Source organism: Papio anubis, chromosome 11, assembly GCF_008728515.1.
Source record: "Papio anubis isolate 15944 chromosome 11, Panubis1.0, whole genome shotgun sequence".
NCBI classification, from domain to species: domain Eukaryota; kingdom Metazoa; phylum Chordata; class Mammalia; order Primates; family Cercopithecidae; genus Papio; species Papio anubis.
Window position 1 is genome coordinate 13,570,869 of NC_044986.1, and position 70,664 is coordinate 13,641,532.

Genomic DNA, 70,664 nt, shown 5'->3' on the forward strand with positions numbered 1-70,664 from the left:
CAGCACCTGTGGTGGCACCTGGAGCTGCCCATCCCACCATAGCAGCCAGCATGCCTGGCTGTGCACAGTGGCCGGACCCCATGCTTGCTCGCCCACACACCCGCCACTCCACGCCTGGCTTGCCCTTGGCAGGTGTGGGACCCGACACAGCCTACCGGGCCAAGTGGGTGGGATGAGCCCAGTGGGCAGGAGCAATATTCAGGCAGAAGGCGCTGCTGGCAACAGAGGTTTTCCATCTGGAAAAATGACACCCCAAGGATCCTGTGACAAAACTACATTTCTTTTAAAAAGGAGGAAGGAGGCAGGAAAATAGCCCTCTGGCCATGGGGAGAGTAACTCAGTGGGGGTTACTGGATTGGGTGGTTGGAAGACTGAAAGTGAAGAGCCCGTTTAGGAGAATGACTCCAAGAATGATGGTGGTGGCAGGAAGGAAAAAGAAAAGATGGAAGCTCCGAAAGTAGAACACTGGATATTTGATATATGAAGGGATTATTGTCATTTTTTTTTTTTTTTTGAGATGGAGTTTTGCTCTTGTTGCCCAGGCTGGAGTGCAGTGGCACAATCTCAGCTCACTGAAACCTCTGCCTCCCAGGTTCAAGTGATTCTCCTGCCTCAGCCTCCCAAGTAGCTGGGATTACAGGCACACACCACCATGCCCAGCTAATTTTTTGTATTTGAGATGGGGTTTCACCATGTTGGTCAGGCTGGTCTCAAACTCCTGACCTCTGGTGATTCACCCGCCTCAGCCTCCCAAAGTGCTGGGATTACAGGTGTGATCCACTGCACCTGGCCTGTCAATTCTTTCATGTTTGGTGTTTGGTTGGGTTTAGAGTGAAGGAAAGAAGGTATTAAGCATGATGCTGTTTCTGGCCTGGGCAACTGGGTGGCACCATCTCCTGAAGTAGGAAACATCAGGGAGAAGAAGGTAGAAGGGGGATGGAGTGCCACTGTGCATACAGTGACTTTGAGATACCTGTGGGACGTCTAGGTGGAGCTGTCCAGCTGGGTGAGATCTGGGATGAGGTCGTGCAGATACAGAAAGTTGGAACGGATTCGTATAAAGCAGGTGACCAAGGCCACGTGGAAGAGGCAGATGGCCTGGAGAGGGACTAGAAAGGACTCTGGAAAGGAAAGGAAAATCCAGACCAAGGGGATGGTCAGCTTTGAAAGCACAGGCAGAGAAAGAGGAGCCCACAACATAAGCTGGAAGGAAATAGCCAAAATATAGGAGGAAAACTAAAGACGGTAAATCTCGTGGGAGTTACAGGAAAGGGGGCAGGAAAAGGGTCAACAGCTCCGGAAGCCACTGAACATTCATATACAGGAAGAAAGGAATACTGTCCATTGGATTCAACAACAAAGACACTGTTTATGACCTCAGTGAAAGCAGTTTCCGGGCTGCTGAGCACATAGGCCAATGCCCTGGGTGGAGGCGTGAATGGGAGGCATACAAAGCTGCTTCTCGTGGCCTGCTCTCCCCCCGCCTCTCAGGGAGGCTGTCCTGTCCACCATCCTGTGGCCCTAAACAGCCACATCCTGTAATCTGAGGCCAGTGACCTATGACTTGTCTCCTCACTTGAAGAAATTACCAGGCTAATTAGGTTCCATTTCTTGAGCATCTGCTGACGGTAGGAGCTGGGCTAAAGATCCTGAAGTTGACTGAAGGTGGAGTGGTCATTATGGGATGGTGCCAGATGGGTAAGTAGAGAGTGGGGAAAATGGCAGAGACGGTCAGAGAGAAGCAGACAGACACACACACACACACACAGATGAGGAAGGAGAGGGCAGGGTAGAGAGGAGGAGGAGCCCATCCTGACGAGTTTGTAGCCTCTGTTCCAGGTTTCCATGAGGCCAGCTATCATTCAGCATCTTGGGTAAGAGGTCTGGGGTGAGGTTGAGAAGATACAGAAAGTCAGAACGGATTCGTGTAGAGCAGGTGACTGAGGTCATGTGGGAGTGGGAGACAGCCTGGAGAGGGGCTAGAAAGGACTCTGGAAAAGAAAGGGAAATCCAGACCCAGAGGATCTATTGCTAGATTTGCATGTGGTTGCCAGTGTGTCCCTACAGGAAGAAGCTCCCTAGAGCTTAATAGGGTCTCTGTGCAAGACAGGAAGTGAGGAGGTAGAGGGAACAGAACAGGAAGTGAGGAGGTAGAGGGGGAGTGAGGTGAGAATTGAGGGGGTGGGGAGCAGAACGAGTGAGGGAGGTAGAGGCGGTGATTTGTGGATGACTCCTTTTTAAGAAGTTTTAATTTTTGGGGAGGAGGAGATGGGCAACAACAAGGTTAAGTGGGGTAACAACAGGCTATATATATATATATATATGGTTTTGGTTTGTTTGTTTTTTGAGATGGAGCCTCACTCTGTCATCAGGCTGGGGAGTGCAATGTGGCTGAGTCTCGGCTCCTCCCGGGTTCAAGTGATTCTCCTGCCTCAGCCTCGTGAGTCGCTGGGACTACAGGCGCCCACTACCATGTCTTGCTAAGTTTTGTATTTTTAGTAGAGACGGGGTTTCACCACATTGGTCAGGCTGCTCTTGAACTCCTGACCTTGTGATCCACCTGCCTTGGCCTCCCAAAGTGCTGGGATTCCAGGTGTGAGCCACCACGCCCGGCCTGTTAACTTAAAGATATGTTTATGTTGCTGGGGATAAATCAAGCGGAGAAGTTGGACACAAAAGAGAGCTGGGACAACTGAAAAATCAAGGTCTCAGAAGAGTGGATGGTGGGATCATCTTCGAACAGAGACTGTGAGCCCCATGTCATTGGCACCAATGCATTGGGCCCTCGGCCTCCCCAGGACAGGGTGGGTCTCCTCTCAGAGGCCTCTTCTTTTCTTACGTCCCTGGAAAGAGAGGAGCAACAGCAACTGCCGCCCTGTCTTCATCAACCCTGCCTTTCTAATCAGGCTGCTAGCAGCTTGGGTTGGATGCCTGATATTTCACTTCAAATGCCTCCCAGACTTGCTAAGTCACATCCAGGAGGCATTGACAGCTGTGTGTGATCACTTGTACTGAGACTCTTGAGCAGCACCCAGCTCTAACACAGAGCTTCAAAGGTGGAGCTGGTTATATTCTGGCTGTGTCTTCACTTTTAAGGCATACGACAGCCCCTCGTAACCTGACAGGCATGTTTCTCATTCCTTTTTTTATTTTTTATTTTTTGAGATGGAGTCTCACTCTGTTGCCCAGGCTGGGGTGCAGTGGTGTGATCTGGGCTCACTTCAAGCTCCACCTCCCGGGTTCACGCCATTCTCCTACTTTAGCCTCCCGTGTAGCTGGAACTACAGGAGTCAACCACCACCCCTGGCTAATTTTTTGTATTTTTAGTAGATACAGGGTTTCACCGTGTTAGCCAGGACGGTCTCGATCTCCTGACCTCGTGATCCGCCTGCCTTGGCCTCCCAAAGTGCTGGGATTACAGGCATGAGCCACCACGCCCAGCCAAAGCCACTGCACCTGGCCATTTCTCATTACTTCTTTGCAAACACTCTGCGCCCCAGCTCCTCCAGACAGCTCACTGTAGAACGGCTCCCCATTCCTTTTCAGTCTGCCCTACTAAAGATCCCTGAGCAATTTGCGGGGAAGGACTGAGTCTTGTTCATCGAGGTACATCAAACTCCTAGCACAGTGCCAGGTATAGAGTAGCATTCAGTAATACCTGGGGCATACAATTTTCCCTGAATGCACATCATGCTTTCGCACCTGCAGGCTTTTGTTCATGATACTCCTGCTCCCCAGAAGATCCTCTTCCCATTTCAGACTCTTAACTAGATTCTCCTAATCTACTGTCTCTCTCTCTCCCCTCCAGCACCTGATTACTCTTCATCTTCTTAGCCCGTTGTGCTCTGTCCTGAGTTACCCCAGCATACTGTATTCAAACTGCTGGTTTATTCGATTCACTGCCCTTACCCCCTTACCCCATTAGGCCTGAAGACAATGGATAGGCTTTACCCATCTTTATATTCCAGTCTGAAACTCACTGTGTTTCTTTTTCTTTTTCTTTTCTTTTTCTTTCTTTCTTTCTTTTTTTTTTTTTTTTTTTTTTTTTTTTTTTTGAGGCAGGGTCTCACTCTATGACCCAGGCCGTGGAGTGCAGTGGCACAATCATGGCTCACTGCTGCAGCCTCGAACTCCTGGGCTCAAGTGATCCTCCTACCTCAGCCTCCCAAGTAGCTGGGACTACAGGCATGCACCATCATGCCCAGCTTTTTTATTTTGTATTTTCAGGGGAGACAAGGTCGCACCGTGTTTCCCAGGTTGGTCTCCTAGGCTCAAACGACCCTCCCACTTTGCCCTCCCAAAGTACTGGGATTACAGGCATGAACCACCGCGCCCGGCCTACTCTGTTTCTTAGCAGCAATTAGAATAATGTCAGCTGTATAGTAGGTATCAATATACCTGTGTAATCCACGTAGGACAGGCTTCTCTTCTGTGTCCTGGAGTACTTCTTGCTAAAATACAACGGGGAGAGATGGGACAGGAATTAAATCAGTCTCACTCTCAATTTTGAAACTGCCTCAGACCATAGGACTCTCTAAGTTTAGTGACACCTGGTGGCACCTCCATGGCAGGGGTGGAGGGCTACAGCTCTGCTGGAGACACGCACCCACTTGATCAGAAAGTGCTTACCACCCTTTTGGCCACCTTACTAGTCCTCACTGACTGCTAAGGAGTCCACAACGAACTTGCTATGGGAAAGGGGTCCCCAAGAAAGCGTTCTTGGATCTCTCACAAGAAAGAATTCAGGGTGAGTCTGCAGGGTAAAGTGAAAGCAAGTTTATTAAGAAAGTAAAGGAATATAAGAATGGCTACTGTGGTCAGGCGCAATGGCTCATGCCTGTAATCCCAGCACTTTGGGAGGCCAAGGCGGGGCGGATCATGAGGTCAGGAGTTTGAGACCAGCCTGACCAACATGGTGAAACCCCATCTCTACTAAAAATACAAAAATAAGCCGGGCGTGGTGGCGCACGCCTGTCATCCCAGCTACTCAGGAGGCTGAGGCAGAAGAATCACTTGAACCCAGGAGGCAGAGATTGCAGTGAGCCGAGATCGCGCCACTGCACTCCAGCCTGCATGAGAGCTGATTTGTCTCAAAACAAAACAAAACAAAACAAAGCCTGGGCGTGGTGGCTCACATCTGTAATCCCAGCACTTTGGGAAGCCGAGGCGGGTGGGTCACCTGAGGTCAGGAGTTCAAGACCAGCCTGACAAGTATGGTGAAACCCTGTCTCTACTAAAAATACAAGTTAGCCAGGCATGGTGGTGCGCGCCTGTAGTCCCAGCTACTCAGAAGGCTGAGGCAGGAGAATGGCATGAACCTGGGAGGCAGAGCTTGCAGTGAGCCGAGATCGCACCACTGTACTCCAGCCTGGGCAACAGAGTGAAATTCCATCTCAAAAAAAGAAAAAAAAGAAAAAACAATCAGCTACGGCAAAGACAGAGCAACCCCAAGGGCTGCTGGTTGTCCGTTTTTATGGTTATTTCTTGATGATATGCTGAACAAGCAGTGGATTATTCATGCCTCCCCTTTTGAGACCAAATAGGGCAATTTCCTGATGTTGCCCTGGCATTTGTAAACTGTCATGGTGCTGGTGGGAGCGTAGCAGTGAGGTCACTCTCATTGCCATCTTGGTTTTGGTGGGTTTTGGCTGGCTTCTTTACTGCAGGCTGTTTTATCAGCAAGGTCTTTGTGACCTGTATCTTGTGTTGACCTCCCGTCTCATCCTGTGACTTAGAATGCCTAACCTTCCGGGAATGCAGCCGAGTAGGTTTCAGCCTCATTCTACCCAGCTCCTATTCAAGGTGGAGTTGCTCTGGTTCACATGCCTGATAGACTGGAGGTATAGGTAGATCTCACAGAGCAGCCAGTATAGTCTGGATGAAGGAACAAAGGAAACGACGCAGTTCCCTTGTACCATTCATGCTGAAGAGGTCTTATAGAATTAGGCCTCCAGAAAGAGGGGGCCCACAAAGACCCTCCCCTTCTCTCCATTTCGCCATCTGCCCTCAATACCCCTCTTCCTGCCAACCCCTTTCATGCAACTAGACCCGATACCTTTCTCTTTTCCTCCAGATACTTCTCTTCGCAGTTTACCGTTACCCTAACCTTGTTTTTTTCCTGCTTAGTCCAGCATTTCCTCAGAAATGGATCTTAACATCTCCCACTATGCTTGTGGATTTGTCTATTTCTCTTTTTATTTCTGTCAACTTTGTTATGTATTTTAAAGCTTTGTTCTTTATTAGGTGCTGCACATCATGTGTGAAAAATTATAGATATCACTTGAGGCCCTAGATGATAGTAAGATTTGTTTTTGCTTGTGGAAGGCAGTTGGGGTCTGGGCAGACACCCTTAATCCAGTGGTTTTCAACCACAGGTGATTTTCCCCACCATGGGACATTTGGCAATGTCTGGAGAAAGTTTGGTTGTCAGAATTCGGGGAAGGGGAGTTGCTACTGGCATCCAGTGGTTAAAGGCCGGGAATGGTAAACATTGCATAGGATGGTCCACTGATAATGTCAATATCAGTGTCAATAGCACTGAGGTTGAGAAAGCTTGCCCTAATCCAATTATCGGAGGTGTTTGAACCAGAGTAACTCCATCTTGAGTAGGGGCTGCGCAAAATAAGGCTGAGACCTGCTGGGCTGCATTCCTGGAAGGTCAGGCATTCTAAGTCACGGGATGAGATAGGAGGTCAGCAGAAGATACAGGTCATAAAGACCTTGCTAATAAACCAGGTTGCAGTAAAGAAGCCAGCTAAAACCCACCAAGGCCAAGATAGCAACAAGAGTGACCTCTGGTTGTCCTCACTGCCACACTCCCACTTGCGCCATGACAGTTTACAAATGCCATGACAACATCAGGAAGTTACCCTATATGGTCTCAAAAGGGGAGGCATGAATAATCCACCCCTTGTTTAGCATATCATCAAGAAATAACCATAAAAATGGGCAAGCGGCAGCCCTTGCGGCTGCTCTGCCTATGTGGTAGCCATTCTTTTATTCCTTTACTTTCCTAATGAACTTGCTTTCACTTTATTCTATGGACTCACCCTGAATTCTTTCTTGCTCCAGATCCAGGAACCTTCTCTTGTGGTCTGGATCAGGACCCCTTTCCTGTAACACAATCAAACGTTAAGCCAATGGGAAGCTGGGTTTCAGTTTTTGTGAGAGTTTCTCTATTTTCATTCCTATTCCTTCTAAAGAGTGAGGCCCTTTGGAAGTTGAAAGCTGGCGACGACTACTCGAGCTCTTCCTTCTTTAGCATGAGACTGCTGGGCGCTTCTCTGCCTCATGAAATAGGCAAATGCCTCAAAATTCAAAGCTCTGCTAACCCTTCTTTCCAGGACCTTGACCCGCAAATCCTCACCCCCTTGGTGCCTCACCTTCAAATATGTCTTGTTTGTGTTGCCAGCTTTTCTAGCTGCTCTGGATAGGAGAGCTGATCTGCCAATCTGCCTTTAGGGGAAACAGCAAGAGATTGCCTCTCAGTCTTTTCTTGAAGCTTTCAAATGCAGGCTTTAGGCCTATTGTGACGCTAATACACTTTCCTCTGCCCTTACTTTGCCCATTCTGCATAGAGTGGGCAGCTCTAGTCCCCCAAGCATGAAAGAAGTTGGGTACTCCTGTTTCTGATCATTACTGCCACCAGGAAGAGCTATGGGGTGAGAAGGGGGTGGATTTCTCCCTAGTTATGTAAGAAACAAGCAGGTCTCACCCTTCATTTTTCCTTTCTCATACAAGGTAAAATGCTGCAGTCTCATACGAGGAAGCATATTTTTCCCGTTAACAGTATTTTGATCCTGCTCCTTAGGAAAGAATAAGCTTGGCATTAAAGTGCGGGGAGCGTTCACCTTCCCCCCACCCCAAAGTCTGGCTTACAGTACTGGAAAACCAAGCAAATGGTGACTGGGCCGGATCACAAATGGATGCGGTCAGCTCCCGTTATTAGGATAGAATTCTAATCAGATTGTGGATCCGATTACCTCTGACTCATAAATCTCCCTCCTTTAGAAAACAGGGATGTCTCATTTACTGGAGGAATGACAGTGTGAATGGAGGCATGGTTGCGTTCTCACCAGCCGAGATAAACGCCGACCAGACCAGCACAGACATCCTGTGCTCGCTTCCTTTACTTGGTTTTCAGATGAGGCCTTGGTGTATCACTGGTTTTGTAAGGAATACGAAATAATGACATAAGTGATTCTTCAGGTGAGTCATTTTATTATAAAATGGAGCCCACAGTCAGGAACTACTCCCTGAGAGGGCAGGACAGGATTTCCCTGCGCGGGGAGTGAAAGCAGAAGGCGTAGTCACGATGCGCCCCCTACTGGTCAGCGAGGAGAAATCCCTCACCTCAGGTTTCAATTAGTGCGGATGAGTCCCGGTTTAAAAACCTCAGACCCGGCCGGGCGCGGTGGCTCACGCCTGTAATCCCAGCACTTTGGGAGGCCGAGGCGGGCGGATCACGAGGTCGGGAGATCGTAGACCAGCCTGGCTAACACGCTGATCTACTAAAAATGCAAAAAATTAGCCGGGCCGGGCGTGGCGGCGGGCACCTGTGGTCCCAGCTACTTGGGAGCCTGAGGCAGGAGAATGGCCTGAACCCGGGAGGCGGAGCTTGCAGTCAGCCGACATCGCATCACTGCACTCCAGCCTGGGCGATTAGAGCGAGACTCCGTCTCAAAAAGAAAAAAAGAACCTCAGACCTGAGGCCGGGCGCGGTGGCTCACACCTGTAGCCCCAGCACTTTGGGAGGCCGAGGTGGGTCGATCACTTGAGGCCAGGAGTTTGAGACTCAGCCTGGCCAACATGGTGAAACCCCGTCTCTGGTAAAATAACAAAAATGAGCTGGGCGTGGTGGTGCATGCCTGTAATTCCAGCTACTTGGGAGGCTGAGGCAGAGGAATCCCTTGAACCCGGGAGGCGGAGGTTACAGTGAGCTGAGATGGCGCCATCGCACTCCAAAGAATCACAGAACTGGCTGGGCGCGGTGGCTCACGCCTGTAATCTCAGCACTTTGGGAGGCCGAGGTGGGCGGATCACGAGGTCAGGAGGTGTAGACCAGCCTGACCAACATGGCAAAACCCCCTCTCTACCAAAAAATAAATATAAGAAAATTAGCTGGGCGTGGTGGTGTCCAACTACTGGGAAGGCTGAGGCAGGAGAATTGCTTGAACCGGGGAGGCCAACGGAGGTGGCAGTGAGCCTAAATCATGCCACTGCACTCCAGACTGGGTGACAGAGAGAAACCTTGTCTCAAAAAAAAAAGAAAAAAAAAAGAAAAGAAAATTTACCAAGAATCCCAGAACTGAAGTGGAATTCCATGAATCCAATAGAATTACATTAAATTCCATGAGCTGGAATCCAATTCCATGAATGAAATTTCATGAATCCGATGGGATTCATGGAATTGCTAACACACGGTGAGATACTAAGGAGGTTAAGATGAAGAGCCCCTGTCTCAGGACTCCAGGGCCTAATTTCACAGCCACAATCTGCTAAGGTCAGAGGTAGCCTTAACTTGTACTATACTCATAAATCAATCTCCCTGGAGATTTCAAACCTTCAAATTGCTTTCGTAAAGCCTTAACTCCTTCCAACCTGAGGAATTCGATTGAAAAAAAAAGCCTTAGCCCTAAAGAAAGATTTTGAGTTTCTCATTCCAGTGGACCACAAAAAGAAAAAAGAAAAAAAAAATCGCATTTGTGCAAAATCAACCATTTACATTTTATACTAATCAATAAGTAATTCTTGGGCCTTGTGCTTGTTGGTAAACACATGCCTTCTTTCTTTCATTCTAACCTGAAACTTCATCCTTATCTATTCTTGCAATGATTATTAAATGTAATTTTATTTTAAAACAATATATTTTCTTTTGTTAATTTCTTAGTTTTTTTTTTCTTTTCTTTTCTATAGACAGAGCCTATGTCGCCCAGGCTGGAGCGCAGTGGCGCGATCTCGGCTCATTGCAACCTCTCCTTCCTGGGTTCAAGCTAGTCTCCTGCCTCAGCCTCCCAAGTAGCCGGGATTACAGGCTTGCGCCACGAAGCCTGGCTAATATTTTTATTTATTTATTTATTTATTTATTGTATTTTTAGTAGAGACGGGGTTTAGCCGTGTTGGCCAAGTTGGTCTCAAACTCCTGACCTCAAGTGATCCACCTGCCTCGGCCTCCCAAAGTGCTGGGATTACAGGCGCCAGTCACCGCACCTGACCTAATTTTTGAATTTCTATTGATATACTGTAGTTGTACTTATTGTGAGGATACATGTGATATTTTAATACATGTATACAATGCATAGGATCAAATCAGGGTAGCTGAGATATCCATCGCCTCTATGTATTTTCTTATATCTTGATCATTAGAGTGAAATATAAGGAACAAAACACTAAAATGGAGAAGTTACCATGTTTTTCATATTTTTAAATCCTAAGGGTTTGAAAGATATATATTTGGGATAATGGACCTTTTTGTCTTTTTTTGTCTGGAGGAAATTTGTGACCCAATCATTAGTCAAAATTATCTCCAAAAAATGTTAATGAAACTGGGCACCTTTTGGGGGACTTTTTTTTTTCTTTTGAGGCGGAGTCTCGCTCTGTCGCCCAGGCTGCAGTGCAGTGGCGCGATCTGGGCTCACTGCAAGCTCCGCCTCCCGGGTTCCCGCCATTCTCCTGCCTCAGGCTCCCGAGTAGCTGGGACTACAGGACCCCGCCACCACGCCCGGCTAGTTTTTGTTATTGTTGTTGTTGTTTGTATTTTTAGTAGAGACGGGGTTTCACCGTGTTAGCCAGGATGGTCTCAATCTCCTGACCTCGCGATTTGCCCGCCTCGGCCTCCCAAAGTGCTGGAATTACAGGCGTGAGCCAACCGCGCCCGGCCGAAACATTTTTAAAATACGTCAGCTACTTCAATGTCAGAGGGTGGACAGAGTTGGCTGAGAACAGTCACATTTAGGCAAGAGTCTTGTGTGCACTCTTTTGGTTATGAAAATGTAGGGCAAGTAAGCACTCGTTGCCCTGAGTGAAAACTGACAAAAACATTTTTTTAAAGGGTTGATGAAGCCTGTCCCTCCCTTAATACCTCTTGTTGGGCAAATTTCATTGTTGGACTGGGGCTCACGCCTGTAATTCCAGCACTTTGGGAGGCCAAGGCAGGCAGATCATCTGAGGTCAGAAGTTCGACACCAGCCTGGGCAACATGGCGAAATACAAAAGTACTAAAAATACAAAAAAATACAAAAATTAGCCGGGCGTGGTGGCGGGTGCCTGTAATCCCAGCTACTTGGGATGCTAAGACGGGAGAATCACTTGAACCAGGGAGGTGGAGGTTGCTGTGAGCTGAGATTGCACCACTGTACTCCAACCTGGGCAACAAGAGTAAAATTCCATCTCAAAATAAATAAATAAATAAATAATAAAAAATAAAAATTGAGAGACTTCACAGGAACAAATTTCTGGTCTTTCTGGAAAATTGGAAATCTCTTGTGACACTGGACCAAAGCCCCACATGACTATTGCTGCCTGGGGCCGAGCCTCAGTCTCTGGGTCTGCCCCCATCCTACATCCCACTTGTGACAGCTTGGCTCTGTCAATCCTCCACCTGGCTGGCCTTGTGAACTTTGAGATCGCACCTTGTGGAAGGCTTGTGCTGGGATAGAGCTGGCTCAGTGCTGGGGGATCCCTGAAGGGACCCCAGAATTTGAATTCCAGGTTCCTGGAGGATATCAGCTGAAGGCTCACCTTTCTGTGTGCCCTGTAGGCATAGATAAGTTTAGTGTTCAGGAGAAAGAGGGTACCAGAGCTCCAAGCTTGTTCCAGCGCTTTGGATCCATTTCCATCGGTTCTTACAGCTGCTCCTCAGACTCTAGCAGCCAAGATGGTGAAGCAAATTGAGAGCAAGTTTGCTTTTCAGGAAGCCTTGGAGGCTGCAAGTGATAAACTTGTCATAGTTGACTTCTCAGCCACGTGGTGTGGGCCTTGCAAAAAGATCAAGCTTTTCTTTCATTCCCTCTCTGAAAAGTATTCCAGCATGGTATTCTTTGAAGTACATGTGGCTGTCAGGATGTTGCTTCAGAAGTCAAATGCATGCCAATCTACCAGTGTTTGTTTGTTTGTTTGCTTGCTTGCTTGTTTTTGAGACAGAGTTTTCCTGTTGTCCTCCAGGCTGGAGTGCAATGCAAGATCACGGCTCACCGCAACCTCCACCTCCTGGGTTCAAGTGATTCTCCTGCCTCAGCCTGCCAAGTAGCTGGGATTACAGACATGCGCCACCAGGCCTGGCTAAGTTTTGTATTTTTAATAGAGAGGGGGTTTCTCCATGTTGGTCAGGCTGGTCTCGAACTCCTGACCTCAGGTGATCCACCCACCTCAGCCTCCCAAAGTGCTGGGATTACAGGTGTGAGCCACCGTGCCTGGCCCTTTCCAGTTTTTTAAGGGACAAAAGGTGGGTGAATTTTCTGCAGCTAATAAGGAAAAGCTTGAAGCCACCATTAATGAATTAGTCTAATCATGTTTTCTGAAAACATAACCAGCCATTGGCTATTTAAAACTTGTAATTATTTTTATTTACATAAAGTATAAAGTATAGAGACTATAAACCCAACTGCCATCTGGATGACAATAAAATATTAATTCTACCCTTTTTTTTTTTTTTTTTTGAGACAGAGTCTCACTCTGTCGCCCAGGCTGGAGTGCAGTGGCCGGATCTCAGCTCACTGCAAGCTCCACCTCCCGGGTTCATGCCATTCTCCTGCCTCAGCCTCCCGAGTAGCTGGGACTACAGACGCCCGCCACTGCGCCCGGCTAGTTTTTTGTATTTTTAGTAGAGACGGGGTTTCACCTTGTTAGCCAGGATGGTCTCAATATCCTGACCTCGTGATCCGCCCGCCTCGGCCTCCCAAAGTGTTGGGATTACAGGCTTGAGCCACCGCGCCCGGCCATTTCTACCCTTAAAAAGAAAAAAAAGAGGGTACCAGAAACAGATCCAGAGATGACTGGGGTCTGGGAGGAGGAAGCTGGAGAACCAGTGAGTGTGAACAGTATGCGTCAGTCAGGGTTCCCCATAGAAACAAAATATACAGTGCTTGTGTGGTGGGGATGTGTATGTGTGTGTGGGTTTCATTTTTATTATAAATAGAGACTGGTTTTTGCCATGTTTCCCAAGCTGGTCTTGAACTCCTGGGCTCAAGCAATCCACTCTCCTCGGTCTCCCAAAGTGCTGGGATTACAGGCATGAGCCACCGCACCCAGCCATGTGTGTTGGGTTTTTTTTTTTTTTTTTTTTTTTTTTAAGAATTGGCTCACATGATTGTGGGGACAGACAAGTTGGAAAGTTGTAGGGTAGGGCAGGGCAGGGCATCAGGCTAGAAACTCAGCTGGGGCAGATGCTGTAGTCTTGAGGCAGAATTTCTTCTCCTCCGGGAGCAGTCAGCTGATGGTATATGTTAACGGAGTCTGCAGAATATGTGCTGAGCAGCATCTAGTGTTGGAGTTAAGTAGCTGGGTGCTATGGTCCAGCCAAGGTGCCGCCTGAAACACCCTCACATGGTGGGAAGAGCGCGGATGAGGAAGGAACCCTGGAGACCTTGATGTTGAAGAGAGGGCAAGGGAAGAGGGTGAGTCAGAGCCTGCTGGGGAGGAGAGCTGGAGACATTGCATAACACCGGTGACAGTGTGTCCACAGGAGTGGTTTCGGTAGGGGTGAGTGCAGGAATGGATGGCTGTGGGTGGATCAGGATGTGGGAGGTGAGGGGGCTTAGCTGACTCTTCCACGACATGTGATCAGAAAGTGGGGATGGTGAGCCGGGGGCGGTGGGCCAGGCATGGTGGCTCACGACTGTAATCCCAGCACTATGGGAGGCCAAAGTGGGTGGATCACCTGAGGTCAGGAGTTCAAGACCAGCCTGGCCAACATGGTGAAACCCCATCTCTACTAAAAATACAAAATTTAGCTGAGTGTAGTGGCGCATGTCTATAATCCCAGCTACTCGGGAGGCTGAGGTGGGAGAATCGCTTGAACTTGGGAGGCGGAGGTTGCAGTGAGCTGAAATCGCACTACTTCACTCCAGCCTGGGCAACAGAGCAAGACCCTGTATCACCAAAAAAAAGTCAGGGCGGGGGTACAGTGAGGAGGAAGTGTTTCTTTTTGGTTTGTGCTTTCTGTAGGCTAAGGAGAAGAAAAGAGCCAGTGGAGAGAAAGAGATGAAGTGGAAGACAGTGAGTGAGGGGCTGGCAGGACGATTTTCCCTCTCCAAACCAGAGGAGACCTTCTTGCGCAGCCTCCGTGCAGCCGGCCAGATCCTAGGGCAAAGCTCTGGCTAGAGAAGGCAAGGACAGGCAAGAGAATGTTTTAGAAAAAGACCCTTTCCATCTGGAATGCTTTTTCCAACCCCCTTCAGGCTGGCTTGCACCTTCAGGCTGGCTTCTAGTTGCACCAGGAACTCTGGGCCCACTTGTGAGGTACGGGAGTGACCTGTCCATCAGGAGGACCTGTGGCTGCCTCCTCATCCCTTCCACCAAGCACAGGATGACACCATTGCTGGCTTCTGCTGCCCTCTCTTGTGGTCCTGTACCTCCTCACCTGCTCAGATGCTCCCCGGGGACTGATGTAGCTCTTCCTGGTCTCCACTGGTTCTTACTGGGTAGTGCTGGACAGTACCTTAGAGTACCAGGAAGGCAGGGACCTGGCCAAGTGCACATACACGAGCGGAGGAATTTTTACAAAGCGACAAAGTATAACGTGGGAATTACAGATCTTCCTTACATTTCTTTTGTTGTTTTTATTTTGAATTATGTATCGAGGGAAGCGCTACAATTTTTTCCATAGGTGGGTGTCTAGGGCTTCTCCAGCCCCGCTCTCAGCCCTCTGCACTCACACTTTTAGAGCCACAGGATGTGGAAGGGCACCAGAATCACAAAGGGTGGGTGTGCCTGCTGGAGCTTTTTTTGTGCTGCCTGAAAGTTCAAAACACGCTGAAACAGGGAAAGAAAGGTATTTGCCCAAGTGACTAAGACATGTTCCAGCATTTTCCCACAGGCTTCTGCACATCTCAAAATAACTGCAACCCTGGATCCTGTCTGTTGGCATTCGATTACATTTGTATAATGTTACAGACAGTGGGCCGGCCAGCCAGCCACACTCACACAGGGGCTTGCAGGACCGCACAGCCCATAATGGAACTCCATGCTATGCATCCTGGCTAGGCTGCCAAGGGAGAAATACCAAGGCAGAGACCACAACAGTAGCAAGTGCAGACCTGCCAGAAACATCCAGATCACCAAGAGGCAACTTGGGCAAGGCCCTCCTTTCACAGATGAGAGCAAAGGGCACAGAGAGAGGAAATAACTTACATAAATTAACTTAAATAAATTACCTATCTGGGAATTATGAAAGGAAGTTGGTGAAAGAGTTGGTCCTAAACTCACATCTCCTAAAGATGGTATTTATTTGTGCAGGAACATCAATTTAGCCTTAGAATCATAACATCTTAAGTGGAAGGGAGTTTTAAGCACCCCCTGGCCATCCAGGGTGCCTCTGTGCCTGGGTCTGGACAACAATGTGGGAAGAAGGAAGTGTTGGAATGGACCTGCCACCCCTGTGGGGATTCACAGTCTTGCTGAGGAAATGACTCAGGGTGTTGAGAAAACAACTGGTTTTTGGCAAATGCACAGAAGGGTGCTGGGAGCTTTGGGAAGGGAGAGTCTGACAAGGAATGCGTGGTCCAGGCCAGGAAACTTTCAACCCAAGGTGGGCCTCAGAGTGGGAAGATCTGGAGGCCAGGCATGGTGGTGCACATCTGTAATCCCAGCACTTTGGGAGGCCGAGGCGGGCAGATCACTTGAGGTCAGGAGACTAGCCTAGACTGGCCAACGTGGCAAAACCCCATCTCTACTAAAAATACAAAAATTAGGCAGGTATGGTGGTGCATGCCTATAATCCTGGCTGCTCAGGAGGCTGAGGCAGGAGAACTGCTTGAACCCAGGAGGCAGAGGTTTCAGTGAGCTGAGATTGCACCACTGCACTCCAGCCTGGGTGACAGAATGAGACTCTGTCTCAAAAACAAAACAAAACAAAACAAAACAAGGAGTGGGAAGATTTGGAAAAGCAGATGCGGGGGGCCCGTGCAGGCATCGCAGGAAATAGCCCTGATGCTCGGTAGATGCTCAGTGGCTGTAGCCCCCCAATGCTTACAGGGGCCAAGACAGTTGAGTCACCAAGAGGGTGCAGCTAGCTCTATGCCCTGCTCCCCACACAAGGCCCAGGGGCCACCAACACAGGCCGGATAACTCCCGTCCTGATGCCCATGGCATGTTTCAATTTGGATGATTGAAAATATTCCAACCACATTAAAGAGCTACTTATTTGATGATGTTTAGTGATAAAAATACTATCAACCTAATTCAGTAACCATTCAAGCAGACTTAACGTCATATGAGGTCCACTGAGTCCCAAAAAGAAGTGGTCACATCAACTTTTTTGAGACCAAGCCTCACTCTGTTGCTCAGGCTGGAGTGTAGTAGCGTGATCTTGGCTCGCTGCAACCTCTGCCTCCCAGGTTCAAGCAATTCCCGTGCCTCAGTCCCCCGAGTAGCTGGGATTATAGGCGTGTGCCACCACGCCTGGCTAATTTTTGTATTTTTAGTAGAGGCGGGGTTTCACCATGTTTGCCAGGCTGGTCTCGAACTCCTGACCTCAAGTAATCCACCCGCCTCGGCCTCCCAAAGTGCTGGGATTACAGGCATGAGCCACCGCACCCAGCCTGGTTCATTTTTAAAATAGTCCAGTAGGCTTTTGTTTTTTTCCTATTTACATGTTCCGAGTTTCTAGAATCAGTGGCATGTCGGCTTGTACTCCCCAAATGAGTTCACCCAGGAATGATGTTGGCAGATTCCCATGGGAATGACTTCAGCCTTCCTCAGCAGGCTAACAGTGGCAAGCACACCAGTGTGTATTTTTGTGCAGCATCGTCAGGCGCCAGTATTAAACTCCATACAGTCATGAGAAGTTCAGCTCGGGGGCTCTTAAGTCAGCACGTCACTGAGAGTTCCAAGGTCTCAGGCCTTTCTCTTTTCACTTTATTTGGCAAGCGGTTAAATAAATAAAATAAAATAAAAAAGTAAAAAAATCCAGCAGATCTCCACGCTGTGGGGCTGTGGTCCCTCCCAAGCTTTAAAAAAAAAGAAAAAACCACTGACACAGCAAGAAGAATCTCCTTCTACCCAGGCCTGAGTTTTTCTGGTCCCTAACTCCAGAGGCTTCTAGGAACCCAATCCAGGAAGGGAAGATAAATCTGGTCTCAGTTTGGTTTGGTGACTCACACAGTGTTAATAAAGATGACCCCAAGATTCTCAGAGTACATTTCCAACCCCCAGTGACCTAGACTCCAAGGAACACTTTGGCCAGCCTTGGGCAATAGTGGGAGCTGGCTTCCCTGTGAGCTTCCATTTTTAATTTTTGGAGACAGGGTCTCACTCTGTTGCCCAGGCTGGAGTGCAGTGGTGGGATCACAGCTCACGGCAGCCTTGATCTCTTAGACATCTCAGCCTCCCTGGTAGCTTGAGACTAAAGACGCATGCCACCACACCTAGCTAATTTGTTTTCTGTAGAGACAGGGTCTTGCTATGTTGCCCAGGCTGGTCTCAAACTCCTGGCCTCAAGGAATCCTCCTGCCATCGCCTCCCAAATTGCTGGGATAACAGGTGTGAGCCATTGCGCCAGGCCCTCTGGGCATTTTTGGATAGTCTCAGCCTCTTGGTGAGGCCTGAGGCCAGGTGGGCAGACATGCTACTTAAGGGGCACTTTGGCTGTTGGCTGCGTCGGTCTGAAGGGATGCAGCAGGCATATTCCCATTGCCTGAGTTCACAGCCCTGAGTCTTCCCAGGTTCCTGTTGCAATCTGAGACTGAGAGGTGACCAAGACAATTTTCTCATGAGCCAGGCTATTGGAGACATCACAAAACCCAAAGCAGGCTTGTTAAATGCACCTGTCATTTATTCTGACTGAAACCAGGGACAGACAATCTCCATGTTGCTACTGCTTTCAAAGGTTTAGAAACCACAAAACCCATTTTCAGTTATATTACTTTATTTTCTTTTTTTAAATGTAGCATTAAAATCATCCAACATACAGATATTCCTATGGCTTCTGGCACATTTTACTCTCTCTAAAGTTAGGTATTTTAAATATGAGATGAAGAAAATCATCTCATTAAAATGGCAACATTTCTGATAAATGTGTTTCATATTTATGTGATGGGTAATTGACTCCCCATCGACCCCTTCAGTCCAGAGCTACAGAAGACAGCGCACAACCACAGCGAACAGGTGGAGGGTGCCCAAGGAGACAGGGCTCCAGAGTAACAAGCAACGGGGTTCAACTTCTGAAACAACAAGCAACTTCTTTATTTGTACAGAGTAAGAATATAGAAGAAAAGCTTCATTTTCCTTTTTAGCCCTTTTATTAGTGTTTTGCCTCCACCCAAGTTACTGCATACCAAGCAGCTAATAATAAAAACCAACTGACTTAAAGTCTCTGAAATGCATGCAACTTAAAATTCCCTAAAGCACACATCGGTTCTGAGTCTGATTTTTACGGGGCAGAAGCTACGGTGCTGTTGGGTTACCAGGGGTGTCTGTCGTGCTGCTGGGGTTTGAAGTTGCTGCTGCTGTGGCTTCTGGCTGCTGGGTTTCTGTGTGGGGATCTTCCCCATTTCCAGCATTTTTCTTGCCCTTGTCTGCTGCCACGGCACCCATCTCCATGATTGCCTGCAGTGGCTGATCGGCCTCAAGGTTGCTGGGCTGGAGTTCATAGACCTGGACTTGACCTGGGACATCAATGGCTTTCTGTTCAAGTTTTTCCAAGATGGTCTGAACCTTCCTGACACCGTCTCTCCTGGCCTGACGCACATCGGCTCGTCCCTCGGGGTCCACTGAATCCAGGGCCAGCAGCTCTTTGGTCAAATACTCTTCGATCATCAGGTACTTTTTGTCAGTCTTCTTGCCTTCAAAGTTGTCTACAGCCTGCTCCAGCCCCTGCACCTTCTCCAGGATGGCTTCCACTTTCAGCACTCCTGGATGTTTTGGGGGAGCCTCGGCTTCTCCTGGTTTTGGAGGTGTAGCTTCTACAGGGGCAGTGCTGGGGGCTGCCCTCTCTTCTGCAGCCACATTCTTGGGGGAAGAGGGGACAGCAGAAGGGCCAGGACTGGGAGAAGGACAAGGAACTGAAGCAGGGGGAACTTTTACCTCTACCTTCTCAGAGGGAGGTGGGGGCTTCTGGGAAACAGGTTTAGAATCCGCCTCTTTGCGGATCACTTGAATTGGGACGTGTCCAGGAGGGAGTTCTGGTCCAACTGGGCCTGGCTTACTTTCTGGTTTGTTTTCAGGCTGGGGAACAGGTGCAGATTCTCGATGGGTCATGGGCTGCTGAAAAAGAAAAAAGGACACAAAAAGATATTTTTAATAACTGACTGAAAGTCACAGAAATTGTAGCTAGTACAGATTAGAAAGAAAACTGAAAAATGGCTTTTAAAAAAAGTTTAATAGTATAAAAGATTTTCAAAGTCAATCAATGGCTGTTACAAAATAAAAACATGGTATTAATCATGTATGTAACTAAACCATTAGTCAGGCTTCCATTGATCACCCCGGGCTATTTGTCTGTTACCTCTCACTGAATTTCTCTGTAGATGGTATTCTTACGACAATGAAAAGAAACCTAACCCTACACAAAATCTTTAAAAATTAGCCAGGTGTGGGAGCTTGCACCTGTAGTCCCAGCTACTCAGAAGGCTGAGGTGGAAGAACCGCTTGAGCCCAGGAATCCAAGGCTGTAGTGAGCCATGATTATGTCATTGCACTCCAGCCTGAGTGACAGAGCGAGATCCTGTCTCAAAAGAGGGAGGGAGGGAGGAAGGGAGGAAGGAAGGAGGGAAGGAGGGAGGGAAGGAGGGAGGAAAGAAGGAAAGAAGGGAGGGAGGGAGGGAAGGGAAGGACATAGCAAAAACTCATGCTGACTGCTGAACTAGGCTGACTCAGAGCAGACTGCTGAGTGACTCCAGCTCTCAGGTGATGCAGCCTTGGAGTCGCTGCCTCTGGTCCTCCTTCCTTACGCTGTGCAGACAGTCTGCTCACGATGTGATCTTCTCGTCTCCTGTTTTAGGAAAGATATGATCTTCTTTTTTTAAAACCATGACAGCCTAGTAGTTTCTGCCCAGACCAATATATTTTTTTAGAATTAGCCAAGATGCTCTAAATAGTTAACTCTAGAACAATTTTGCTTCCGGATAGCTGTGCTGTAGCCTAACATTCAGCAATGACGCTGCACAGATTTTCCTGTGACTGTAAACTACAGTCATACAGACATATAGAGTTTTTGGGGGGATGGGGTCTCACTCTGTTGCCCAGGCTGGAGTGCAGTGGGGTTATCACAGCTCACTGCAGCCTCAATCTTCTGGCCTCAGGTGATCCTCTCACCTTAGCTTCATGATTAGTTGGAACTACAGGCACATACCATCATGCCTGGCTAACTTTTGTATATTTTTTGTAGAGACAGGGTTTCGCCATGCTGCCTAGGCTGGTCTTGAATTTCTGAGCTCAAGCAATCTGCCCACCTTAGCCTCCCAAAGTGCTAGGATTATAGGTGTGAGCCACCATGCCTAGTAAACCATATATTTTTAAATGAGCTATGCTCAAAACAAAAATACACTGACTCTTTTTGGTTTTTTTTTTTGAGGTAGAGCCTCGCTCTGTCACCCAGACTGGAGTGTGCAGTGGTGTGATCTCAGTTCACTGCAACCTCTGCCTCCTGGGTTCAAGCAATCCTCCCACCCCAGCCTCCCAAGTAGCTGGGATTACAGGCGCCTGCCACCATGCCCGGCTTTTTTTTTTTTTGTATTTTTAGTAGAGATGGGGTTTCATCATGTTGGCCAGGCTGGTCTTGAACTCCTGACCTTAAGTGATGCACCCACCTCGGCCTCCCAAAGTGCTAGGATTACAGGTGTGAGCCACTGCGCTTGGCCTTATCTTGGCTCTTATTCACGTAAGTGAATATCCAAAACCTTTTTTAAAATCTCACCCTAATTTCATCAACTGGGAAATAACTAGACTATATTATTTCTAAACTATTCCCAGTTTACAACACTCAATTCCACTATAATGTTCAGTGAGGTGAAATCCTGGAAAGCCTCCCGAAAGGGAACTTTGCATCAGCTCTAAAAGGGAGGTTACCACAAACATGGTTAATGGGGGTAAAAACAGGATGAGATAGTGTTTCACTGATTATGAGAAATACATGGGAATGATTTAGATAAAATATCCCTCTCTCTACAAATGGGCCCCTCCTAGGATTGCTGAATCCGAGCATGGATCTGGTGTGAGACGTAGCTGTCTACACCCCAGCAACCTCCTTTTCCATCAAATCTCTTTCGCCAATCCAGACATCCTCAGCTTTGGCCCTTACCACTCACAACCCAACCACGTACCCCTCCCAGGTTCTGACAACAAGACGGCTGTGTAAGAAGTGACTTTAGAAACACTTTAGAGAGGGTGTTCCACGGCCTGTGCTCTTCAAAAACATCAAGGCCGTGAAAGTCAAGAAAGGCCGAGGAACTGTCTCAGACTGAGGGAAGACTAAAGAGAAGTTGCGTCTAAATGCAGTGCTCATGATCCTTGTTTCAATCCTGGAAGACATCCTGGAAGTGGGGACAAACTGCTATAAAAAAGATTAGAAAATGGGCTGTGCACTGGATAATAATGTTGTAAGAATGTTAAATTTCCTGAATCTTGTAAGTCTGCCACGGTTATGAATGAGAATGTCTTCCTCTTAGGAAACTATTTGCTATTCAGGGGAAAAGGGACATTACATCTACAAATAATTTTCAAACAGTTAAAACACATCACTAATACGAGAGAGAGAAGAAATGACAAGACGAATGCAGACATGTTGACAAACAGTGAACTGGATGAAGTGTATGTGGGACTCTGTATGATTCACACAACTCTTCTATCAGGTTGAAATTATTTCCAAATAAAAAAAAATTTTAAGAGGAGGGTGCTCTATTCCAGCGCCCTGGCCAGTGTGACCATTTGTAATAAAAGAATAACCCATGTTTGTTCACAAGGAGTTTTCCTCTTTTTTTTTTTTTTTTTTTTTTGAGACGGAGTCTCGCTCTGTAGCCCAGGCTGGAGTGCAGTGGCCGGATCTCAGCTCACTGCAAGCTCCGCCTCCCGGGTTCACGCCATTCTCCGGCCTCAGCCTCCCGAGTAGCTGGGACTACAGGCGCCCGCCACCTCGCCCGGCTAGTTTTTTGTATTTCTTAGTAGAGACGGGGTTTCACCGTGTTAGCCAGGATGGTCTCGATCTCCTGACCTCGTGATCCGCCCGTCTCGGCCTCCCAAAGTGCTGGGATTACAGGCTTGAGCCACCGCGCCCGGCCTAGGAGTTTTCCTCTTTAAAAACTGTAGCATTCAGCTGCTGGAGTTGCAGCCACAGGGCCCAGGGCTGCTGACTGTTCTGCTGCTAGGCTGCAAGCTGCTCACACTAAATGACATCCTCTTCCAGGAACCTGCACCTCGTGTCTCCACTGGAAGATAACCAGACCCCTGCCTACAACCTTCCCCAGGCCAGCACGGCTTCCAATCCGCCATAGCTGGCTGATGCCTCAGCCAGACCACATGGTACCTGATTACACAGGGAGGAGGGGCGTTAAGACATGGGCCCTGTGGTCAGGCTCAGCCCTAAGCTGAAGAGATAAAATGAACACTTCTGAAATACCCAGAATAATCACATGTTGAACTCATACAAGTTGGGAGTCTCTCATTAAGGGACTCATATGAGGCATCATGAGATGAGAAGGATGAGTAGGCTTCATGGAGGAGACAAAACTGGCTCATCCCTCGGAGGACGGAGAGAACCTGTACTGTGCAGGCATTTCAGGGAGCGGGTTCAGCATGGGCAAAGGCACAGGGGTGGGAATGAGCAGAATGGCCTGCAGAGTGGAGTGGGTAACTGAGCGGAAGGTGACGGGCTGCCTACGCCCAAGATGAGGCTGTGGCTGCAGTGTGGATGGGGGTGTGAAGAGCCCTGAAAGGGTGTGGTGGGCACTAAGGAACCTGGTCCCAGCTATGTAACTTCTTCCAAGCTGTTTCTTCTGCCCTAAGTCAGCCGCAATGCACAATGATCAGGCCCAGCATAAGCTGCAGAGTACGGAGGGCCTGAGCAATTGTCCTGAATTTCTTTTAATACCTAGCAGTTTCTCAAATCTCACTTCCCTCCAGGTACACACATGTTAAATAGGCAGGGATAAAGGGGGAACCCAGGGAACCCCACAGAGGTCCTGCAGCCCTGGAGACATACCACCATAACCAGTCTGCTGACGACTAACTTCCCGTACCTGAGGCCTGTCGACCACGGTGTGCACACGGATGGGCGAGGGGGAGTGGAGTGGCGTGCTGCTCCTGGCTGGTGAGCCCTCCCGGCTCGATGCACTCTGGACAGGTGACCTGAATGGGGAAGCCGCCCGCAGGGGCCGGGGCTCCCAGTCATCCCCCTGGATCTTGTGGTATACAGGCTGGTGGGTCTGGTACTCCCCCTGCTGCGCTGGGTAGTGCGTCTTCTGGGCTTGGTGGAAGGAGGGCTGGGCTGCTGGCCGGGTAACGTTCTGCTCGTGTATCACCGGAATGGAGATGTACCCCCGTGGGAGCTGGTGACTGCCCAGGCTGCTCCTGCCGGAGGAAGGCAGGCTAGCCGAGGAGGATGAGGATGAGCAGTCGGAGGCAGCTGGAGACTGGGACCGCTGCAAGAGATACAGGGTAGAGGGCATGACCCCACGAATGAACCCCCTGCCGTGGCATCCTGACCATGCCTTCTGCTGTGCACCTCCTCAGGGCCATCCATATCGTAAGACCTCCTATCTGTAATTTTCAATTTTCAAAATGTGGGGTTAAGACTGGGAGCTTTGGCCGGGCGCGGTGGCTCAAGCCTGTAATCCCAGCATTTTGGGAGGCCAAGACTGGTGGATCACGAGGTCAGGAGATCGAGACCATCCTGGATAACACGGTAAAACCCCGTCTCTACTAAAAAATACAAAAAAAAACCTAGCCGGGCGAGGTGGCGGGCACCTGTAGTCCCAGCTACTCCAGAGGCTGAGGCAGGAGAATGGCGTAAGCCCGGGAGGCGGAGCTTGCAGTGAGCTGAGATCTGGCCACTGCACTCCAGCCTGGGCTACAGAGCGAGACTCCGTCTCAAAAAAAAAAAAAAAAAAAAGACTGGGAGCTTTGGGGCTGGGCGCGGTGGCTCACGCCTGTAATCCCAGCACTTTCGGAGGCCTAGGTGAGCAGACAACCTGAGATCAGGAGTTCAAGACCAGCCTGGTCAACATGGTGAAACCCCATCTCTACTAAAAATACAAAAATTAGCCGGGCGTGGTGGTGGGCGCCTGTAGTCCCAGCTACTCAGGAGGCTGACGCAGGAGAATTACTTGAACCCAGGAGGCAGAGGTTGCAGTGAGCTGAGATCACACCACTGCACTCCAGTCTGGGCGACAGAGAGATTCCATTTCAAAAAAAAAACACACACACAAAACAAAGACTGAAGGCTTTGGGGTCAAGGGGCCTATGTTCAAATTCCTAGTAATTCAATCATTTTCTAAGCTTCATTCAAAATATAGGAAGAGTGGGCCGGGTGCAGTGGCTCACACCTATAATCCCAGCACTTTGGGAGGCTGAGGTGGGTGAATCACAACGTCAGGAGATAAAGACCATCCTGGCTAACACGGTGAAACCCCATCTCTACTAAAAATACAAAAAATGAGCCGGGGGTGGTGGTGCACGTCTGTCGTCCCAGCTACTTGGGAGGCTGAGGCAGGAGAATGGCTGAACCCGGGAGACGGAATTTGCAGTGAGTCGAGATCGTGCCACTGCACTCCAGCCTGGGCGACAGAGCGAGACTCCGTCTCAAAACAAAAACAAACAAACAAAAAAACAAAATATAGGAAGAGCACCCCCTCCCTCACCAGGCTGCTCTGAAGATGACGTCAGTCACCTGGGCATGTGCCTCAGCCCCAGGCCAGCACACAGGAAGCGCTCATACAGGGGATGCGTTGTCCCCATTACCCTTTCTCTGCCAATCTACAGAGAACTCGGCTGAGCAACTGGGAGCTGCAAGCATCCCCGTGTGGCCCAAGGCAGCTCAAGTCCCTTTCCCTGCTGGGCCACCTTCTATTCACCTCGAAATTGAGAGCATTTCCCTTTCTAAGTGCCTTGTTAGCTTAAACTTGCGAAGATGTCTCAGATTTACGTGTCACTTTGATTTCTTGCAGCAAAACCATTATAAATAGAGGTATTACTTCTTTTGTTGTTGTTGTTTTTGTTTTTCTGAGACAGTCTCGCTGTATCACCTAGGCTGGAGTGCAGTGGTGCGATCTGCAACCTCTGCCTCCTGGGTTCAAGCAATTCTCTGCCTCAACCTCCTGAGTAGCTGGGATTACAGGAATGTGCTACCCCACCTGGCTAATTTTTGCATATTTTGTAGAGACGAGGTTTCACCATGTTGGCCAGGCTAGTCTCAAATTCCTGGCCTCAAGTAATCCACCTGCCTCAGCCAGGTACTAGCTCTTTAAGAAAAGAAAAAAGCCTCTGCTATTCCACATTAACTGTAACTTTTCACTCTCAAGCAGGTGTGAAGCTGAACAGATTCAGAGGGAGCTGAGAGGCAAGTGTGATTCTGGGTGCAGATAGGACATGGGAGTTTGTGCCCAGGAACAACGCCGACACACACAAGGGGATGATCTACAGACAGGAAAACGAGAGGGCTTACTGCTCAGGAATCCTACTAGGAATGCCTCAAATCTCAGCTAAGAACCAGGTTAAATATTTTTTAGCTATTAATGCACAGAATCCATTGACATATCCCTGAGATGTTTGGCTTCAGGATTAAAATGCCGTCTTAAAGCAGTTGCCTTGCTGACTCCTTATTTCTTTTTAAACTGTGGTGCACAGTGAGGACAGGCATGGGGTCTCATTTTCCTATCAATATAGCTCCACCAGTGGTTAAGATTGATCCATAAGCATTGAACTGAACAAAACAGTACACAGCTATCTCTGTGTTTCTGAATAGAAAGCCCAGTGTGAATGAGGAGCGCGGAAATTAGGAGCCAGAAGGCAGGCCAGGCTTCCGGTCCCAGCTCTGCTCCCTCCACCTGCGTGCATGTGGAGCAGGCAGGCTGTAGTGTGCCCTTCCGAGCTGTTCCTTAACTACAAAAAGAAGCCATGTGATTCCTGCCCTGCCCCACTGAAGAACAGCCCTATGAGATGCTGGGGGATGACATGGGGCTATCACCCTGTCTTTGCTGGGTGACCTCTGATGCTGCAGGCCAGGCCTAGATGCCCTGCATGTGAACAGGTGCCTGGCCCAGGGCAGTGTCCTCGGGGACTGGGCCTGGCCTGGGAAGCACAGCGGCTCACTCCCCAGCAGGCCCGTGAGCCTGGCCTCTCCTTACCTCAGGTCCGTGAGAGGCTGGGGGCTGGGCTGCCGCCACTGCTGCCACCTGTCCACACTGTTTATCTGGCTGAGTGGTTTCTGGCATACCCCGCAGAGGTGACTGGGACCTCTGAGGAGCCGCTGGTGCCGCCTCAGTTCGGAATCGCTGCATCCCAGGCTGGGGATAGGCATGGAAAGGGTGCGCCTGCCGGTTCTCAGCGCCTTCATGGAGCACGGGAATGGGAATGTAGCCTGGTCGGAGCTGGGGATACACAGGGTGGCCTTCCCTAGCAGGTGGCAGTCTAGAGCCCTCCCGGGAAGGGCCATTGGCAGAGGATGGAGTCTCCTGAAATAAAAAGTGGAGAAACACAGGCTCGTTAGAAACCGGGAAGTGAACCCTCCTGGCGGAGAAAACAGTGTGGCACTTGGCACTGTGATCTTCCTGAGTGACTTGGGCCTCACAGTGTCAGCCAGCTCCCAGCCCCTGCACCCTCCAAACCCTCTACCCCTATAGAGCCTGCTGTCTGGCCAACAGTTTACGAACTACGGGCATCAGGAGAAAGCCAAAAGTATCTGTTAAGCACAGGAAAGGTTCCAATTCCCCAAACTGGTAAGACAGGTTTCTTTTCTGGGTGAACGAGGGCAGCAGTGGGTGTAGGAGAGCCGCCCACGCCTGCATTTTCAGAGACCTGGATCAGAAGGTAAGCTCCAGGAGCAGGGGCCAGCTCCAACCTCTACATTACAGCAAGCATCTCTGTTTCTAAAAAGGCCCTCGCGTTTCCCAGCAACACAGAGCTTGTGCTGGGCCCAAACACAGGACACGGTTTGGGAATCTTTACAGAGAAGTGGGCTGGGGAGTGAGGGCTGCCTCCTCAGGTGTACTGTTAGAACAATCTGCAGGACCGGGAAGGACAGGGACGCAGAGGCAGCGCAGGGGGAGAGGAGCACCCAGAGTTAACTGTGCCGCCTAATGATGCCAACTGACAAAGATTCTCTGCTTGGCCAAACCTTAGGCTTCTGAAGCTTCTCCTAGGCCCATCTGTGCACTTCCTTGTAAAGTCAAGTTTTAGCAAAAGACACTGCTAAGACAGTTTAGCCAGAAGCCCCCTCCCCAGCCTCACTATCTGATCAGCTTCCTCAGCCTCCATCATCCCCAGGTGCTGTCTAATCACTCTGGCCTGTCTTCAGCAAGAATCCTGTTTGGTCAGCATAGCCAGAAACGCCCTTAGCCCTGATGCTTCCTCTTCTAATGTTCCATCCACTGACCCCCACACTGCTCCCTGACTATCAGTTCCCACGCGCCCGTGCTGTACGTGAAGTTGCACCCAGTCTCTCCCCCAATTGCGAGACCCCACTGCCGTGGTCCCTGTGCCTATCTTGATGGCCCTGAATAAATCTTCATGACTGTGCTTTAACAAGTATCACTGAAGAACTTTTTCTTCAACACAACAGAGCCTGCTTGGGCAAGGAGCAGTTGGAGTCCTTCTCTTATGCCCTCTCTTGAAGTTCTCCCTTCAGTGGCCTGGCTATTTTCAGACCCTTGAGAAGGCCAAGTTCCAGATGTACCGCAGGAAAGATCTTATTTCAGACAACAAGGCTGGCCAGTCACTCACTGGGCAGTGCCATCTCTCAGCAAGCTGGGGCTGCGCAACAGAAGTCCTAACAGTCCCCGAGCGCTGAGGGTCCTTTCCCAGGAGGGGAGCTACTGACATGTGTCACTTGCATATATCTGTGCAGGGCAACTCTTAAGAAGGGGAGTGATCTTTCCTGACAGCGGCAGCTCTCTGCACAGCAAACAAATGCCAAAGGCTAAGAATCTATGAGCTTTTAGGGGACAATCTCTACTGCTACAAAATCAATCAAAAGTTAAGGACAGATACTGAGGGCTGCTCTGCACTTTGAGTGAACAGACCATAAATTCTGTGATGTTTCTATTTGTGTGCAGGCGTGGGCACCAGGTGGCTGACCCTGGTTTAGCCCTTTCGGGCCCATCAACTGCCTCCCTCCTACTGAGACCCTGCCCTTGGAGGGCCTCCAGCACACAGGAAAGGCATGGGTGTCACTGTGTCCTTGGGGACATGGGTAGACAGGCATTCTCAGATTAGAACAGCCACGTGCTCAGGGCGGCGGCATTACATTAGCCTGCTTAACTCTCAGGTCACCCAAGAGCAGGAGCAGGTCCAGGCCTCACATTCAGAGCTGAATTCCTGCCGCGAGACGGCCCTGACAGGGAGCCAGTAAGAGGCGCTGAAGAAACCCTCTGCTACTCAGCGTTGAGTCATAACATGCCTGTGGGCATTGTGTCCACTCACTGAGGTCCTCCTCCTCCCAGCCGAAATCGGGGCCTGCATTGGTCCTGCACTGTCATTTCTGCTGGCTGCCCAGGGGCTCATTGTTTCTTCCCAGCCATGCACAAAAGCCTCAACCATCTGCACACTCCACACAGCAGGGCCCAGCAGTGAGCAAACCCTCATCCGCCTCCTGCTCCTGGGCGAACATCCTGCCACCTGCTGAGTAGTCCTATGGGGTTATCAAACCAGCACGGCGCACTCCCTGCCAACAGGCGCTTAGAAGATGGGCTAAGGAGGCAGGAAACAAATAAGCAGCAGAATGACTTGGAAAGCACGGAGGCCCTGAGGGCTGGGGAAAGGCATGGGCCCTTCCAGGGTAGACGCTGCCCTAGGTGGGGTCTAAGTGTGATTCGTACCTCTATTCCTAACAGTTCTATGAGCTTGGGTAATTCTCTTACCTCTGTAAGCCTTCACTTCCTTTTCTAGAAAACGGAGCTAGCCAACACCTGCCTGGGAAATGTTGTGAGGTTTTATAAGGGCACATCAAGAGGAATGCCCGGAAGACTGGCAATAAATGTGAGTTTCTCCCTAAATAGGCATAAAATTATGCTCTTCAGACTCCAAAGTGTCAAAGGAATCAAAAGTGAAGGATAAGGCCAGGCGCGGTGGCTCAAGCCTGTAATTCCAGCACCTTGGGAGGCCAAGGCAGGCAGATCACCTGAGGTCAGGAGTTTGAGACCAGCCTAACCAACGTGGCGAAACCCCATCTCTACTAAAAATACAAAGATTAGCTGGGCATGGTGGTGGGCACCTGTAGTCCCCGCTATTCAGGAGGCTGAGGCAGGAGAATCGCTTGAACCCCGGAGGCAGAGGTTGCAGTGAGTTGAGATCGTGCCACTGCACTCCAGCCTGGGCAACAGAGCAAGACTTTGTCTCAAAAAGAAAAAAAAAAAGAAAAAGTAAAAGTGAAGTACAAAGTGAATCAATGTGCTAGAAACCAGAATGGTGGTCACCTCTGGAGGAGATAGTAATGGCTGGGAAGGGTCTCGAAAGAGCTTTCCGAGGTGATGGGAATATTCTCTTTTTCTGGGTGGTGGTAAATGCGTGTATAGCTATGTAAAACTCCATCAAACCCCCACACTGCCTACTCCGCCACATCCCACCCACACTCTCTGGTTTTAACTGGGAGAGCTGCTGATCCCAACCCCTTGTAGCCAGACCCTTCCAGGGTCTTCCAGACCCAAGACTCCCTTGAGGAGATGCAGCTCCTCCTGGGGGAAGCCCCTGGATCCAGAAGGCCCTGAGCCAGTCAGCCACGAGCTGAGCACCTCATGCATCTTGCTGAGCACATCTGGCACCTCCATTGAAAGAGAAGGGGAAGAAGACAGGAGAGAGAGGAGGAAGGAAAAACAACTCTGTCTACACACAAGACGCCGACAGCAGAGACTGCTTGCTGGAAGCCAATATTCAACCTTTCCAGAGACATGGCTTAGTCCACGGGGAAAGAATGTGGTCACTGCAGGCAGGCGCAGTGGTGTCAGAAGAGCGGTGGGAAGCAGTGGCAAGGGGCAGGCTTGGGGGTCAGTGCTAAGCTGAGGGAGATCAGGCTGGAGGCCCAGGGGCCAGGCTGGAAGTGGGGGCTGAGGTTCACCCTTCTGAGTGTTCCAACCATCGCAGGAGATGCCTCAGCAAGACAGAGGGACTAGAAAGAAGCCAGGACATGCTGGGAAGTGAGGAGGGACGTCAGGGAGGAGAGTGAGGAGGTGAGTGCAAAGCAGGGCAGAGGGCCTTGACGGGAAAGGGCATCCAGAAAGATGAGGGGCACATGGGGGGGAAGGGGACCTCCACTGCATATGAGGTCCACTGAACAGGCCAAGCCTGCCGGCACAGCTGGAAAGCAGAGAAGGTCAGGACAGGCAAGGGCAGCCTGGCTGCTTCTCCAACAGTCCTGAGGTCTGTACTCCTGGGTCCAGGTGAATTAATGACCCATTTATGCCATTTAATAAAAAAAATGTGTCTCCTTGTGAGCACTGCATCTAAAAGACATTCCAGGCTCCCTTCCACTCTGGTGGGGTTTTGTCAAAAACAAAACAAAACAAAACAAAACAAAAAACCCAACCATTGCTTTAAATAAAAAACATATGAATTTCACAAAATAGGCAATTAAACACTTTTACGTGAATGAATAATTTCAACCAAAAATGAAACTCCCACCCGTAATGAGGTCTGTGCCACATTCTAATGCTCCTATCTACCATCATTAGGGTCACAACAGCAAATGCTTCCGTTTTTACTAAGTAAAAAACACTGCCTGGGCCAGGCATGGTGGCTCACACCTGTCATCTCAGCACTTTGGGAGGCTGAGGCGGGGGGGATCACCTGAGGTCAGGAGTTCGAGATCAGCCTGGCCAACATGGTGAAACCCTGTCTTCACTAAAAACAAAAAAATACAAAAGTTAGGCTAGGCGCGGTGGCTCACGCCTGTAATCCCAGCACTTTGGGAGGTCGAGGCGGGTGGATCACGAGGTCAGGAGATTGAGACCATCCTGGCTAACACGGTGAAACTCCGTCTTTACTAAAAATACAAAAAAAAAAATTAGCTGGGCGTGGTGGCAGGCGCCTGTAGTCTAGGCTGAGGCAGGAGAATGGCATGAACCCAGGAGGCGGAGCTTGCAGTGAGCCGAAATCGCGCCACTGCACTCCAGCCTGGGCGACAGAGGGAGCCTCCATCTCCAAAAAAAAAAATTAGCTGGGTGGGGTGGCGGGTGCCTGTAATCCCAGTTACTCGGGAGACTGAGGCAGGAGAATCGCTTGAACCCGGGAGGCGGAGGTTGCAGTGAGCTGAGATCATGCCACTGCACTCTAGCCTGGGCTATAAGAGCGAAACTCTACCAAAAACAAACAAACAAACAAACAAACAAAAAAACACGAAAAACAACAACCACCACCTAGAACTGGAAGAGTTAAATTGACCTTTCTCTCTTCTACAGTGTTTTCAACACAATCTAGCAAAGAGAGATATTTTGTAAATAGAAGAATCAAAAGAAAAAAATGTGTAATATTTACAATTCTCCTAGAATCTCACTAAAACATGTCTCTTCAATCTACTAAGTGTTTTCAAGTTCAAGCACATCCAGATAATGGCTCTTGGTTATACCAGCATCTCTCACATAAGGCTCACTACGTGCCCCTTCATGATGCAAGCGGGAGCTCGGAATCTGCCTCCTCAGAGTTGGGGGGACAGCTCTGTGTGATCACGGGACAGGGACTGGGACGCAACCACAGCGACCAAGCAGATGACTGCTGATCCTCACGGCCACCTCGTCAGGGCCCGCCTGCAGCTCAGAGCTCATTATCCTTATCTCTGGCTAAAGACATCAGGAATACATATTATACAAAATCCAATTAGGAAAGAAGAGCCCAGGGGCTCAGTCCTGACTCTCACTGCTTATCTCACTATATTAATTTATAAAATGAATTGGTTAATTCTGCCCCCTTGTTTGTGCATTGCATTAAAAATCTGAGGCAAGTCTCAGGGTACCAAACAACTCCATGACATGGCCAAGATAGAGAGCAGGAAAAAATGACCCCAGATGAGCCAAAATGTGCCCTATTATATACAAGATATTATGATTAGAGAAAGCCTGAGGTCAGGTTCTGAGCCTTGGTGAGCTGTTGGGCTCGTTTGCTTAAGAGCAGGTCTAAACTGCACTACTGGTTTTTAGAAGCAACATGGGCGCCGAGGAACAGCAGGAGACCTGGGAAGAGGCTGCACTTGGTCCTAATGCTGGCTCTGCCCCTAAATACATGTGTTACGGAAGCGGCTCACATGCCCTCTGTGAACCTTAGTTTTCTCAGCTGCAAAATGAAGGGGAGGCCCAAAAATGTTCTAGAAAGCAGTGGCTCTCCAGCACTTGGGGTATCGAAGCACCCAGGAAACGCAAAAATTACAGACTCTAAGCCAATCCAAGTAGGTCTGATTCCATAGGTGTGTGAGGAAGCCTGAAGGTCTGCACTGAGAAAAACAATGATCGAAAGTTCCTTTCAGCTCTGATACTCTGTGTGGCCTGATTTCCAAAGTCCCTTCAAGCTCTCAACAGCTATACAATGCCCCCAAACAAGGAAAAGTTAATGTCACAGAAATCTAAAAACGACTACTCCTAACTACACTCAAATCATGTCAGAATTGCAGGAACTCAGAGCACCCCAAAGTTTCATGTCCCAGATGAAGAGGAGGGCCTGCCCAGGTACGGTGGTTCACGTCTGTAATCCCAGGACTTTGGGAGGCCGAGGTGACTTCACCTGAGGTCAGATCCAGTCCAGGAGTTTGAGATCAGCCTGTCCAAAATGGCAAAAACCCCATCTCTAGTAAAAATACAAAAATTAGCTGGCCATGGTGGCGCATGCCTGTAATCCCAGCTGCTCAGGAGGCTGATGCGCGAGAATCTTTTGAACCTGGGGGTGAGAGGTTGCAATGAGCCAAGATTGCACCACTGCACTCCAGCCTGGGCAACAGAGTGAGACTCTGTCTCAAAAAAACCAAAAACGAAAAAACAAAAAACAAAAGAAGGAGGTGGCTAACACCCAACCCTGTGCCCTAAAAGCGGGGTGGGAACGACAGCCCCTGGGCACCTGCGAGGTGTCTGCCTAGCCAGGCGCACGCCGGGCACACGCAGGTTCGCAAAAGAGCCGTGGAGGAGAATCCACCGTGACCCACCCACAACTGACTCCCTGTACACTGAGTGGCCACTGAACCCTGAAAATGGGCACCTTCTGTGAGCCCCAATCTTGGCTCCATAGTACAGTGCTCTTTAAAAAGTGGGTTCCACATCTACAAACCACAGCTTCCATCACTCTGGTCTGAATTAGGAGAAACAGTAACAAAGGCAACTCTTAGGGCTGTCTTGTAGCACTTCTGACTTGGCAGGTCTGGAGTATTAAGTAGGACACAGACTGTATTAACTGGGTTTTCAGGCCAGAAGAGCCTTCACGTGGGTCAGGTGAACACTTCAAAACTTCTAAAACAAAGAAAAAAGATGGAAGAACACAGGAATCCTGGAACTCCCCATATGGGTAAGGCCTGGATCAAAATTAAGTGGCCTGGCTCGCCTCAGTCAGGCAGGAAACAAACAAAACACTTTCTTCCAAAGTGTAACTGGAGCTGGGTGTGGTAGCTCACGCCTGTAATCCCAGGACTTTGGGAGGCCGAGGTGGGCGAATCACCTGAGGTCAGGAGTTCGAGACCAGTTTTGAGGTCAGGAGTTCGAGACCAGTTTGGTCGACATGGTGAAACCCTGTCTCTACTAAAATTAAAAAAAAAAAAAAAAAAGTAGCCAGACAGGGTGGTGGGTGCCTGTAATCCCAGGTACTTGGGAGGATGAGGCAGGAGAATCACTTGAACCCACGAGGCAGAGGTTGCAGTGAGCTGAGATCGTGCTTATTCCACAGATCACGCCATTGCACTCCAGCCTGGGCAAGAGAGTGAGGCTCTGAACTAAAACAAACAACGACCAAAACAAAAAACAAAGTGCACCGGAGTCGAGCTTTAGCACCCTACCAAAGTTCTCTGCTTGCTATGATGGGATGCATGAATGAATTAAGTATTACTGCCCATTTGATACTGAAATAAACAATAAACAGCCATTCACATCCCTACAGCCAAAATCAAAATCCCTTCAGTCCCCACTGGATTGTAATATAGGGTCTCTCCCACTCCCCCACCACTGTTTTGGGCACATAACAGACTTGGGGAAAATTCTGAATAATAAACTAAGTCCACATTCCACTTACAGCACACCTGAGGAGTTAGGCTTTGTCCAGAGACTCCTGGTAAGACAAGAGGTCTGTGCCAACCACATACCCTATAAATGATCACAAGTCACAGGCTACTGGAGGCTTTATCTAATACGCCTGTTACTAAAATATATATACATTTTATCCTGGGATAAACAGATGACTGTTCCTACGTGATTTCAATGGGAACAATTTTTTTTAGAAGATGAAACCAACATTGCTTCTCTTTGCAGCTGTGTCCAAATAAACAGGAATGAACCAGCATGAGCCTGGGTCTTCAAGTTGCCACCCTGGGTTCCAGTCCCTCCTTGACGCTTACCAGCTGTGTGACCATGGACAGGACTCCTTGCTACTAAGACTGTTTCCCCAGCTGTAAAGATCCCCACATTTCCCAGGGGTTTTTGCAAGAGTTAAGTGAAATAAGGTACAAGTCTTTGTAAACTCTGAGCTGCTCTGTGCCCTAAACAATTGGGTTTCTTTTTCTTTCTTTCTTTTTTTTTTTTTTTTTTGAGACTGAGTCTCGCTCTGCCGCCCAGGCTGGAGTGCAATGGCACGATCTCAGCTCACTGCAGCCTCCGCCTCCCGAGTTCAAGCAATTCTCGTGCCTCAGCCTCCCCAGTAGCTGGGATTACAGGCATATGCCACCATGCCCAGCTAATTTTTGTTTTTGAGACGAGGATTCGCTCTTGTTGCCCAGACTAGAGTGCAATGGCATGATCTCGGCTCACCACAACCTCTGCCTCCCAGGTTCAAACGATTCTCCTGCCTCAGCCTCCTGAGTAGCTGAGATTACAGGCATGGGCCACCACGCCCAGCTAATTTTGTATTTTTAGTAGAGATGGGGTTTCACCATGTTGGCCGGGATGGTCTCGAACTCCTGATCTCAAGTGATCTTCCTGCCTCAGCCTCCCAAAGTGCTGGGATTACAGGTGTGAGCCACCGTGCCCAGCCACAATTGTGTTTCTTTATTCCACAAATAGTTATTGATGGACTCAGCTTTTCTTCAGCACTAGCTGGTTGGGCTTACTGTTTAAAAAGCCTAATTCTTTTTTTAAAAATACATTTATTTATTTATTTTAGAGACAAGGTCTCGCTATGGGGCCCAGGCTGCTCTGAACTCCTGCGCTCAAGTGATCTGCCTGCCTGGGCCTCCCAAAGTGCTCGGATTACAGGTGTGAGCCACCACACCCAGTTCAACAAAGCCTAATTTTTCAGTCCATCTCACCAAGTTGGTAGTAAGACGGCCAGAATTAGAAGCCCCTTGATCTGAGAGTCTTAAGAGGACTAATTAGCAAGGATGTCACTTTCTCTGTTGAAGACTATACCTAAAGTTTCACAACCTGGAAGCAAACAGCCAAAGACAACTCTAGGGACCCGAGCCCTAAACTACCCGCCTCTCCAACAGGCCGGGCTGCTGGTCTGGGGAAGAGGCCTGCTCTGCAGACAAACTCCTGGCTGAGCAGGGCACCCAGGTGCACTGACTGTGGCTCCTTGACACACCTCCCTGAGGCCTAGAGAGAAAAGCCAGGCCAGGTTGGGGCACAGAAGGGTCTGCCTGGGAGCAGAACATCTGCTGGCATCTCCTCAACATCCTCGATGGCCCCTCACCAGGGAACACGTCAGTCATCCCCAGGCCAGGCACCATCCACAGCTGCTGGTATTTCCCCTGCTGGGGGCACTCAAGTCAGCATCCAGGCTCCCGGCAGCCCCAGCCCTGCAGCCTGTCTCACGGGTTCCATGTGGCAGAGGTAGGAACTGGAATGTGGCCCAAGGTCACACAAAAGTTAGCTTCAGGGCATGTGAGAAACTACCTACCTCTTCTTTAGGGAAAAAAAAAGAAAAGAAAAAGAGCAGAGCCACCTGCTTTAATCAATCCAAAGTCACAAATCATAGACGGAAAGTACCTGAAATTTCCATCTCAGGAAGCAAACCCTGAATTTAGACAGAGCCAAGGAGAGGGCCTCTCTCATCTGCTACATTTCCATGCTAAATGTAGTGGTCAGCCACCTGGCAAGTCCATCCTCCAGACAAGACCTACAAGTGTCTGTTAGGTCTCAGAGTACAGGACATCAGCAGACGTGTATTCTGTACAAAATACAATTTCCAAAAGAAAAACATCCTCAGTTCATCAGCCGCCGTGCAGGCAAGGGGACCCACTGTGATGGACAGTGAGACTCTTGAGTCCCAGGGGGGCTCTGCTCCCACCTGCAGTGGCTTCTCAAGCATTTGGCCCATAGCAGCCACACCCACCAGAAGAGGGTGGTGACACTTGGAAAACTCCTCCTTCCTTCCGTCTGCAGTGACATTTATACCTGAGAGCTGGGTCTAGACCAGCTGTGCAGGTAATCGGCCCCTCAGTAAGGTGGGCTGATGTCTCCCCTCACAGGCTGCACTCCTAGCTCCTGCCTGGTACTTTGGGGCTGCACAGACACGGCTGAGGGAGACCCTCCCCTTGAGGAGCTGGGGCAGAGTAAAGCCAGCGCTCTACACAGCACTGTGCAGGAAACAAGGCCCCAGCCTGTCTCGGGCAGAGGATGGGGAAATGCATCTACAGACACATGGGGCTGGGGCTGGCAGCCGGGTCAAGGCTCCGGAAGGCCCCACAGCTTCATCTGTTACTGTTCCTCTACATCCTCCACTCACAAGGGGCACGGGAAGCCCCAGGGAGGGCTCCGAGGGCCAGCTGGACACTAGTGGGGTGAGTCAGCTGCACTCCGTACAAAGGGGTAAGAAGAAGCCTTGCTTCTAAGAAACAAGACCCCTGGCCTGAGAGCTGAAAGGCCCACAGACAGCCAGGTCAGTCTGCTGTGTGGAGAGGTCACACGTCTATCCACAAACACACTTCCACTCCACAGAGCAGGCTGCAAATGTTTCCGGGGGTTCCACGCATGCATCAGTTCAGGTTTTGGGGAGTTCACCTCCCATGCACCATCTTCCTTGATTCTCCCAACCCTGCTGACAGGAGCATTGCTATGCCCACTTCACAGAAGGGGAGACTGACGCTCAGGGAGGGTAATGCTTTGCCTAAGATCTCTAGAACTCAGGTTTGTCTGATGGTAAGGCCAGGTAGATGCTAACCTTTCTGCTACTCCTGTCACAGCTGTACACTGTGACAATATCCATGCGTCACTAACGTCTCCAAAGCTTCACCTTCCCGGGGTAAAATGCAGCAGGAGAGAAAGGCTTGCATTTCGCCCAGCCACACTGGGCTGAGGCTCAGCCCTGGAACATTCAGTTCAAGTGTACTCTGGGTCAGGGAGCCAGCACTCCATGCTGAGTCATCGGGCCAGCCAGGCAGGGCACACGAGAGTGAGAGCACTCAGCTTAATTCTGAGTCACCACAGCCCCAAGACGGCAGGGACGCCCGGCATGGAGCGCTGTCAGAACCGGGGAAGACCCCGTCCAACCCAGGAAGGAGTGCAAACCCCGCTGGGATGCTGGGGGTCTGAACTGACCCTGAAAGGGTGGGCCAGCGAAGCGGATGGCTTTTCTTCTGCACATGGAGGCGCCTTCCCATTCTCCCACTGTGTGGATTTTTAAACGATCCATTCATTTATTCATTCATTCAATGTCAAGGAAGAATTTTTTTAAATAACTGAAAAAAATATATAATTCTACTTTAATAAACACTGACGAAGATACTTTAAAACAGGAAACGTTTGTTCTCCAACTGAATGCTAAGGAATTTTCCGTAGAAAGTCTCCCCAGTTCACTGGGGCATAGCCCTGTGCTGGGAGCTCTTGGATGGCTGAGCTGTTTACAGGCTCCTGACGCACAGAGCCGGCACTCTGCGATTCTAGGCTTTTCTGAATTGACAGTGAATAAGAAGCTTCACGTATGCTGTGTCTGATCTTACTGCCAGCCACAGGAAAAAAAATTTTAAGAGACTCCTTTCACAGTGCCAGGGGCTGCGCTCTGCGCAGCTATGGAAGCGGGGTCTGGCTGCTGCCAGCTACCAGCCTCTCCAGCCCTGCTGGAAGATGCTGTGTCATTGGGAGAAACAAAAAAGATCTTCTCCAGACCTGTAAGGATGAACTTAGGGAATCAATACTGAAGTCCTCTGTGCAGAGAAGGCCACTCACAAAGTGACGAAAAGGAGCAGGCCTCTGGGGACCTTTAGGAGCCCAGGACAACTCTGCAGTTCTTAGGAACCAATGGGAGGCTTCCCAGGACACACCTGCACCCTTTCCGAGCAGCTCTTCTGTAACTGCCTTCGCGCTCTGGGCAGGCCCGTGTTCTACCCTTCTCCGCAATCACACTTGCGATCTTTTCTGAGCCTGTGGACCCTGCCAGGCATCAAGAGGCAGAGATGAAACACACAGACTCTGCCCCAGAACTCTTAACGGGGTGTGACCCCAAGGCAAAGCAGGAAAGTGCAGAGCTTAGGAAAAAACACTCAAATTAAAATAATATGGGGTCCAGAGGAGAGCCAGCCTGCTTCGGACCAGGGACAGGCAGGACATGTTTTGTGGAGAACGGCCTCAAAGTGGGCAGACTTGTCCTCTATATGGCATTTAACACTGTGACTCGCACACTGTGGGCACCAGTGAATTTCAGATGGGGTGAAGGAGTGAGTAAAGTTAGTCGGGCCCATCTCCTAAATCCAGACCCAGGTTCAAGAAACAGGCCAACATTCCTGATTAACTGTACAAAGATGGACTCAAGGCTGTTTATCATCTCAAGCTGTGCCTAGGGAGTATAAAGCAGCCAGGCCCGCTAAAGGCAAGTCTGTCTGTCACCCCTTCAGGAACCCAGGTTGGGGGTAAAGCCACAGAAGTCTTTCTGTTTATCACAGGCCAGGCACACTGCCTCTCTAAGTCTGCTGTTCCATAAGTAAGACACTTCATAGTTTCTCCTTCAGAGAGCTGGTGAGGATTTAGAGATAAGGCTACCCAAAGCATCCACTCATATCTGGCACATATATGTAAGTGTGTTGACAGACAGAAAAATACTACATTCATTCCTCTCTCCCCAAGTTCTTCCTAAGCTTTTGTAAGCTGCCTGGCTTCCTAAAAAGCAGCCAAGGTCCCAAAGATATATTCATCAAAATACGTGACAACTTAGTAACACCAGATATCTCATATGGTATCACATGTGCCACATGATGCATACAGATGAATCCTGCACCTGCAAAACGAGGGGCTCTGAAGCCTGCCTCAGAAGGCCGGCTGATGGGCATGGTGGCGCTCACCTCTAATCCCAGCTACTTGGGAGGCTGAGGCAGGAGAATCACTTGAACCCAGGAAGAGGAGGTTGCAATGAGCCAAGATTGCACCACTGTACTCCAGCCTGGGAGACAGAGTGTGACTCTGTCTCAGAAAAAACAAAAACAAAAAACAAAAAACAAAACCAAGGAGGCCAGCTGAGTCTATGCTCTGAGGCAGAAGCAGATCAGGGGTGTGTACCTGATTCACAACAAAAGGGAGCCCGGGAGGGGCTGGAGAAGAACACCGTCAAGTGTGACACGGGGCTCACTCGTGTTCGTCAGTGCCAGAGGATCTCAAAGATCCTAATAAGCAAGGCCTTTGTCTTCACTTTCTTATGTAAGCTCTCTTAAACATTTAAGAGCAATATTAAAACAGCAAAACTTAAAGGAGAAAGAGTAGGTCTGGATGATGAATGGTTTTCTACTTTGGATGATAAACATCAGAACATCATTTTTAAATGTCAATATAAAGTAATAAACATGTAGAGTGGTTTATATAAGATGACTGTGTGTCATTCCAGAAACGAGGACAGGACTAAGCAAGCCTCATGGGTGGTATGAAGCTTTCTGACTCACAAGCAGCCCTGATAGCATCCAACAGTTAAGCCTTCCCAGCCCTGGCTAACGTCAAAGCTGCCGCAGGTACTGTGTGCAGGCTCCACCCTCATAAAGGGCAAATCTACCCTACAAAACGGGATAAATGATGTTCTCGGAGGTACAGCTGGTTCTCATGTGAACAACACAGGCTGTTCTTTAGAGGGGAAAATGAAAGTCCTGGAGGAGCTGGGCTCCAAGGCACTGGCCATGCTCTTCATTCGCCCCCCAACAAATCACTTCCATGCAGTTGCACAGGAACTTGCTCAGACATAACTGCAACTTGCTGGAAATACGAAGGAGAGAATGGCCACTCACTTCCTGATTGTGCTCTGCCTCTGCTAAGAGGCATAACAGCTTGCAATCGATCTGGAAAGAGTAAAACAATCTCATCTTTAAGAAAATTCAGGAGGCTCTGCTGAACTTTAAGCAGAATAATGGGTCTCTCTATTTCAATCATAACTTGAAACATTTCCAGTGTTATCTGAAAGGATATTTCTACCTCCCTCTCACAGTGCCTGAGTATAATCTGTTAAATGATTATGGTGAGATTCTGCCAGGTGGGCAAGACAGAAAGAAAAGGCTCTGGCTTGCTTCTTCCTGGGGTCTGGGAGGGTCTCTGGACCACCTCCCCACTCTCGCACTGCCAGCCACCCTGCCAGACTTTGCACCGTGCTGTCTCTGCTCTCTTCCCATGTCACCCCCATATTCACACCTCCAGAAGCCCGGGTACCCAGGGAGTTTCCCCAAGAAGGAAAATGGAGGCTCGGGAAAATGCTCTGCAGGTTATTCAGGAGGCACTAAGCCGCAGCTCGTCCTCCCCAAAATGGGATCACTGGCCATCCGTGGCTCCCACTGCAAGTGCAGCAGAACCAGAACCACCAAAAAAGTTTTTTGGACTGAATAGTTTTCTGGGTCCTACACTGAGCAATTCAGATTTGAACATGGGGTTGGGGGCAAGGAGGTGATGAGACACAGCCTCAATCTGTGTTCTTAACAGTCCCTGCAGACTGCCAGGCTGGTAACCCACAAGATCCACAGAGCTAGAGCGGCCCCGCTCCATGAGGGAGAAAAGTCTCCCTCTCATCCCAAGGAGGCCTGGCGGGAACAGCTCTCCAGAATATCCAGCCTCTGTTCTGTTTATTCAGGGAGGAGCCTGGAGGAGTGGCTGCACCAGCACTGAATGCCAACCTCTGCCAAAAAGGGGCCTGTACTGGTATGAACTTGCCAAATTAGTGGGAAGCCCAAGTGTGCAGAAAATCAAACTCCAGGGAGACTGCAGGTGGGGAGGCCCAGGTGCTTAGAATGGGACTGGATGAAGCAAAGCATCTTTGCTGGCAGCCATCCTGCTTCAGCAATGACAGAAGACACTTGCTTTCGCTCTGCCCCTCTGTGAAAACAGGGAGTTGTCCTAACCACTTCAGGAGAAGGCAGAGGATCAATTGCAAGACGGCAGTAGAAGACTAAATACAAAGGTCTAGTCTTTTCTTTCCATTTTCTTACTAACATGGTTAAATTTTAAACATCGTGAAGCTGAGTCCTCCCCCAAAGGAGATGTCGTCTCTGGAGCTCCTCATGCTCAATGAACAGCTTTTTACTGATTGACAGCATTTCCTCTTGAAAATGATGATGCTCACACGGGCCTCAGCTCAGCTCCTCCAAAGCCACCCTTTGTTTTATGCAAGGGCCCTTTTCTCATGATGCATTGAGAAGCCCATTCCAAATACAAAATGATATTCTAGGATTCTCCACTACATTTAGTCTCCAGCAAGGTGTAATTCACACAAGTGCAACCAGATATTGTGTGCGTCTAAGAACAGGGTTGAAAGCAATGAAGCACAAACAGCTAATGGGCTGAATGTTAGTTTTCTCCTTAAGTTTTGGTGCCATGCTGACAAGTCTCAAGTCATTCACTTCGTAAAGAGAACTCTTTTCTTGAGTTGATCACGTCCCATCATCAAAATCCAAGCAACCACAGCACAGAGGTCAGTGACCCAATAACTTGGTGGCCAGGAGGGCACAAAGATAATCAGGTATTCTAGCCTGCATGCTTCAGTTTCACAAAACATTCACTTCCAACTTCTAACAGACACACTACCTCTTACTAGGACTTTCCTGACATTAGTTCTCTCCCTGTAATTGGTACTAGCTGGATGACCTTCAAAGTCACACCTGAATTCTCTGGGTTTTTCAGAAAATAAGAAATCTTCTAACTAACTAAGAGATCTTCAAGGACCTTTCAACTTAAAAATTTTGACTATGAAATTTTCAAAGAAACCTTTCCAGCATCAGACTTCTGATGTAATAGTTCTTACTTTTTATTTATTGAGAAGAATAATGGCAGCTAAACCTGCTTTTTTTCTTTTAATAAGGTTTATGAAACTACAGCCTAACCCATGCACCAGGTGGGTACAGGAATATCTCAACTTGCTGGGTAAGTTTCATGCTGAGAACAAAGTGCTGGGAATGTCTATGTTCAAACTTGATCTTCACTCACAACAAAGGCTGCCAGCAGATACCACTGTCCCTATGTCCACAGGAAGGCGGCCTCAAAATAATAGTTGCAAACCACACTAAAGATCAGGTACATCCACGCAGACTCCTAAGAAAGGTGGTTTGAAATGAGTGTCAGTTTCACCCAAAAATGGGCTGAACAGACACACAAAAAGGTATATGCAACTGTGCCCACCCCAGCTAATTACAGCCTCTTGTATTAATTTTCAAGAATAAATATACAACTAATCTCTCGTAAATGTAAACTGCTGCCTGTACAGTGTCTCACTGTTGGGCACCGGAGTTTTATCAATATTGTTAAAACAAAAAGTGCATTAAAATGAAGGGAAATAATACAGGTCTTTCTTCTAAAATAATGGGTTACAAAGTATTTTTAATTTGGTGAGTTTTTAAATCTTCAAAATAATTTACCAGCTCTTTGCTGCTTTTATCTTGCCCAGACGGCAGTAACAATTACGCTTTAAGTATAACATATTTATTTTTAAAAACTTTTTATTTTGAAAGCTCAAATTTATATAAAATTGAACGAATAGTATAACTATGATTTTTGAAAATTAACAGACTCATTCCAAATTTACGTTTTCAAATTTCATGCTCTTGGGGATTAGGAATATCGTTGCATATATGTAAATGAGACATACTTCTGCTGTATTCCCAAGAGTATCATTACTCAGTTATTTGTGTACTGGTAACAAATTCTAAGTATTTTAATACCATAACAAGGCAGGAAGCGAATGCCATTATAAATATACACGTATCATTCTCTTTCTCTCCAGTGTGAGGCAATGTGGTAAGGCAATGGCCAACTGTAAGTCTCAGATCTCTAGTTTAGAAACTGCTGGGGAGAAGTGCACCCTCTTTTATATTTTACAAGTCATACTAGGATACATTCGTATTGAAAGCACTTTCAAACAATAATACAATTTTAATTTAAAATACACACACACACACACACACACACACGCGCGCGCGCGCGCGCGCACATATATATGAATGTTTTGACACCAGCCTCCTGAGTCATTGGGTGCCTAAGATGGGACAGCAAACAAGATACCCCTTAACCAAGTTGGAGAACTTGAGCGGTAAAATTCCCCCCAAAAACCACCATCCAAGCTTGCGAGTGTCCTCCTCGAGTCCGCGGTCAGCGGGGTGCGCCGCGTGTCCCGGGACCGGAGGCCGAGCCGGCAGCAGGGGCCGCGGCGGGCCGGAGCCTCCGGAGCTGACCAGGCCGGCCGCTCCCTCCGAGCCCGGGAGCGCGAGGCCAGCGCCGGACACGCGGCCCTCCGCCCCGAGTCGAGCCGTGGACGGCACCGGACCCACTGCGGGGTCGCTTCCCGGGCGACCGGATCCGGGGCCTCCTTTCGCCCCGACTCCTGTAAAGGGCGGGTCCGGAGCAGGGACTCGTCCGGGAGCACCGGGAGTGTGTGGCGGGGCGCGGAGCCGGTGTCCGCCTGCAAGGGGCCTTCGCCGACCACCGGGCCCCGCCGCCTGGCGTCCCCCCGGCCCAACCCACTCCCCGCCGCCTGCCGTCGAGGTGGCGCCGCCGACCAGGGCGGGCCGCGGGCCCAGCTCACCTTGGGGCCCTCAGAGGGCACGCGCGGGTCGTTCCACGTCGTGGTGCGGCTGTTGTGGTCCACGAAAAAGGGCCAGCCGGTCTGCGGGTCGATCTTGATCTCCCAGCCGGGGGGCAGGGGGTCGCGGTCACCGTTGCCGGACGCCACCTGCATCATGGGCGAGTGGGTGGCGGCGCTCATGCTGGGTCGGGGTCTGCCCGCCGGGGCGCGGGTGTGGGGCGCGGGCTCCGGGCGCCGAGTCTCTGGCCGGGCCGCCGCCGTGGGCCCCTCTCCGCCGCCGACGTGTCCGGGAAGCCGGCGCCGGGCACCTTTATGAATTAAAGGCGGGGGTGACGTGGCCAGAGAGGGGTGGAAGTGTCTGGAAATAGCCTCCTCGGTGCCAGAGGGGAAGGAGGCGATAAAGGGAGGTAGCAACTGGCCGGCTAGAAACTTCTGGTCCAGTCCAGAGAAGTTGGCCGCGGCCCGGGGTTGGACGCGGAGCTCCGCCCTGAGTCATCGGCTATAATCGCGGCGGGCGGGGCTGAGGGGCCGGGGCGTGGGCGTGCCCGGGCCGGAGTCGCCGGGGGCGGGCGCGGGCGCGTCTTCGGGGTCTGCCTGCGGGTGGGGCTCCGGAGGAGCTGTACTGGGGGCTTACCCCGTGGCCCCGGGAGGGTTTCGGCTTTCGCACTCGCTCTCTCCCTCTCCTTTGCGCCGACTGAGTGTTCCTGGGGCTGGAGCCCGTGCTCCCCGTGCCTGCCGCCCCTCTTTCCTGTACAAAGCCATCTCGCCCACCCCCACCCCACCCCCACCCCCCAACCCCCCATATATGATAGCCGGGGACCATGAGGGCTGTCCCGGAGGAGCGCGGGGACGCTCATCTGACACCAGAAGGAAGCCAGGGAGAAAATGGAAGTTAGTGCAAACTCACCTGCCTTCCTTTGGAAACTTCAAGAAAAAAAGAGATTGTGTCAGCTGATGGCTTTTAGTCTCCTAGACTAAAAAGAAACTTTCGTTGCAGTGAACAGCTTTAAAGAAAAATCACATTTTCTTGGATTCGGATCTTTTTTATGGTAGAAGTTGGTTCTTGCTGTCTTACATCTTGACCCTCATTTGGGAAGTAAAGACCGAACCTAACCATGACATTTTTTGTTTGGTTTATTCAATTGCACTTGTAACCTGTCAAAGGAGAAAATTACAACACATTTAAAGATCTTTTCTGTTGTTGTTGTTGCTGATTCTCATTTTTTAACTTTTGTTGTTAGTTTAAAGATCTTAATTTTATTTGTGATTCTAGAATTGGGCAACACCTCCATTAAATTAGAATAAGTGCTCCCATGAGCTGAGCAGAAGAGGTTGATTTTATAGACAGAGAAGGGCTGAAGAAAGCAGAAACAAAGAACCAAGACTGGATTGGTTGTTTCAAAATTACTTTCCTTGTAAGGAGGGGACAGCGAGACAGAATCATAGAAAAATAACTGATGAGGGCTTGCCACCATGGCTCATGCCTGTAACCCCAGCACTTCGGAAGGCCAAAACTGGAGGACTTCTTGAGTCCAGGAGTTTGAGACCAGCTGGAACAATACAGTAAGACCCCCATCTCCACAAAAACAAAAAATAAGCCAGGTGCAGTGGCTTATGCCTGTAGTCCCAGCTGCTCAGGAGGCTGAGGTGGGAGGCTTATTTGAGCCCGGGAGTTTGAAGCTGCCATGAGCTGTGATTGTGCTTTTCATGCCAGCCTAAGCGACGGAGCAAGACCCTGTCTCTTTAAAAGAAAGAGAGAGAAATGACTGGTCACCACCAGGTTACATACATACAGATTACTATACAATTGACCCTTAACATGGGTTTGAACTGAGCAGGTCCACTTGTACATGGATGTTTTTCAATAAAAGTTACACCGAGTGTGCTTGCCTCTCCTGTCTCCCCTTCCATCTCCTCCACCTCTTCTGCTGCTGCCACCCCTGAGACAGCAGAATCAACCCCTCCTCTTCCTTCCCCTCCTCAGCCTCCACATGAAGATAATGAGGACGAAGATGTTTATGATGATCACTTCCACTTATTGAGTAGTAAATGTACATCTCTTCCTTATGATTTTCTTAATAACATGCTCTTTTCTCTAGCTTACTTTTTTGCAAGAATACAGTGTATAATACATATAACATACAACATATGTGTTAATTGACTGTTCATGTTATTGGCAAGGCTTTCGGTCAACAGTAGGCTATTGGTAGTTTTGGGAGATTCAAAAGTATGCAGGGGCCGGGCATGGTGGCTCACACCTGTAATCCCAGCACTTTGGGATGCCAAGCGGTGGATCACTTGAGATCAGGAGTTTGACACCAGCCTGGCCAACATGGTGAAACCCCAACTCTGCTAAAAATGAGCCGGGAGTGGTGGTGGATGCCTGTAATCCAGCTGCTTGGGAGGCTGAGGCAGGAGAATCGCTTGAACCCAGGAGGCGGAGGTTGCAGTGAGTCCAAGATCATTCCACTGCACTCCAGCCTGGGCGACAGAGCCACACTCCAATTCAAAAACAAACAAACAAACAAACAAAAAAGTTTACAGGGATTTTCTTTTCTTTTCTTTTTTCTTTTTTTTTTTTTTTGGAGACAGAGTCTTGCTCTGTCTCCCAGACTAGAGTGCAGTGGCGCAATCTCAGCTCAGTGTAACCTCCACCTCCCAGGTTCAAGTGATTCTCCTGCCTCAGCCTCTCGAGTAGCTGGGATTACAGGTGTGTACCGCCACACCCAGCTAATTTTTGTATTTTTAGTAGAGACAGGGTTTTGCCATGTTGACCAGTCTGGTCTCAAACTCCTGGTCTCCAGTGATCCACCTGCCTCAGCTTCCCAAAGTGCTGGGATTACAGGCATGAGCCACCTCCCCCAGCTATGCAGGGATTTTCGACTGCACGCAGTTGCAGCCCTCACCCCTCATTCGAAAGTAGCTTGTTCGGGAAATTAGACTATCATCTCTCCTGATGTCTCAGAAAGTCAGATTACAACTTGGTTTCGGTTTGGTGGTGTAGAACTTTAGCATGAGTGACTCCTTTCTGATTTTTAGTCCGGTCTGTTGAGGCCTAATGCAGGAGCTTAGTCCAAAACAGTGACCTCTTGTAACTTTTATGTAACAAACGTCAATGAGCACCTCAATTCCCCTGGGAAAGACAGACTGTGTTCCAGAAAGAGAGAATGTTTGGGAGGTGACATTTTAGATCTTTAGGCACCCTGACTCATTCCCTTCCCCAGAAACACTTTGAACTAATATTGGGCCTAGTTTTCAGCTCGGAATCAGAGAATATCCTCGAACCCCAGTTGATACCTCTGCCCTTTCCTGCCCTCAGATTACTCCTGGAGGAAATGCCAGAGAGGACTGCCTATCATTTCCAACGGAATGATTCTCACTTGTAAAAGTACGCTTATCGGCTTTGGAGTCCAATAACTCCGGCGGTGATTAGGCCTCTGGGACTGAGGCAGGTCACCAAACATGTTAGAGACTGGCGTGTAAACCTGAATATCAATGCACTGATTTCCCATGGGAAATATTACTGTTGAAGGAACTAGACCCCCAAATTTCCTAGTCAGTGCCTGTCTTATGCTTCCTTATATCTGCAGCCCTGAACCCAGAGCCCATATTCAATAAATGTTGATGTTTATCAAAGATTGAATCCAGAGTGAAATTTTATTTATATCTTCTTCCTTGCTCACTTTGCTTTCCACTGCAGTTTAAATAACCACAGTTTAAATAAACACAGAGGCCAGGTGTGGTGGTTCATGCCTGTAATCCCAGCACTTTGGGAGGCAGAGGTGGGCGGATCACTTGAGGTAAGGAGTTCAAGACCAGCCTGGCCAACATAGAGAAACTCCGTCTGTACTAAAAATACAAAAATTAGTTGGGCGTGGTGGCAGGTGCCTGTAATCCCAGGTACTCAGGAGGCTGGGGCAGGAAAATCGCTGGAACCTGGGGGGCGGAGTTTGCAGTGAGCCGAGATCATGCCATTGCACTCCAGCCTAGGCAACAGAGTGAGACTGTGTCTCAATAAGCAAACAAACACTGAAAGTGGTGTTGGCCATTTTTCCCCTGAAAGAAGCAGCAGGGAGGAAGCAGGTTATTCTGGGACTAACATAGCTGCTTCTGACAGTTGCTCTGGAGGCTAAAGCAGCTCCATCTTGGATGCTCATCTGCCATGTTCACTTCTGACGAACCCCAGTTCCAGGAATGCCTCTAAAATTTCCATTTTCACATACTTACCCTTAGGTCAAAATAACGTTGGTGTTACTGTAAACACATACTTACTATAAATGCTGCCTGTGGCAAATTCTCTATGGTATACAAGCCCTTGGACTTGAGGGTAACAGTGCAGGGATCCGCCATCTTGTCTTGCAGCCATCCAGGACATGGCTTGTGTTTGTAAGTCCCTATTAAGTGTTTCTTTCTGAGAAATTGGATTTGTCCACCACTTTCTTCAGCTTCTCAGCTTCCTCAGCCTTTGGAGGTAGGTGTGCGTAGACCTGCTCATCACAGAACAGTTATCCTCTACTAGGGACTTCCACAGGGCTTGTCTAAAACAGAGACACAAGTCTTGGAGAGCTGGCTGGAAGAAGCTGCTTTGAGCCACGTTGAATACCGAGCATAGTGTCTGGTCCTTGGTGGCTTTTTGTCTTCTCCAGGCCCTCGGACACTCCCTCTTTAGATCTCCTGGAGTTCATTTGCCCAGATCAGAAGTTTAAGCATAACCCTAAATTTCTTTTGCCCCTCACTATGTAATTATCCTTTTTTTTTTTTTTTTTTTTTTTTGAGACTTGTTCTGTCTCCCAGGCCGGAGTGCAGTGGCGTGATCTCAGCTCACTGCAACCTCTGCCTTCCTGGCTCAGGCGATTCTCCTGCCTCAGCCGAGTAGCTGGGATTACAGGCACCCGCCACCATGCCCAGCTAATTTTTGCATTTTTAGTAGAGACAGGGTTTCACCATGTTGGCCAGGCTGGTCTTGAACTCCTGACCTTGGGTGATCCGCCTGCCTTGGCCTCCCAAAGTGCTGAGATTCCAGGTGTGAGCCACCACGCCTGGCCCATTTAATTATCCTTAAATCTGTGGATTCCACCTCCTAGATATTCCTTGATTGTGAACTCCTGTCTGTCTTTAGTGCCACCAACCCGTCCAGGTCACCTTTGCCTGTCCTCTGGACCATGACACGGCCTCCTGGTGGATCCCCCAGCCTCTAATCTTTGTGGATGTGTGTGTGTGTGTGTGTGTGTGTGTGTGTGTGTGTAAGCAGTTGGTCATGTAAACCAGCCTCTAATCTTGTTCATCTCCAATTCATTGCCCACATGGTAGCCAGGGCGATCTTTGAAGCACAAAACAGGCCTTGCCCCTTCTCTGCCTAGAATTCTTTAATGTCTCTCTGTTGACTCCACACTCCTTGGCTTGGTGTACACAAGACCTTTCTCCCCTCAGCCTGGTGTGCACTCTGGCTGGCCTTGCTGCACCACATCATGCAGGCACTGACACAACTTGCCCTTGCCTCTGCCCACCCTGCTTCCTCCACCTGGAGAGCCCTTCTCTCCAACACCCAGTGGCCTCCCACTCTCTTTGCCTGGCTGACCCCCCTTCATCATCAGGTACTATCTTTGGCATCACTCTTCTTCATCTTCCTGATCTGAGTCATGTGTCCCTTCTATTATGGCAAAAACTGTGATTACTTTTGCACCAACCCAATAGGTGCTCTGTAGAAAGTAAAAAGTTTCCTCTTCAAAGCTTCCCTTCTTGTTAAAGGATAAATCATAAATGTTAAAAATAATAGTTTATTTTAAAGACTAACTTCCTTCAAGCCTCCTTGCTTTGTGCTAATAACTCTTTGTTAAGCCTTGTCGTATGTAGCTATTAGATATAAAAGAATAAGTACAGTCGGCCAGGCGCGGTGGCTCACGCCTGTAATCCCAGCACTTTGGGAAGCCAAGGCAGGTGGATCACAAGGTCAGGAGATCAAGACCATCCTGGCTAACACGGTGAAAACCCGTCTGTACTGAAAATACAAAAACAAAATTAGCTGGGTGTGGTGGTAGGCGCCTGTAGTCCCAGCTACTCTGGAGGCTGAGGCAGGAGAATGGCATGAACCCGGGAGGCGGAGCTTGCAGTGAGCCGAGATCACGCCACTGCACTCCAGCCTGAGAGACAGAGCAAGACTCTGTCTCAGAAAAAAAAGAGTAAGTACAGTCTATGTCCTTGTACTTTAACCAAGATGTTTGTGCTGGATGTACTCAAAGGCACGTTCCAGCTTGCAGCCTATGCCCCTTCCTTATTTAAAAATACTGTTACTTTTCTAAGTCCTTTCGCAAGCAACTTCATCATTTCCTTTGTTCTCTATTGCTTTCACCTATTTAAGAAAGTTTTAAATTATTAGCCAGTCGGATTTAATTTAGACTGTGAGGTCCCACTCCAGCCAATAGAGACAGGACACAGTAGCAGAGACAAACTGCATAAAGGATAAAAATTACTTCCCTCCTTTGTTCAAGTGTGCTCTTGCCATTGTTCCATTTGCAAGGAGCACCCTTTCCGCAAAAAGTAAAATTGCCTTGCTGAAAAAAACTTTTTGTCTAAATGCCAGTTTTTCCTTGCCATACCAGGGAACAAGCATTCTGTTTCTAAATGAACATTTTACTTATAACATGCTCCCTTATACATCCCGTGCCACCCTGTCAATTGCACTGCATTGCAAGTGCTTGTCTGATGGTCTAATTTGTCCATGGATTGAGTTTCGTGAGGGCAGGAGCAGACTTGTCAATCACCACTGGGTCCCCAACCTCTAGCATGGTGCCTGACAGACAGTAGTTACTAAAGCAACAATAATTGTAATGGCTACCATTTATTGAACATTTACTGCATGCCAGGTACTGTGTGAAAGGCTTTGTTTGGATTACTGCATTTAATTTTTATGGGAGAGGCTGTGATGTGTGCTGCCCAGATCCACTTTCAGGGATGAAGGACTTATTCCACCTACTGTTGGGGATGCTGTAGGAAGCCCAGTCTCAGCTTTATGGGGACTGATGCAGCTGAAGAAAACTGCCTCGCCCAAGATCACACATCCCTCCAGGGACAACCTGCATCCAGTGACTGATCTACTGAGGAGGGCCTTAGAGGCTCAGTCCCTTTGGTCCAACTCAGGATAGGGCTAACGGGCTACCCCGGCTCCAGAGCGCCCTCTGGGGTTGACTGCTGCTTTCTTTGGGACTGCATCACAGCTCAGCTTCTCCCTCTGTGCAGTCCTGCTTCCTGTGTTGCTCCTAGGAGAATTCCGTAATAAAGTCCAGCTTGCTGCCTCTCATAGTCAGCTTCCTGAGGAACCAAGCCTGGAACAATCCTCTTAGCAGCCTTCTAGATAGGAGTTATTATGATTCTCCTTTTACAGATGAAGCAACTAAGGTTTGGAGACATTAACACAAGACTCTTGATTTGTGGAGGCGGGATTTGAATTGCAGCAGTTGACGCTGGATCCCACACTATTAACCAGGCACTCAAACATGATAAGTGAATCAATGGCTTAATCCCACTTGTCACCAAGGGAAAAAATGTAAAAAGCTAGAATTGAGAAACAACGCTTTGTGCAAATGACTTTTTCTCAATGCTGAGGAAACAGGAGCCGCAGCTGACTGCTGTGGAAGATTGTAAATCAGCCCTATCAATGCTGTGCCCAGGCCTGGCTGACTCATAGCACAGGTCACAGACAGAGGACTCGAGCCCAGCTATAATGGTGAGTTTTAAATGAAAACGTCAACCACAAGATTTCAGCGTCTGGATGATTTAATCCATTTCTAATGGAACACAAGAGCCAGCCTAGGAGAACAGCCAGTTCTCCCTGATCTGTGCAAAATGCTGGTCATCCCAGGTCATTTTCGTTTGCCTTTGGGATGCTGTGAGAGATCAGCACGTGCAGTCATGCACACCTTCACTAGCCATGACCTCTCAGGGAGGCCCTTCCACTAGGGGCAGCCTAGATAAAAGGAGGCCAGGGCCATCTGGATGGAAGCCATGGCCTCTCTCTAATGTCCTGATGGTCAAGTGCATTGGGAGAGAAGGGCTACAGGCAGTAGGTATTAGCACCGAGGGGGATACAAGACATCCGGCTTGGTTATACTGTGCAGACTTCTATGATAAGCTCTATAAATATGACCTGCTGGAGGTGGAGGGGGAAATCAATATGGCTTCACTGCAGAGTTTAGATTGCAGCACTAACTTTGCATCTATTATTAAAAGTTAAAGTCTGTGCCTGCTTGGGCCCAGTCACCCTGTGCTCTCTGACCCTGTGTGGCAGGTATATCCTGGAACGAGCATCTAGGCCTTTAATCATAAACCATCCTGTTTAGCTATTTAACTCTCTACGTTCTTCCCTGAAAGAATGGCAGGAACCGTGGTACTGGGGACTCTAGCACCAAAAGCTAATTATTTTTTACTTTTTAGTTTTTGAGGTGGAGTCTCACTCTGTTGCCCAGGCTGGAGTGCAGTGGTGGGATCTCAGCTCACTGCAACCTCTGCCTCCTGAGTAGCTGGGATTATGGGTGTGTGGCACCACACTGGCTAATTTTTGTATTTTTAGTAGGGATGGGGTTTCACCATGTTTGCCAGGCTAGTCTCGAACTGCTGACCTCAAGTGATCCACCTGCCTTGGCCTCCCAAAGTGTTGGAATTACGGGCGAGAGTAATGGCACTCAGGTTTTGTTTTTTTTTTTAAATATCAGGTGCTGTCCTGATCTCATTTATCTACCCAGCAACTCTAGGAAGCACAGGCTTTTATTAAACCCATTGCGTGGTTGAGGAAACAGGCTTGGAGATGTTGAATAACTTGCCTGAGCTCACATAGCTGACCAGCAGGTAAAACAAGGATTTGAAGCCAGGTCCGGCTGATTCTGCAACCTGTATTTAACCACAAGGCAAAACAGCCCTCCACCTCTTGCTGCCTCTCTTTTTCAGGTGAGTCCTAGCTGAACAGCTGAATTGCATTGAATAGTATCACCGCAAGTTCACCCACAACCTCGGAATGTGACCTTACTTTGCAGATGTGATCAAATTAAGATGAGGTCATACTAGATTAGAGTGGGCCTTAATCTAATGACTGGTGTCCTCATAACAAGAGGTCACCAGTTCATAACTGTAATCCCAGGACTTTGGGAGGCCAAGGCAGACAGATCCCTGGAGTCCAGGAGTTTGAGAGCAGCCTGGGCAACATGTCGAAATCCTGTCTCTACAAAATAAGCAAACATTAGCTGGGTGTGGTGGTGCAAGCCCGTAGTCCCAGCTACTTGGGAGGCTGAGGTGGGAGGATAGCTTGAGTCCGGGAGGCAGAGGTTGCAGTGGGCCAGTATCATGCCACTGCCCTCCAGCTTGGGTGACACAGCGAGACCTATGCCTCAAAAACAAAATAAAAAGAGGGGCCGGGCACGATGGCTTATGCCTGTAATCCCAGCACTTTGGGAGGCCAAGGTGGGTGGATCATTTGAGGTCAGGAGTTCCAGACCAGCCTGACCAGCATGGTGAAACCCGATCTCTACTAAAAATACAAAAAAAAATTAGCCAGGTGTGGTGGCGCATGCCTGTAATCCCAGCTACTGGGGAGGCTGAGGCAGGAGAATCGCTTGAACCCTGGAGGCGCAGGTTGCAGTGAGCCTTGATCACGCCACTACACTTCAGCCTGGGCAACAGAGGAAGACTCTGTCTCAAAAATCAATAAATAAATAATAAGTAAATAAAAATAAAAAGAGGGAAATGTTGATACAGAGACACAGACATACAGGAAGAGGACCATGTGACAATGAAGGCAGAGATCGGAGCAATGCACCTGTAAGCCAAGGAGCACCAAGGATTGTCCGCAACCTCCAGAAGCTGAAAGAGGCAGGTAGGATTCTCGTCTAGAGTCTTCCAGAGACAACATGGCCCTGCTGCCTCCTTCATTCCTGACTTCTTTAAGGTCAGGTTTCAATTCTATCAACCTGACTAAACATAAATGAATGGATAGCTTGTCAAGCAAGAAAACCAATAAATAATGATACGAATGTAGGAGGGAAGTGAAAAATGTCTGGTTAACCATTTGTTTATTCACTCCACCAAGCATTTGATGCCAGTCTCTGGGATTACAATGATGGATGAAACAGGCTCAGCCTCTCTGCTCAGGAGTTAACGATTTTGTGGAGTCAAGAACCCTGTGTACAGTTAAATTACATTACAACGTGGTAAATGCTGTTGCAGAGATACAGATAAAATGATGCGGGAGCCGAAAGGGCAGAGCAACTAACTCAGCCTAGTGAATCTGGGACGGCTTCAGGGAGACATTTGTGTTGAAAGAATTTTAAATCAATAATCAGTAATATACACACGATACAGAACTCCAGGTGCCAAAGGAGACTGCATTAGTTCACTAGGTCTGCTGGGACAAAGTACCACGAAATGAGTGGCTTAGAACAACAGACATGCATTGTCTCAGGTCTGGACTCTAGAAGTCCAAGCCAAGGTGTCAGCAAGGTTGGTGCCTTCTAAGGGCTGCAAGGGAAAACGCTGTTCCATGCCTCTCACCTAGCTTCTAGTAGTTTGCTGGGCATCATCCCAATCTGCTTTCATTTTCACATGGCATTCTCCCTGTACGCCTGCCTGGGTCCAAATTCCTCTTTTTTTTTTTTTTTTTTTTTGAGACAGAGTCTCACTCTGTCACCCAGGCTGGAGTGCAGTGGTGCAATCTCAGCTCACTGCAACCTCCGCCTCCCGCATTCAAGCAATTCTTGTGCCTCAGCCTCCCCAGTAGCTGGGATTACAGGCACCTGCCACCATGCCCGGCTAATTTTTGTATTTTTAGTAGAGACAGAATTTTGCCATATTGACCAGGCTGGTCTCAAACCCCTGACCTCAGGTGATCCACCCGCCTTGGCCTCCAGAAGTGTTGGAATTACAGGCATGAGCCACCATACCCGCTGCCTCTTTTTCTTTCTTATATAGAGATGGGGTCTCACTGTGTTACCCAAGTTGGTCTTGAACTCCTAGGCTCAACTGATTATCCTGTCTCAGCCTCCCAAAGTGCTAAGATTACAGGCATGAGCCACCGCACCTAACCTCAAATTCTCCCTTTTCAACAAGGACATTAGGGGCCCACCCTACTCCAGCATGACCTCATCTTAACTAATTACATCTGCAATGACACTATTTCCAAATACACTCACATTTTGAGGTCCTGAGGTAGGACTTCAACATATAACTTGGCGGGGGTGGGTGGCGGGGGTGGGGGAGGTTCACAGTTTACCCCGTAATGGGTACTCGGTGAAAAATAAACCTCCCGGCCAGACTTGGTGGCTCACACCTGTAATCCCTGCACTTTGCGAGGCTGAGGTGGGCTGATCACCTGAGGTCAGGAGTTCAAGACCAGCCTGCCCAACATGGTGAAACCTCATCTCTACTAAAAATACAAAAAAAAAAAAAAAAAAAAAATTAGCCTGGCTTGGTGGCAGGCACCTGTAATCCCAGCTCCTTGGGAGGCTGAGGCAGGAGAATCACTTGAACCCAGGAGGCTGAGGCAGGAGAATCACTTGAACCCAGGAGGCTGAGGCAGAAGAATCACTTGAACCCAGGATCTTGCAGTGAGCCAAGATCATGCTACTGCACTCCAGCTTGGGTGACAGAGCAAGACTCTGTCTCCAAAAAAAAAAAAAAAAAGAAAAGAAAAGATAAAAGAAAGAGAAAGAAAAAGAAAAAGAAACTTCCTTTCCTCTACAGCTTCCCAGTTCCCTGCTCTAGAGGCAACGCCTCCAGCTTACTGAGTGTATTTCCAGGGGTCTCCCATTCATTTACCAACATATATGTGCACATTCTTCCTACTTGTAAAATGACAGCCATGTACATTGGCATTTGCCTTCCTCTTTTTGCTTAACAATGTTCCTGTGAAATTTTCCAAATCACTCCACACAGAGCCTCTTTACTCCTTTAAGTGACTGTACAGTACTTTCTAATTTATTGAACTGGTCTCCCATTAATAGATACTTAGTTTCCAATCTTCTGTTATTACAAACAATGCTGCAGAGTGTGTGTGTGTGTGTATATATATACGTGTGTGTGTGTATATATATATACGTGTGTGTATATATATGTGTGTATATATATACGTGTGTGTGTATGTATACACGTGTGTATATATATACGTGTGTGTATATGTATGTGTGTGTGTGTGTGTATAGAGAGAGAGAGAGGCAGACAGGGTCTCACTCTGTCACCCAGGCTGGAGTGCAGTGGCATGATCTCGGCTTACTGCAACCTCCACCTCCTGGGTTCAAGTGATTCTCGTGCCTCAGCCTCCCAAGTAGCTGGGATTACAGCATACACCACCATGCCTGGCTCATTTTTTTTTTGTATTTTTAGTAGAGATGGGTTTCGCCATTGGCCAGGCTGGTCTCAAACTCCTGACCTCAAATGATCCACCTGCCTCAGCCTCCCAAAGTGCTGGGACTACAGGCATGAGCCACCACGCCTGGCCTGCAATGTATTTTCTTGTGCACGGGTCATTTTGCATGAAAATACGAGTAGATCTATCAATACCTGGAAGTGGAAGTGCTCCGTCATCAGGCCAATGCATTTTAAAATTTAAGTTATTTTGCCAAATTTGTCTCCAAGGAGGTCAGAGGAGGTCAGCCTCGTACCAGCAGTGTTCGGAGTGCACGTTCCCCATGATTTTTTTTTTTTTTTTTTTTTTGCCACAGAACAATAGACACCTTTATTCCATGGGCAAAGACAGAAAGGATGAGGATTTATTTGCCTTTCGGGGCCTTGATTTTCCTGAGATAGAGCTCCAACTCCTTGCCCTCTGGCACATAGCCATGGGCTCGGCCACACTGTCCCGGCCTTCATGTGATGCATGCAAGAAGCTTGCCCTGCTGGAACTTCTCCTGGAGTCTCCTCCAGGAGACTGCTGATTTGGGCATTCTTTTCCCTTTCATCGTATTTCTTCTGAATTTTTTTAGATCGTTTTTTGTTTAAAGTCTTTTCTTCCTCAGGAGTCAGCTTGGCTCCCTTCTTGCAGCCCAGGGGCAGCGCACAGTGGGACTCATATCACTGGCAGTATGGTGTGCTGTCGGTGAGCATGAAGCCGTTCTTCACCAGGGTCTTGGCACAGGCCAGCTTGTTATTGGATGCATTGTAGACAACATCAATGATCCTTGTTTTGCGACTACAACACTCTGAACCCCAGGAGAAATTCCCCATGTCCAGCCTCAGGGCACCACATTTCTTGTTACCTCCCCGCGCACGGACTGTGTGGATGCGGTGGGGGCCAATCTTGGTGTTGGCAGCCAGACACCCCAACTCATACTTATGCTTCTTGTGGTAGGGCTTTCTCTTGTCCCCAGTCTTGTGGCGCTTGTGCCAGTTGTCCCGAGAGATGCCCATTGCTCAGTGCTGGCTGGAAAGAAGCTCCACGATCTTGCCAGACTGTGTTAGCTAATGTTCTGATCTTTGCCAATCTGATATATCCCCCTTATGCTTTTAATTTGAATTTCTATTATGTTGAGTGTAATTGAGCATCTTTTCTTTTTTTTTTTCTTTTTTTTTTGAGACAGAGTTTTACTCTTGTTGCCCAGGCTGGAGCGCAGGGGTGCAATCTTGGCTCACTGCAACCTCTGCCTTCCGGTTTCAAGCGATTCTCCTGCCTCAGCCTCCCATGTAGCCTGGGATTACAGGCACCCACCACCACTCCCAGCTCATTTTTGTATTTTTACCAGAAACGGGATTTTGCCATGTTGATCAGGCTGGTCTCAAACTCCTGACCTCATGATCCGCCTGCCTCGGCCTCCCAGAGCGCTGGGATTATAGGTGTGAGCCACCGCGCCCGGCCCTCTTCAGGGATTTCTTGAACACCTCCTGACAATAATCCTTCAGCTAGGCTCCATGGAAGGTTTCAAAGACATGGAAGAGCTGATCCATGCCTTCTAAAATGGTAGACTCTAGTTGGGGCGTTAAGGCTTCTGCGATAGTTAATTTTATGTGTCCAATTGGCCACAGTACCTAGATATTTGGTCAAACATTACACTGGATGTTTCTGTGAGGACATTTTCTGGATGGCATTTATTGACTCTTTTTTTTTTTTTTTTTTTTGAGACAGGGTCTTGCTCTGTCATCCAGACTGGAGTGCAATGGTGTGATCTTGGCTCACTGCAACCTCTGCCTGCTGGGTTCAATCAATCCTCCCACCTCAGCCTCCCAAGTAGCTGAGACTACAAGCATGCGCCACCATGTCTGGCTGATTTTTGTGTTATTATTATTTTTTTTTTTTGTAGTGATGGAGTTTCACCATGTTGGCCCAGGCTGGTCTCAGACCCTGAGTTCAAGCCATCCACCTGCCTTGAACCTCTCAAAATGCTGGAATTGCAGACATGAGCCACCGTGCCCAGCCCAAGATTGACATTTAAATCCATGGACTTTGATTCCAATGAAGGATTTATGAAGGGGGAAAAAAATCTGTGGACTTTAAGTAAAGCAGATTGACCTCCATAATATGGGTGGGCCTCATCCCATCAGTTGAAGGTCTTTAACAGAACAAAGACGAACCTCCCCTGGTAAGAAGTTCTGCCAGCAGACTGCCCCTGCCCCTTCCCTAAATCACTAGTTTGCCCACCAACCCTGCAGACTTTGGATTTGCACCTCCATAATCTCGTGAATCAAGTCCTTACAATAGATTTCTCTATTTACACATCCTCTTGGTTCTTTTTCTCTGGGAAACCCAGGCTAATATAACTCCTAATGAATTGCATGATCTTCGTGGTGATATCTGACATTACCCAAAGGAAGCCTCCAATCAGAGAGACCTTGAACAGGAACTGGAGATTTCAGCAAGATTCCAAAGCAAAGTCGAGTTTGACTAGACGGAGGAAGAAGGAAGTGCCTTCTGGGTAGGGAAACACATTTGTAAGAGCAAACATGGAGCTAGGCCCAAGCAGGAGACCAATCTTGGGGTCACAGGTGCTCTGTTACCTTCCCCATAGCAGCTGCCACAGTTGCACCTGGACACTTGTTAGTGGCAGTATATGTTCAATGTCTATCTCTCTCCTTAGGCCATAAGCTGGTATTTGGGGCACATATACATTCCTCGTGCCTACCTAGTTCCATTCTTAATACAAGTTGGTGTTGATTAAATATTATGAAATGAATGAATTCACTTTGCCTTCCTGCTGAATTATAGTCAATGGCAGAATTAATTCCCTACCCTTTTCCAAAAGGTGTCACAAAATTGGCAATGATGGTTATGAGAATTGCTTTTTCCTAATGGGGAGTCAATTTTATTATTTTCCATTTCAAAATACATCCTTGTAAACAATTCAGATAATGCATAAAAATACAAAAAAGAATATCTGTAATCTCATTGCCCAGAGATGAGTTGAGAAATGAAATAACATTAAATTGCCACTGACTGTAAAATGTGGTGTATTGTTATTGCCACATTATCAGATCTGTCCTTGCTCCTGAACTGAGACCCTCATATTTATTGAGTGTGCTTGCTGTGCGTTAGCCAGTGTGTAGGATCTGAAATACAAAGGTAAATAAGGCAAGCATAGGGTATTCCTGGCTTCTGGAAGTGTCTAGTTAGTTATCTAGGCCAGGTAGGCATGGTGGCTCGTGCCTGTAATCCCAGTGCTCTGGAAGGCTGAGGCAGGAGAATTGCTTGAATCCAGGAGTTCAAGACCATCCTGGGCAATATAGTGAGACCTCATCTCTATAAAAAATCTTTTAGGCCAGGCACAGTGGCTCATGCCTGTAATCCCAGCACTTTGGGAGGCCAAGGTAGGTGGATGACCTGAGGTCAGGAGTTCGAGACCTGTCTGACCAATATGGTGAAACCCCATCTCTACTAAGAAATACAAAAATTAGCCAGGCATGGTGGCGGGCGCCTATAATCCCAGCTACTTGGGAGGCTGAAGCAGGAGAATCGCTTGAACCCAGGAGATGGAGGTTGCAGTGAGCCGAGATCGTGCCATTGTACTCCAGCCTGGGCAACAGAGCAAGACTCCGTCTTGAAAAAAAAAAAAAAAGGGGGCCAGGCACGGTGGCTCACACCTGTAATCCCAGCACTTTGGGAGGTCAAGGCAGGTGGATCACAAGGTCAGGAGATCGAGGCCATCCTGGCTAACATGGTGAAACCCTGTCTCTACTAAAAATACAAAAAATTAGCCAGGCATGGTGGCATGTGTCTGTAGTCCCAGCTACTTGGGAGGCTGTCTCAAAAAAAAAAAAAAAAAAAAAATCTTAAAAAAAATTAGCTGAGTGTGATGGTGCACAGCAGTAGCCCCAGCTACTCAGGAGCTGAGGTGGGAGGATGGCTTGAGCCCGAGAAGTGGAGGCTGCAGTCAGCCAAGATTGCACCACTGCACTCCAGCCTGGGTGACAGAGCAAGGCCCTGTCTCAAAAAAAGAGAAAATTTCCTGGAATCAAAGCTTTTTACGGACTCTGGTGTTTCTGTGTCATCTCTTGGCTGCTGGACACAGGCTCTTTTTGCTGTGCTTGAAAACACGTTTTTCTTTTCCCAAGCTGTGGTGAACAAACCCCTCAGAATATTTCCCCAAAGCCATTTCCATTTGATAGAAAATGTGTTGTTAGATTTTTGAAGGATTCTTTTCATTACTTCCCCTGGGTCCCTCTGGAAACCTGGCCTCAGTTTAATGATTTTCTTGGTTGTTGTTGTGTCTAAAGATCACATTCTCCTACCAGGGAGCAGCTGTTTACCCTGACAGACCAAACTGGTTTAACTTTATTACTTTTCACTAATAAAAAGAAACATTGTTCTTAGTAAGTAGAAAGAATATTTAACACCATTTTCCTTATTTATCTTTGGTTTGTTTGTTTGTTTCTTTCTTTGTTTGTTTTCTAGAGACAGGGTCTCGATCTGTTGCCCATCCTGGAGTGCAGTGGTGGAATCATAACTCACTATACCTTGACCTCCTGTGCTCAAGTAATCCTCCTGCCTCAGCCTCGAGTAGCTTGGACTGCAGGCGTGCACCACCACATCCAGTTGATTTTCTTATTTTTCATAGAGGTGAGGTCTCACTATGTTGCTCAAGCTGGTCTCAAACTCCTGGCCTCAAGCAATAGTCCTGCCTCAGCCTCCCAAAGTGTTGGGATTACAGGCATGAGGTACCATACTCAGCCTTGTATTTTGATTTTTTAAATGTTAATAATTTTTAAGTACATAAACGATATATAAAACATATGCTTGTTAGAAAATGTATTTAAAATTTTAGGCCAGGCGCGATGGCTCACGCCTGTAATCCCAGCACTGTGGGAGGCCAATGTGGGTAGATCACCGGAGGTCAGGAGTTCAAGACCAGCCTGGCCAACATGGTGAAACCCCATCTCTACTAAAAATACAAAACAATTTGCTAGGCATGGTGGCACACACCTGTAATCCCAGCTACTTGGGAAGCTGAGGCAGGAGAATCGCTTGAACCCAGGAGGCAGAGGTTGCAGTGAGCCGAGATCATGCCATTGCACTCCAGCCTGGGTGACAGCAAGACTTTGTCTCAAAAATTAAAAAATAAAAAATAAAATATTAAACAATTGAATAAAGGAAGCTTATCATCCAACAAGTCTTGGTCTGGCCTTTTTGATGCTTTCTTTTTATTTTATTTTGTTTTTATTTTTTTTTCATTGTCAATATTCAATATGATGTTGCTTTCTTTTGTTGTTGTTGTTGTTTTTGTTTTTTCGAGACAGAGTCTCACTGTGCCACCCAGGCTGGAATGCAGCAGTGAGATCTCAGCTCACTGCAACCTCTGCCTCCAGGTTCAAGTGATTGTCCTGTCTCAGTCTCCCAAGTAGCTGGAAGTACAGGTGTGTGCCACCACAACTGGCTAATTGTTGTATTTTGGGTAGAGATGGGGTTTCACCATGTTGGCCAGGCTGGTCTTTAATTCCTGACTTCAAGTGATCCACCTGCCTTGGCCTCCCAAATTGCTGGGATTATAGGCATGAGCCACCACGCTCGGCCCTTTTTGGGGTTGTTCTTACAGGGTATAGGCATGGAGCTTAATGCACTTTCACCTGGGGAAAACTTGTTATGATTTTCCAAAGTTCCTCTGTTCCAGATTAATTTCATTCAAAACCTGTGGATTACAGCTGGGTGAGGTGGCTCGTGCCTGTAATCCCAGCACTTTGGGAGACCGAGGTGGAAGGATCTCCTGAGGTCAGAAGTTTGACACCAGCCTGGCCAACATGGTGAAACCCCGTCTCAACTAAAAATACAAAAAAATCAGCCAGGCATGGCGGCGGGCGCCTGTAGTCCCAGCTACTCGGGAGACTGAGGTAGGAGAATAGCTTGAACCCCGGAGGCGGAGGTTGCAGTGAACCAAGATCGCGCCACTGCACTCCAGCCTGGGCGACAGAGCAAGACTCCGTCTCAAAAAACAAAAACAAACACAAAAACAAAACCTGTTGATTACTCATCCAGCTATTGTGTACTGTTGATTGGCCACAGGATGCCAAGACCTACTCTTGAACTGGAGTGGCAATCTTTGCCCTGGAGGACTCTATACCTGGTGAAGCAGCCCGTGCCCTCAGGGTTAGGACTGGTAGCCCCAGGACTATTTCAGGCCTCAACACTAGGCTGGTAAAGGCACATTTTGAAAACTGGGGATAGCGTTTGCTAGTTAGTGGCAGCTCACTGTATGTGCAAATGGCAGGCAGGTCCAAACGCAAAGACCAAGGTGTGCTTGTGCTGGACTCAGTCGCCAACACGATGTGGGAGAGGAGGCCAGTAATATGGTTCTTTCTCTTTTTTTGCCTTTATTGTTAACATTAAGGGCAGAGCTAGATTCTGCAGTTAGAATTTTAGAAAATGTATTGCTTTCTCTCTAGTTACAAAAGCAATTTATATATACTCTATCAAAGTTGAATGGCTGGATGTGGCAGCTCACACCTGTAACACCAACACTTTGGGAGGCCAAGGCAGGAGGATTGCTTGAGTCCAGGAGTTTGAGACCAGCCTGGGCAACCTAGGGGGAGATCTTATATTTACATAAAATAAAATTTTTGAAAAATTAGCCAGTTGGCCAGGCACGGTTGCTCACGCCTATAATTCCAATACTCTGGGAGGCCAAGGTGGGCAGATCACCTGAGGTCAGGAGTTCAAGACCAGCCTGACCAATGTGGTGAAACCCCGTCTCTACTAAAAATGCAAAAAAATTAGCCAGGCGTGGTGGCACATGCCTGCTACTCAGAAGGCTGAGGTGGGAGAATCACTTGAACCTGGGAGGCGGTGGTTGCAGTGAACTGAGATCACACCACTGCACTCCAGCCTAGGTGACAGAGCAAGATTCCATCTCAAAAAAAAAAAAAAAAAAAATCAGCCAGGCATGGTGGCATGCACCTGTAGTCCCAGCTGCTTGGGAGGCTGAGGCAGGAGGATCACTTAAGCCTGGGAATTCGAGGCTGCAGTAAGCCCTGATGATGCCACTGCACTCCAGCCTTCATAACAGAGCAAGACCCTGTCTCAAATAAATAAACAAAAATTAGAAAATACAGCAGTCACAAACAAATGAAAATCTCACAAATGGGTGGGAACTCTTAAGGAGACACAACTAAGGTTGATATTGGGAAGAACTTGCTAACAAGTAGGAATGAGCTCCTGGTCACCGGCCGTATTAACGGAGCAGAAGACCGGATTGTCTCAACCTCTACAAGGACTTGGGACTCTGATTTTTGTGACGGGGGCGCCTATCCTCAGCCTACTGGGTTCTAAACAGCATGTCCCTTTGCCCCCATAGAGCAAGAAAGGGCAGAGTGAAGCAAGGCTGTGCAGAATGGTGTTTGCAGAGTGGGTTATAGGCCTCAGGCTGGGAATGCCACTATTTATTCATTCATTCGTTCATCCATCCACCCAATCTTTAAGTATTTATTGAGTGCCTACTGTGGGCTGGACACCACACCAAACTCTGGGGATGTTCTGTGAACAAAACAAACTCTGACACTGAAATTATACAGATGATAATTTTGGTGCAATTGTTAACACTAAGAAGGAATAGAATAAGATGCCTTCAGAAATTAAATACGGAGGGAACCCTCCAAGTCGGGAGGTCGGGAAGGCATCTTGAGGAGTCATATGTAAGCTGAAGCTTGTTGGATGAGTGGGAGTTAGCTGGGCAGGAAGAGTGTGGGGAGAAACGACGCCACTGCAGGTGTGAAGGTCTGTGCTAAGGGACCTTCAGGGAATGAGACAAGGCCATTGAGAGAGGCACATGCTGAATAGGGCTCTGGCTGATGAAGTAGGCGAGGCCCGGGGAGCCTCTATAGGGATGCGAGGATTTATCCCAAGAGTAATAGGAATCGCTTGCATTTTTTTTTTTTTTTTTTTTTTTTTTTTTGAGATGGAGTCTCACTCTGTCACCCAGGCTGGAGTGCAGTGGTGCGATTTCAGTTCACTGCAATCTCCGCCTCCCGGGTTCAAGCGATTCTCTTGCCTGAGCCTCCTGAGTAGCTGGGATTACAGGTGCCCACCACTACGCCTGGCTAATTTTTGTATTTTTAGTAGAGACGGGGTTTCGCCATGTTGGCCAGGCTGGTCTTGAACTCCTGACCTCAGGTGATCTGCCTGCCTGGGCCTCCCAAAGTGCTGGGATTGTAGGGGTGAGCCACTGCGCCCGGCCCACTTGCAGAATTTTAAGCAGAGGAGTGGCGTGATCAGGTTTGTGTTTTTAAAAAATCATTTGGCTGCCATGTGGAGAATGCCTTGCAGGAGGGTAACATTGGCAGCAGACTCCAGGTTCCCATATAAGTTCAAAGGCCAGAGGGCAAGGCAGAGGGGAAAAAAAGGTCAACATGAACATTTCAGGGAGAGATGATGTGGCTGGGGCAAGAATAGGTTTGATTGAATATATATTAGTGCCAGGCACTGTGCTCAGCGATTTACCTGCATGATCTCCTTCAATCCTCACAAACACCTATGAAATAGGTACTATTATGATTGTTGTTTTATAGGGACCACTGACTGAGGCTCAGAGATGTTAAGAAACTTGCCCAAGATCACACAGCTGGTGAATGGAGAGCCAGGATTTGAACTCCTGGGGTTAATTACCACTCATAACAGCATGCCCCTTGGGCTCAGTTATCACCCATACTGGACAGAATCAGATCAACTCAAACTATACTTCAGAGTAAGAAGCAACAGGCCAGGTGCCATAGCTCACGCTTGTAATCCTAGCACTTTGGAAGGCTGAGTCGGCAGATGGCTTGATCCCAGGAGTTCGAGACCAGCCTAGGTAACATAGCAAGACCCCCATCTCTACAAAAAACACAAACATTAGCCAGGCAGGATGGCATGCACCTGTAGTCCCAGCTTCTCAGGATGCTGAGGTGGGAGGATCACCTGAGCCCAGGAAGTTGAGGCTGCAGTGAGTGCTGAACTCCAGCCTGGGTGACAAAGCAAGACCCTGTCTCAAAAAAGAAAAGAAAAGAAAAGAAAAGAAAAGCAACAGAACTTGGTGCTAAATGATTAGTTCTCCCTAGTATCGTTGGGACAGCTATTTCAAAGTGAAAATTTGTTGTAGGTATACCTTAACAAGAGGAAAGTTGCAGATCAGTAAATTTACACTAAAGTAATAATAATAATAGCAAACATTTACACAGCACTTTTTCTGCACTATGTAAAGTTCTTCTAAGAGGTTAATCCTTAGAGGATTCACTTAATCCTCTCAAGAGCCCTAAGAGGGAGGTGTTATTGGTATCATCCCCATTACACAGACAAGGAAACTGAGGTATGTAGAGCTCAAGGAACTTGCCCAATGTCACACAGTAGCAAGTCTCACAGGGGTATATAAGCCCCGGCAGGCTGGCTGGCTGCAGAGGGCGGCCTTTTAACCACAGGCCATGCAGGTTCCATGGGCTCCTGCAATGTAATGGTCCTCCTACCTGAGGCCAGACCTCACCAGAGGAACTCATTTCTCTGAGTACAAGAGCCCAGGAGTGGCTGTGTGTGGTGGCTCACGCCTGTAATCCCAGCACTTTGGGAGGCCAAGGTGGGCAGATCACTTGAGGCCAGGAGTTCGAGACCAGCCTCGCCAACATGGTGAAACCCTGTCTCTACTAAAATATAAAAGTTAGCCGGGCGTGATGGTATGTGCCTGTAATCCCAGCTATTCAGGTGACTGAAGCACGAGAATCACTTGAACTCGGGCAGCAGAGGTTGCAGTGAGCCAAGATTGTGCCGCTGCACTCCACCCTGGGAGACAGTGAGACTCCACCTCAAAGGAAAAAAAAAAAAAAGCCCAGGAGCTTGGTTTTTCCTCTGAAGTCACTCTACAAACATGGTCAGCAACATATAAAATTAGCCTTAGGAATTTTTTTTTTTTTTTTTTTTTTTTTTTTTGAGATAGCGTCTCGCTCAGTCACCCAGGCTGGACTGCAGTGGTGAGATCACAGCTCATGTGTTCAAGCCATCCTCCCACCTCAGCCTCTCAAGTAGCTGGGCCCACAAGTGTACATCACCATGCCTGGCTAATATTTTTATTTTTTTGTAGAGACAGGATTTCACTATGTTTCCCAGTCTGGTCTCAAACTCCTGGGCTCAAGGAATCTTCCTGCCTTGGCCCCCCAAAGTGCTGGGATTACAGCTATGAGTGCCCATGTCCAGCCCCACCTGAGAACATTTAAATCATAAACCTTCCAGACTGGCGTACTCAGCCTTCACTCTCTTAGGTAGAAATCCCGAGTCTGCTGTAAGCTGCTCTTTGGAATGGCCTGAACAGAAAAAAGGGGTTTCTTTTCCAGATGTTGTTTTCTGAATTGGCTGGGTAGGTATTTGTAGGACGATGAGGGGTTATTTGATAAGGAGTCCACAGGGAGAGTTTTCTCAGGCTTCCGATGAAATATTTTCTTTATGCAGATGTGGCCAGCTTGGTGCTTAATAAAGCTTTGCTTAATTTGGATGCCTGTGGAATTATACTTGGAGCGATTGCTATTCAAGGGACCCAGTGGAGGGGCGGCTGTTAGTTCCTCACAAGCTCAGATGTCTTTTTGTAATAGAGAATACAGCTTTCCAAAAAAAATCACAGGCAGCTCCTCATGAACTGGACTCTGAAGAGGGGAGGACGCTCGGGTGCCTCCGTGGATCCGGCCTCCCTTCTGAGTTGCTGTCACCCCTGGAGCCATCCACGGTGGTCGTTCCTGTTTCAGATCCTTAGAGGCCTCCCCACTGCTCTTGGGTAGAGCCCAAGCTGTTTGCTGGTCCCACCAAGCTCATCACAGCATCACCCTTCCAGCCCTGCCAGCTTTCCTCCCAGCTGTCCTGCTCCTCAGTCCCACCTACAGTGTCTCACCTTCCGCCAAAATACCCTGTGCAGGTTCCTTCCTGCCAGAAATGCCGTTCTCCCTTCTCTTCATCTGGTAAACTCCAGCTCATCCTTCAAGGCCCTGGCAGAAGTTTCTTGGGGAGACTTCTCCATGGACCCCAGGTAGAGGGAATCAACACCCATAGTGCCATGAGTGATCTAGTACAGCCTTATCATGCACAAATTGTTTGGTTATGGCCTCGCTAAACAGAGAGGCCAGGGATCAATTTATTGTCTTCAATTTTCTTTCTTTCTTTCTTTTTTTTTTTTTTTTTTTGAGACAGAGTCTTGCTCTGTCACCCAGGCTGGAGTGCAGTGGCACGATCTCAGCTCACTGCAGCTTTTGCCTCTTGGGTTCAAGCGATTCTCCTGCCTCAGTCGCCCGAGTAGCTGGGATTACAGGCACATACCACCATGCCTGGATAATTTTTGTATTTTAGTAGAGATAGAGTTTCACCATGTTGGCCAGGCTGACCTCGAACTCCTGATCCACTTGCCTTGACCTCCCAAAGTGCTAGGAATTCAGGTATGAGCCACCACGCACCCCGCCTGTTTTTCTTTCTTTGCCCTATCTGTGGCCCCTCCACCCAGCACGATGCCTGGTGAGCAGTAGCCATATGGGGGAGGCCACACTTCCCAAGCTGTGTCCACCTATTATTTCATCTTAGCAAGACTGTCCTGACCACAGCCCTGGGGTAAGGTGCCATGTTTTGGACCATGTGAACCTTGCTTCCCCTATGCCTGGGCTTAGAGTGGATCCTTGGAAGCCAACCCATAGGCTGGCATGTGACCTGTGATGACCTGAGAAAAAAAAGATGAACCATCAGATTCTGCTTTTAGGCGTGTGAACTAAGAGACAAGGGAAGAACTGGCAGGAGAAGAGAGAAGGGGTGTGGCTGAGTCACATGAAGAGGAAGGAACAGGAGGAGTGAAGACGTGGGGATGGCTGCCACTGTAGTGCCTTGAGCTGCTCTGGCTCCCGGGATGCCCTCCAGCTCTTGTCTCTGGGAAGCCTGGCTGGGCTGTAGCTACCGTTCTTGATTTCTGAGATCAGTTCCCTTTTGTGGTAGCCGGCCTCCAAGATGGTCCCATGACCATCGCCTTCTGGTATTGTAGCCTCCCACACTGAATAAGGTAGACTGGCATGACCAATAGGATATTCCAGACGAGATGGTTGTGACTTCCAAGACAAATCATAAAAGATACTGCAGATTCTGCTGTGGTCGTTGAATCACTGCCTCTGAGGAAAGCCAGTCACCATGTTGTGAAGACACTCAAGCAGCCTTGTGGAGAGGCCACATCCAGGAGGAGCTGAGGCCCTCACCGACAATCAGCACCAGCTTACTACGCGTGTGCGTGAGCCACTGTGGAAGTGGATCCTCCCGCCCCAGTCAAGCTAAAACCACTCAGCAAGCTGCTCCCAAATTCCTGACCCACAGAAACTCTGTGAGATGATGTTTGCTGTTTCCTGCAGCTAACTTTTGGAGTAAAGTATTAGGCAGCAATAGATAACTAATATACTTTTTTGTTTCTTTTCAACAAAAATTCTTTGTATTTGCTTGTGTATAAGCACTTGCTAGTTGCTTACTGCTGACGTGTGGTTGGAGGCCCGACTACATACTAGGGGCAGTTTATGCCCTGGAATTAGCAGCTGCTCCACTAGAAGCATAGAAGAAGAAATCCCTCTCTCTCTCTCTCTCTGTATATATATACACACACACACACACAATATATATATATAGTATACTATATATATAAAATATATGTATATTATATAAACCAGTAACACATTACCTAGCTTTGCTGTGTTACCATTTTTTATTTATTTATTTTTTTTGAGATGGGGTCTCAGTCTGTTGCCCAGGCTGGAGTGCAGTGGTGCGATCTCGGCTCACTGTGACCTCCGCCTCCTGGGTTCAAGCAATTCTCCTGCCTCAGCCTCCCAAGTAGCTGGGATTACAGGCATGTGCTACCACGCACAGCTAGTTTTTTAATATTTTTAGTAGAGATGGAGTTTCACCATGTTGGCAAGGCTTGTCTCAAACTCCTGACCTCAAGTGATCCACCTGTCTTGGCCTCCCAAAGTGCTGAGATTACAGGTGTGAGTGACTGTGCCTGGCTGTATGTTAACTTTTTTTTTTTTTTTTTTTGAGATGAAGTCTCACTCTGTCACCCAGGCCAGAGTACAGTGGCATGATCTTGGCTCACTGCAACCTCCCTTCCCGGGTTCAAGCAATTCTCTGCCTCAGCCTCCTAAGTAGCTGGGATTACAGGCACCTGCCACCACATCCGACTAATTTTTATACTTTTAGTAGAGACAGGGTTTCACTATCTTGGCCAGGCTGGTCTTGAACTCCTAACCTTGTGATCCATCTGCCTCGGCCTCCCAAAGTGCTGGGATTACAGGCGTGAACCACAGCGCCTGGCCCTATGTCACACATCTCATTTGACCCTCTTAGCAACTGACATAGATATATTATTCTAGATCTCAGATATAGTTACAGCTACAGATTATCTTTATCTTGAGAACTTTTGCATTAATGCCTAGATAAAGCATATTTTGCAGTTTTTTTCACTTAAATATAGGATCAATATGTTCATTTATGCAACAAATATTTACTGAGTTCCTACCATGTATAAGAAATGTGAAGACATAGAAAGGAAGCAAACATTAATCTTGCCTTCAGGGAATTTATAATCTAGTAGGAGCATTAAAACATGTACATAAATATCACCTCTGTTGTGAGGCTATAGAAAAAAAAAACCAAGATATACAGAAATAACTAAAACTATGCAGAAACTTCTAAAGCTCTAACCCCTGGGACTGGGCAGTGGCCTTGTCCTGGGTGTTGTACTAAAAGCTTGTTGTTTTTTTTTTTTTGGAGATGGAGTTTCACTTTTGTCGCCCAGACT

General features: G+C 48.4%; 1 protein-coding gene, 2 long non-coding RNA genes and 1 pseudogene across 4 annotated transcripts; 1 reads left to right on the top strand and 3 right to left on the bottom strand.

Moving 5' to 3' along the window:
- The first annotated feature begins 698 nt into the window (after positions 1-698).
- Positions 699-12,205, top strand: LOC116269409. The gene is made up of 3 exons (XR_004176872.1): positions 699-1,698; positions 8,011-8,208; positions 12,163-12,205. It is a non-coding gene; the product is annotated as an uncharacterized LOC116269409 (long non-coding RNA).
- LOC110744181 lies at positions 2,693-7,468 on the bottom strand. The gene is made up of 4 exons (XR_002524482.2): positions 7,383-7,468; positions 7,050-7,113; positions 4,399-4,451; positions 2,693-2,843 (listed from the first exon to the last, which is right to left on the bottom strand). It is a non-coding gene; the product is annotated as an uncharacterized LOC110744181 (long non-coding RNA).
- A 5,859-nt stretch (positions 12,206-18,064) lies between the features above and the next one.
- BAG3 (BAG cochaperone 3) lies at positions 18,065-44,978 on the bottom strand. 2 transcript variants are annotated; one of them, XM_003904332.4, is made up of 4 exons: positions 44,446-44,925; positions 26,493-26,819; positions 23,388-23,789; positions 18,065-19,419 (listed from the first exon to the last, which is right to left on the bottom strand). In XM_003904332.4, exons 1-4 carry the CDS (start codon positions 44,623-44,625, stop codon positions 18,601-18,603), a joined length of 1,728 nt encoding a protein of 575 aa, XP_003904381.3. In that variant the 5' UTR covers positions 44,626-44,925; the 3' UTR covers positions 18,065-18,600. The 2 variants fall into 2 exon arrangements, with proteins under 2 accessions (XP_003904381.3, XP_009213745.3); XM_009215481.4 differs by having other exon boundaries at positions 18,381-19,416; positions 44,446-44,978.
- A 12,171-nt stretch (positions 44,979-57,149) lies between these two features.
- Positions 57,150-57,996, bottom strand: LOC101026827 (annotated as a pseudogene).
- Positions 57,997-70,664: the final 12,668 nt, after the last annotated feature.

Excerpts from the sequence above, each read along its gene's own strand:
- BAG3 (XM_003904332.4), bottom strand. The coding sequence starts at position 44,625 with ATGAGCGCCGCCACCCACTCGCCCATGATGCAGGTGGCGTCCGGCAAC. Across the intron at positions 26,820-44,445 it reads TGCCCTCTGAGGGCCCCAAG|GAGACTCCATCCTCTGCCAA; the intron begins GTGAGCTGGGCC and ends TTTTTATTTCAG. Across the intron at positions 19,420-23,387 it reads CCGTGGTCGACAGGCCTCAG|CAGCCCATGACCCATCGAGA; the intron begins GTACGGGAAGTT and ends TTTCTTTTTCAG.